Here is a 72089-nt window from a genome sequence, read left to right on the forward strand (position 1 = left end):
ATTAGTATGCAATCCTTCGAAAATGCCATTCAGAAAATTTCTAGGCCTTACCCCAGGGTTGATTCCCTTAACCCTGCCCCTGAGCAGGGTGAATTATTTCCTGGGAAAACATCATTTCCCGGGAAATTCCCGGGAGTATTTTTGTAGTGTGAACAGATCAACCAAAAGTTCCCGGGAATTTCCCGGGAAATAACTATAGTGTGAACAGGAAAAAATTGAGATGAACGCCAACACACAACCTCTGGGTAAAACACGGACACAAAAGTCCATTCAATTACAGTTCTCAAAAGAAAAAAAAAATGTCGCAGAGTAGAAAGCTCCCTTTCGCTTTTTCTAATAGCAACTTGCACCCACCAGTGGCCGCTCTTCATGGTAGACCAGATTGACCTTTGACCAATACTTCAGCAAGTGCCATGAAACCCGTCAATCGCACGACAAATTCCATCCGATTGTTATACCGCATGTCTTTAAAGGAACACGTTGCCTTGGATCGGTCGAGTTGGTCTTTGAAAAACGTTTGTAACTTTTTTTTATAAAATGCATATGGGTAGAAAGATGTTGTAAAAGTAGAATACAATGATCCACACAAACATGCCTCGAAATTGCGTGGTTTTCCTTTTACCTCGTCGACTAACACGTCGGCCATTTATGGGGGTCAAAATTTTGACCGTGTTCCTTTAAAACACTGTCACAGCAATCGTCTTCTCCTGACAAGACGTCAGCGACGTCTTCCCCGAACTGCAAGACTTCTTCTCCGCCGTAATCACACAATATATTGGTATAACAACACGCAAATACACAATTTATGTGCAGCCATTTTGGGTCGCATGTGGCAAGGATTTTGCAGCCGGCCGCGTGGCATTATGGGAACGGACTTCCGTTCACAAACATTGTAACTTCCGCATGGGCTGACCTGTTTACCACATTTCCTGGGGTTTGATCGTAAGTGTGAAACGTCCGTGCATATTCCTGGGAAATAGTACTCCCGGGAGTTACCAAATTGGGATAGTGAGAACGGTTGCTGGGGTGGCGGTGGGGTTAAAAACTCCCGGGATTTTCCCGGGAGTTTATTTCCCGGGAAATGGCTCTGTAGTGTGAAAAGGGCTTAACAAGTGGAAAAAGATAGGAGACCTCCAGCTGGACGGCCGATTAAAGGAACACGTTGCCTTGGATCGGTCGAGTTGGTCTTTGAAAATCGTTCTGTAACCGTTTGTTGTAAAATGTATATGGTAAGAAAGATACTGTAAAAGTAGAATACAACGATCTACACAAATATGCCTCAAAATTGCGTGGTTTTCTTTTTACCCTGTCGACTAACACGGTCGGCCATTTATGGGAGTCAAAATTATGACTCCCATAAATGGCCGACCGTGATGGTTCGCGACGTAAAAGGAAAACCGTGCAGTTTCGAGTGATACTTGTGTGGATCATTATATTCTACTTTTAAAACATCTTTCTAACCATATGCATTTCATAACAAACGGTTTCAAACGCTTTTAATAGACCAACTCGTCCGACCCAAGGCAACGTGTTCCTTTAACGAGCAGGATTAGATTTCTTTGTACAGAACGTGCGGTACCGCCGCTCTGCACCGTTACCTTCGTGTAAAGTTGAATCATTGGAGACAGGCATTGTGAGTACACACGTTTTCATCTACCATTTGTGGTGTTTCACTGAAACATCATGGCATATTTTTTTTCATTTTTGGGACTTTCCGGTCACTAGCGGTAGTTCAAAATCTGGGTATTAGCACACGAGGGTGGTTGGTCTTCAATTGTTTATTGTTTGATTTGGTGAGCTAAAGTGTACACGATTTTTATCAGGTCTCAAAAAGTTGTTTTTCTGTATTATATCTATACGACATACTACACCATAGTTGAGTGAAGAACCAAGTGCGCACGCGCAAACTCACATACGCCAGGTCGCCCATTGTCTGTATAAGGTATGTGGGTAACTACGAGGTGTTGTTAAACGACCGCGGTACCGCAGGTTCGACTTTTGAAGTCCATTCCTTCCTCCTATTCCTTCCTCCATGCTCTTACTAAGTTCCGATAATTAGTTTTCCCTTTAGTGCACTGCCTTGTATGGAAATAAACCTAAAACCTTACACCTATAGGGCGTATCGAAACGCTCAAATGATTTCCCTGCAAGGGTTGGCGGAGGTACGTTTGGAGTTTATGACATAATCCTTTTAAGCACCGTGTAAACAGTTTACAAGGTGCTGTGGCGCAAAATTATACCGATCTGACCAGGAACACCGGGGCGAAACAATGTTTACCCATATTATACACCGATGTATGTTGGCATCATACACCCAGTACATATGTATTGAACTTCTGGAGAGAAACAAAAAGAAAGACATAGAAGGGTTTGCGGTAACATCGTGTAATGACTATCTCTAAATGAGTTGGGGTGGTTCTGAAAAGAACCTTTGGATCGACGATCGACGTTTCGACCAGTATGCTCTGATCGTCTTCTTGAGAATGGTTACATGGTGTTACCGCAAACCCTTCTATATCTTACTTCCACCATGCACAGTTTCAAATCCTACTCAAAATAAATGACGTTGTATAATCATTCTACATATTTCGCTTTACTGTAGATAACTTGACTCTGCGAGAGCTGCTCGTCAAACTCAAGAGACATCTGGAGGCCGAGGGTTAGTATACAATGTTTGCATGCACTGCTGAACTTACCCTTGTTTGTGATACCGTTTGTAGTCCACACCTTTGGTCATAGACCTTTCTGCAAATGCCCATTGCCGAGCGCTAATTTTTGAACGATGGGCATGCTGGTATACTTAGCCATGTAAAGCTTGATCGCTAGCTAGACCAGAATGCACCTCATTCAACGTTTAGTTTTGTTTTTCTTTGATTTGTCTTGTTTTTGGTTTTTACTGTCCCTATAACACCCAGCAGGGTGGATACGTGCGCATGAAATCTTTATTTATTAATGCGAGCACGTGCGATAAGGTCTATGACATGATCTCCACGCACTGGGTGCGTTCGATTAGCTTCCCTAGGTCGACCCCGGTGTGCCCCCGGTGCGTTCGACGTCGTTTCAGGGGCTCACCCGGGTCAGCCCTCAGTGCCCAGCTTGCGGAGTGGGTCACTCGGGGGGAGGGGGCTGACCCGAGGTGCATGACGTAAGCACGAGAGGGCGAGTGTGATCGTTCGATTAGCTCTTGTCAGCAGGGGCCCACCCGAGTGAGCACCGCTGGGTCGACACAGGGAAGCTAATCAAACGCACCCGCTGTGAATGAAGAATAACGAACCTACACCTTACGAGTCTTATGGTGAGAGCGCGCCCTCTTGTAGTTATTGGATAATGGATAGATACTTACAACAGAAGAGTCTTGAACCGAGGTCAGGGTTTAAGCAACCGATAAATCTACTTCGCGGTAGTAGAATAAAGAAAGACAACTGTCTAAGAACAAACTCTACCTGGCAAGCCAAATATATTGATACTTCACCATAAAATGTTGAAATTCATACATATATAGGGTTTAAGTGGTAAGAATAACACACTTTGCGTTTTGCTTCATTTGTAGAATATGCGGCGCGAGAGGAGCTTGAAGGTCGAAACTTTGGGGAATACAGTAAGTATATACCTCTTGCATTTTCCTGTTTATTTTTGCGTTTATTTATTTATTGATTTATTTATTTTTTCTATCCAAACCTGTTCAAGCCTAGCCTTGATGCAAGGCTGTTGGCGTAGCATGCCCCTGGCCCGGTGCGGCACGGTTCGGTAACAACTGCACGCAGTGCATACACGAACACCTGATACATTGTGTATGTACATGTACATGTACAGTACATTATACAGCGAGAACAGTATAGCGTAGTCGTGAGTACGGTCGTGTCTTCTTTCAACCTCGTACGCGTGGCTCAAGCTACTAAGAAAGTACTCAGCACAAACATGTACAATGCAATGTTCCCGTACAGGGCCAGTTTCATAGAGCTGCTTAAGCAACAAATTTGCTTAAGCACGAAAATAGCTGGCTTATTTTACACATGTTAATGGCAAAAATGTCATGCCATATACATTGCATGGACTGGTATTAAGCTGTTGTTTACTTAGCATAACAATTGAGTGTAGTCTTGGCCGGTAATCTGATTTTACCAAGCAAGGATCTTTTTGCTTAAGAAATTTTTTTTTGCTTAAGTAGCTCTATTAAATTGGGCCCTGCAGATGGTACATGTACATACGCTGTACTTGTCTGTGGTGCGCTGGCGGAATTCAGTAGGGACTCAGACTGTGCCGGTCGCGACTGGCTTGAGCGCCTTGATCAAAGCTAGTTCAAGTCCAACACCTTCAAACATTCAATGCAGTCGTGTAAGAGGACCAACTTTACCTGAAAGATCTACTCACTCCATTCTACTAGAAACCTCCTCTCTGCTTACAAAGACTACTTTGTTATATACCTAATATTGCCACGCAAACATATTTTAATATGACTTCGAGACCTCAGAATTAGATATTGTGGTCCAGAAACCAAGGATCTGAAAGCACACAACTTCGACTAACAATTAAGTTCAAACTTTTCAAAGTAAAGTTTTTTTTTCTGCATATCGTGTGAGATACACCAACTCAGATGACTCGTATTTACCATTAGGAGACTTTTGAGACGCTTGGTGGCAGCAGACTTACCAGGTAAAATCCATTGATCTCGGTATTGTGCCCAGGCTCAGAACCACAAACAATGGAAGTATACCTGGTAAGTCTGTTGGCACATAGAGTTCCAAAGTCTCCCGTTACCGAATGTGTCCAGCGCTTTCAGACCAGGGGTCAATTTCACAGAGCTGCTTAAGCAACAAAAATCGCTTAAGCACGAAAATACGTCGCTTATTTTTCACATGTTACTGGCAAAAATTTCATGCCACATACATTGCTTGTGACTGGTATTTAGCGGTTGTTTACTGAGCATAACAATTGAGTGGAGTCTTGGCCGGCAATCTGATTTTACTAAGCAAGGATTTGTTTGCTTATGCAAAATTTTATGCTTTAGCAGCTCTATGAAATTGGACCCTCGTAATTTTTCAACTCAGTGATCTTGCAGTATTGGATTCTCCAGTGATGCAAAGACTCCGAACAGGATATGAGTGTTACTCATAAAATGTAATTTCGATTCCTCTGAAGGGATTGTTCAACACACCGTTTGATATTGTTCAAATTTGAATATCTCATGCAATCACCACCACCATGCACTTTGAATGTCTGGCGATTGGCATTGTTGGTTACCGAGACCGTGTAACGTTTAAGTCCAATCTAAAGCTCTACCATCAGGATGAGGTGGATCCGTTTGGTTCAAATTATAAGTGACCATTGGTGCCGATTTGAGCATGGGGAGTTTTCCAGTTTGACTCACCAATATTTTTTAACTAAGTACAAGGGCACGAAGCTGGGATGTTTAAAATAGTCACACGTGAAGGACTGGTCTGCCAGCCATTTTGCAAAGCGCTCTCTCTAGTCTGCTGCATCCCAAATCATTCCATTTCCGGCTTCCCCACCACGTAGTATAGAAGGCAGCACAATCTTCATCACCTTCAACATTATTCGGTTCTCTAGTGTTCCAGTTTCTGTAAGCAACCTCCACGTTACCCTCTCTGCACTTCCATCTCCCCTCCACCTCTCGATCATTACAGTCGATCCATACTACCCCATCAGATAATTGCGCTGTAAACTCGTTTTCTTGATCAGAGCTTGGTGCAGCAAGAACACCACCCAGGTTTCTACACTCTTCTCTAGCATCTGACCAGGTAAATCTCGTCTCAGTGATCTTGTAGCATGAGACTCTCCAGTAATGCCAAGACTCAGAACAGGATGTGCCGTCGTCACTCATAAAAGTAAAACATTGCTGATCATGAGATTCAACCACTCTAAAGCAGCAGCTATCTAGCAAAGCAGTGCACGTTAATACGAGGAGCACAACATTCACGTTGGCGCTACTGAACATGTTGTGTAAACAAAATCTTGGGACCAGAGTACGAGTTCTAGCAATAGATGGCTGTTCTCAAACCTTGGCAGTTAGTATGAATTTGATTCATTGAAGTTGACACACCAGAAGTGTTTCCCGGGTTGATGTTTCCGATAGTTCTATGCGGCTACATATTTGTCTTTGATGTTCGTATAGTTGCAGTTTTGACTTCTAGAAATCTCGTGAAAGTTTAGAAATTGAGAAACAAGTTTTAGTTGATCTTACGCAGGCTGTGTGTACTGTTGCCCTTTGCCGATCTGTTTTCCTGATTAAGAAGCGACGAAGGAGAATACCAAACTGGGATCAACAAGTTCTGAAACAAGCTGTACAATAAATGAGGAATAGCTGGGATGTGCACTTACTAATGGACTTCAGTAACGATGAACGTCCAACGGCAGCTTACACGACAGTATAACCTAAAGATACAGGTCTCCATACGATGATGTTCTTCGCAGAGAGACAAAGTCGACCCACCAAACGGTTGCATCGTAAGACGAGTTGTGGTATCTCCTGTTCTGTTCCGCAACCAAATTCGATCCTGACCTCGTCTGTTAAAATGCGCACACTTTGATTGGCTAGACTAATAATGAATCATGAATAAACATGAACACACTTTATAACTTAACCATTCAGAGAAGCGTTGGCAGCTACGGTTCCGAAAGTTGAACATGGTACGACCTACTTTACGTGCATGCACATTCTCCGTAATAATAACATTGATCTGCCCGCGATGTGATAATCAATGCAATTTCCACCTGCTTTGAAGCACACCCGAAGTAGTTAAGACATAATGTTGGCCTCCATTTTGCACCTCACCATGACGTCGTAACACACGCGCCACCCACATAAGACAAGGGGGCTCGATACTAATTTAGATTCCCAATACATGACGGAAATCATGTGACGCACTATGTAACTCCTTAACGAATCCATTGATCTGTTCGTGGTGTGATTTTCAAAACGCTTGAAAGCACGCCCGGAGATATTACTAAGCTTGGCCTCCATTTCCACCACAGCGTACACCCACACAACACAAAGGAACCTTTCGATCGATTCAAAAAAGTCGATACGATGAATCTTGGCTCTTTGTGAAATCAGCCCCAGTTCGATATTAATTTAACAGCCAAAGGTAACGTCAAGCTGCAGACCTGCGAGCTCGTTTTGGTGACGGACTAGGGCCTTTGTCTTTTTCCGCAAGAATAAGACAGACCCCTGCCACTAGATCCAGTGATTCCATTGGTTACACTGGTTGCGTTCAGCTTCCCTGGGTTGACCCCGCAGTGCTCACTCGGGTGAGTCCCTGGCAAGAGCAAATCAAACGATCACACTCGCCCTCTCGTGGTGACGTTAAGCACCTCAGGTCACCCAAAAGTGACCCACTCCACAGGCAGGGCACTGGGGGCTGACCCGAGTGAGCCTTTGGAATGACGTCAAGGCTATTTAACGCACCGGGGCAGACCAGGGTCGACCCAGGGAAGCTAAACGAACGCACCAATGATATCATGCAAACGCGCAGTGACATAGAGGCCCAAACAGTCAACTCTGCACGTCCGCAAAATAATTTGACTACGTGCTTCTATATGATATGAGGTTAGGTCAAAGGTGATTGTACACGCCGGTCTCGAGGCAGGTCTTTTGACGTTATTCACAACCCTCGAAGTTTGACGTCAAATGTTCAGGCTAGTTTGGTGATATCATGAATGCTATGTCATTTTCACGTTCGCCTCTCGTTTTAAAGGGAAACTATTGGTGGCGCCCTGTAGTGAATCCCAGATATTGTATTACAAGCGCTTCTTTTACACATCAAATTAATGTTGTTTTCAATTTGCTGCACCTTGTTTATGAAACAATCTCCCTCTACACATCAAACTAGCCACCACTATCTCAAGTTCTAATAGTCTTCTCCAACCATTTTTGTTCAACGGAGGTGTTAGATGCTAATATATGGAAGTGCCATGGCTGAGCTATTAAGAACACCGAATTCAAACTATGGTGTCTCTGATCAGCAGAGTGTAGGTTCGAGTCCCAGTCGTGACACTTGTGTCCTTAAGATGGAATGTAAAGCCGTTGGTCCCATGTGATTATGCGTAACGCATTAAAAGGATCCAGTGCACTTTCGAAAAGAGGTTTCGCCCCGGTGTTCCTTTCTGTGGATGCTAAATGCGCCGTAGCACTTTGTAAATAAGGTGCTAAAAGTGGGTGTCAGAAATTCAGAACTTTTATTAACCTTTCTTTCGGTTAACAAGACTTCAATATTATAACATTGTTATAATGCAGTTGTCATTAAAAATTGTATCATTTCTTTTAGAACGATTTTCATGCTTGACTGGGCGTGTCGACTGCCCGTCGGACCGACCATATTGCCATGATGGTCCGGACGGAGTTGGGAGATGTTTTTCAGCTTAAAGGTAATTTTGTTTTGTTTATGCAAGTCGCCAGGCACACATGGCCCGATGACACTCAATCCTCCTTACAACACTTGCTGATAAAACAGCAAGCACACAGCAATGCCCCGTTTTGTTGACCGCTTGAGGGCGCTGTCAAAATACTGCGTCACTTGCTTACTTACTTACTTGCTTAAGTCGAGTGATGTCCTCGAATCAAGATGATTCCCAAGCCTTTCTGTCCCCCATTGCTGACTTAAAATCTGCTGATTCAAGTCCCGTGTCCATTTTAAGATTGTCAATGTAAGTTATTGCCGGTCTTGCAGGTTTGCTCCTCCCATGCTTAGGGGTCCACACAGCAATATTGGACACTGGTTCGTCTTTGCTTCTGCCATCAAACGCATCCTTCACAATTTCCTTAAAACACTGTCTGATAACATAGCACACAATAATGCCCCGTATTCGTTGACCGCGTGAGGGCGCTGTCAAAATAGTGTCATCACTTCGGGGGGGGGGGGGGGGGGAATTTTTTGTTTAGGCTGTATGTAGTTGCATTAAACATCCGACGTCGCTTTTTGAGGGCTTGTGAGTTACGCCAAAGATTGGCGTCAAAAGCCTTCGTCAAAATCCCGACAGTCACTTTACAAGCAGTGGACACAAATGGACATTACTCGAAATAATTATGAAAAAAAAAAATATATTGATTACGGGTAATGATGAGAGGTTGATATTATACAACATTGTGAGGATCAGCTCCCTCGGTGACGTAGGTTTCGAGAAAGATGTAATTTTCCACGAATTTGATTTCGAGACCGCAGCTTTAGAACTTGAGGTATCGAAATCAATCAACTGAAAGCACACAACTTCGCGTGACCATGTCGCGTGACCAAGGGTGTTTTTATTTCATTTACATCTCGCAACTTTGACGACCGATTGAGCTCAAACGTTCACAGGTTTGTAATTTTGTGCACATGTTGAGATACACCAACTGTGAAGACTAGTCTTTGACAATTACCAATAGTTTCGAGTATCTTTATCGCATTCGTAACAAAAACAATTGTTTTATTGTTTTGACAACAGGTCCATGCGATAGAAGTGGAGCTGGGTAACCGGAACACCGAGTAATCATTGAAGCATTTACTCACTGTTTTAGTAAACACATTATTATTACTCTAGAGTAGTCAAATAATATATGAAATGTCCTAAATGTCGCAATTCACAAATTGAAAGCAAACCGTATAGTCACCAGTTGTGCACAATAGTTTACAAACAGATTTGTATAGATGTGTGAGGTTGAACAGAGACTTGACTACAGTGTGAATCGAACCAACGACCTCCGGATTAGTGTGTTGGCGCTCTACCAACTGAGCTATCTATCCCTATTTTGGCGGTTTCCCTATTTAGTCAATATTTTTCTTTGGTAGTAAGAGTATTTTGCTTATAGTAATCCAAATTTAAAGAGGCATGAAAACCTGGTTTAGAGGACCACTGCCAGTGAGATTTCTGGCCAAAACTTCAGCAAAACTTCACAGGTCTTACTTGTAAATGGAAGTATTAAAAAAAAAAACTAAAATAAATGTTAGTACTAAAGCAACATGAATCATACAAATCTACAAATTTGTTAAGAAATTGGCTGATAAATGGTAACACTTTCTTCCGGTTCTTCAACATTTTATGTTAGCTAATACCTGGCCAAATTCAATTAGGTCTGCTTTAAACACAATAAGCTTAGCACAATAAATTCATGCTTACCAGAACAGGGATACGAGCCAAAATACTTTGTCACATGTACGATTGTAGGAAGTAAGTTTAAGTTAATAAACTGAAGAATTTGCATTGAGTCTCAGGGTGTCAAATTTGATGTAATTGTACAAGTAGACGATGTGACCTATGTTTACATTCAAACCGCCCTCTGTTAACAAAACACGGTATTTTCGCCGGGCAAAAATACGCGTAGTCATAGTAATATTGCACACACTTTCTAGCTGGCTGCCAAAACACAAAGGTTTTGCCACGAATCGTGTTATGGTTTCTGAGTGACGTCAGAGGTCACATCGTCTATAGGAAGGGCATTGAACTTGGGTGAGGTAATCTAATATTAGGGTGGAGCATTTTTACTATTGGACGGGGCCGTTGTAAGAACGGGTGGGGCACCAACATGACTAAGGTAAGGCGATTTATTAACAGGTTGGGGCAATGTCAGAAAAGATTATGTATTACAACGGGGAGGGGCGCTTATGGGAAAAGGATTGGCGTTGTAAGAACGGGTGAGGCAGCAATTGAACATGGCGGGGCAAGGTAATAACGGGGTGGGGCCATGTTACAAAATCGGGTCGGGCAATGTTACAACGGATGGAGCAATGTAAGAACGGGGTGGGGCAAGTATGAACGTGTTTGGACAATTTAAGGATGGGGTGGGGCAATGACTCTCCTCGGCCCTCAAACTCGTCCCTAGGACTAAAACTCGTTCCTCAAACTTGATCCACGAACTTGACCTCCTGACTTCCTCGACCCTCAGACGTGACCCTAATACTCGACCCTATGACTCCCCTCGACTCTCTACCTCGACCATCTGGTTAGTCCTTAATCCTCAGAATCGTCCCTCGAACTCAAACTCGTCCCTCAGAGTCAACACTTTTGGACTCGACCCTCTGATTCCCCTCGATCCTCGAATCCGACCCTTAGACTCAGACTTGATCCAGGGTCTCGACCCTCTGACTCACATTGACCCTCAAACTCGACGACCCTCTAACTCGACCCTCGAGTCAGACTTGATCCAGGGTATCGACTCTCTAACTCCCACTCGACCCTCAGACTTGACCTTTAGACATGGACTCGACCCAGGGACTCGATCCTCTGATTCCCATTGACCCTCAAACTCGACTCTCGGACTCAACCCACAAACTCAACCCTCGACCCTCTAACTCGACCCTCGAGTCAGACTTGATCCAGGAACTCGACCCTCTGACTCCCATTGACCCCAGATACGCCCGCGGACTCGGACTTTTCCCTTGGACTCATATGATGTCCGTCTGTATTTTGTTAGTCTTGGTGCAAGACGTTTCTCGTTTTCCTTTCACGCACACCGCGGCCAATTCACCAACAGCGCCCGCACCGACTCAACCCGCACCGACTCACCTGACTTAGTCCACTCACGAGAAACGTCTTGCACCCAGACTAGTATTTTGTTTACTCTGCTGTGATTTTTTGTTTCCGAATTGTGTTGTTCCTATTTAACAAGAGTTAAGTAGCAAAAAACAAACAAATAAAACAAGTCTGGCTGGTTGATTCAGTGACCCATATCCTGGAAACCCAAACAACCTGGCTTGTTTATGTATCTTATGAAAAATATCGATCCTGACTGCCTGATGAACGTTTTTGGTACTTTGTAAATCAGAGACCAAGGGAGAGCGACGGCACATGTTTAAAGGAACATTACATAATTGGTTTTTGCTAACAAAACAGTGGCAGTGTAAGGACTTTATGTAATCCACACATAAACTGACAAACCTGTAGAAGTTTGAGATCGGTCGGCCATCTGGGTCACGAGAGAATAGTGAAAACCGAATACAAATTTTGCATTGCATCGATGCCAAAATAAAAATGAATAAGACTCCAAACGCGAAGTAAGACTATCTATTTCTCATCCAAATATTATGACATTTCAGACAGAAATATTTCAAGAGATGTTTTCTACTATCATCATCATTGGACCGAGTAAGTTTTATGTCAATATGTGATCTTCACGATTTTTGTTTCTTACCAATTCTGTAATGTCATGATCATTATGGAAAATAAAGTATAGTAAAGTATTTGGGCACTTCTTAGGGCCTTGTCACACGAGGCAACTTTTGCAGGCAACTTGGAGGCAACCAACTGCAGTGCATACTACATTACCACTTTGGTAGCAAACGGGCCATGTTTCAAACATTGTCTTACGATCCACAAGAGAAATAGGTGAACATTCAAATGTGAATGCCTTTTCTTCATGGAGATTGCTTGGAACTGGTTGTCCGTAAATTGCCTCGTGTGACGTGGCCATTACAACAGTTAAAATAAACTTTCCAGTTCAACAAGTCAATTAATTATGTTTCGACACAACCGTTGGTAAAGAGTTTGAGTTTAAATTACTTGCGTTATTTTCATGCTGCCTTTCTTGAAGGGAGTAATAGTTTTAGTCCTAGTCCCAACTCCAGTCGTCACTTTATTCACTGTCCATAATATTGTTAGTTACAAAACTTGCCGTATTTTCATGCTGCATTTCTTCGGGGAGTATTCAAACCTTTTCAGTGTATTCCCTCCCTCCTCAATGAGTTGTTGGTCACAAAACTTGCCTTACTTTCAGTGCTGCATTTCTTGAGGGAGTAGTAAAATGCTTGCCAGCTGTGCCAAGTAATCTCTTAAAGGAACACGTTGCCTTGGATCGGACGAGTTGGTCAAAACAAAAGCGTTTGTAACCGTTTTTTATATAATGCATATGGTTGGAAAGACGTTTTAAAAGTAGAATACAATGATCCACACAAGTTTGCCTCGAAATTGCATGGTTTTCCTTCTACTGTGCGAACCAACACGGTCGGCCATTTATGGGAGTCAAAATTTTGACCCCCATAAATGGCCGACGTGTTAGTCGACGAGGTAAAAGGAAAACCACGCAATTTTGAGGTATGTTTGTGTGGATCATTGTATTCTACTTTTACAACATCTTTCTACCCATGCATTTTATGAAAAACGGTTACAAACGCTTTTCAAAAACCAACTCGACCGATCCAAGGCAACGTGTTCCTTTAATAGACGACAAGTCTATTTTTCCCACACCCCATTATTACATTGCTCAACCCCATTGTTATATTGCACCACCCCATTGTCTTGCCCCACCCCATTCATTGCATGTCCCAACCAATGATTTCATTGCCCCACCTCGTTCTTACATTGCATGCCTCGTACGACGACTCTCTGGTGCGATAAATAATTATAGCGCCCTCTGTTGATTAGTTGTGTCCAAGCGATGCTGTGTCAGTCAAGTTAAGTTTCATCAGATTGAAGTATGACATGATTATGTTGTTTAATTGGGAAACTTAAGGATTGCATTTGCCAATAAGGATGATAATTCCATTTCCTTTCTGATTAGACAAAACATAATACAAAACAGTTAAATAAACACAAAATCATTGTCAGAAAATAACACACACACAACCACATTCTGAAGCTTCTGTCATTTATTTAACTTTTTTCCAATAACATTTCAAATAATTTTTCACAAGCCTTCCTCAAGTTTTCACTTAAAAAGAAAAGAAAATAAGTAACACAAAATTTGAAGATTCACTACAAATCCTTTGGACAAAACAATAATAAAATAATTGTAAACTCTTACATCCTGGTTGGTGTACATGGGCCGAGACCGGTTTAACAAAGAGCTAAGATTGATATAGTTGATTTATAAGCAAAGTGTGATGTCAAAATACAATTCATTATGGTAACACTGAAAATATGTTTTGTGATGCATTTTACAAGCCTCTCATTTTATGCATGACATCATAATTCATATCCAAAATTAGGCTATGGGCGCACGTTCCCCAACACTTGCAGTGGCTGCGCTCATCGCCTCGTTTTGGGTTAAAATTGTGACGTACCTCATAATGCATAAATATTAAGAGAGGCAAATTGCTTTATGAAATCGGCCCCTGATTCATTGGCACTGAAGTGTTCTGTGTCTGAATGCTCAAAACAAGCATGATTTCTCTCTTGTGGGAAGTTCCAGTAGTCGGCACAAGTTTGCGGTACATCAAAACTGTCCATCCGTTTACCAGGCCAAACTTCATGGAGTTGCCTATCACAAAAAGATGCTCATCTCACAACAAAATTATGCTTACTGTACCAGACTAATGTTACCAGCCAAACTACATGTACCTCAGTATGACTGTTATCGTGCTCACTTTTGCTTAGAAGCATTGTTAAGGGAGCATCTCAAAAGTCGGGCACATTCCTAGTGCAAAAGAACGTTCCTGCGGGCATAAGCCTGCGATCCAATGGATCGCGGGTATATGCCCGCAGGATCGCAACATCATGACAAAGTATACGCGGAGCGTTCCAAAAGACCGGTCCTGTGGAACGGACAAAAGCGGCGGGGATACTCTTGCGATCCAAAAAGAACGTTCCTACCGTTCCGACTTTTGAGACGCTCCCTAAGCAATATTTTCTGATTAAGCAGCTCTATGAAATTGGGCCCTGTGGCTGATTACACAAACAGCTAAGGTTAAATGCAAATCAATAGTTAGTTGCTGAGGTTAAGTTAAAGGAACACGTTGCCTTGGATCGGACGAGTTGGTCCATAAAATGCGTTTATAACCGGTTTTTTTAAAATTCATATGGTTGAGATGTTTTAAAAGTAGAATAAAATGATCCACACAAATTTGCCTCGAAACTGCAAGGTTTTCCTTTTGCTGTGGGAACTAAGTACACGGTCGGCCATTTATGGGAGTCAAAATTTTGACTCCCATAAATGGCTGACCGTGTTAATCGACGAGGTAAAAGGAAAACCGTGCAATTTCGAGGCATGTTTGTGTGGATCATTGTGTTCTACTTTTACACCATCTTTCTACCCATGTGCATTTTATAACAAAGGGTTACAAACGCTTTTCAAAGACCAAAGTGTGATGTCATGGTACAAATCACTATTGTAATACTGACAATTTATCTCATGATGAATTGTATTGGTTTGTGACATCGAGCCCTGGATTGTGGTTGTAAGTCTACAGAAATGTTCTCCTGCGCCACTTAGAGTGCACAACTTTTGAGATGCTCCATAATCCTGGCCAGTGGTTGCAATTTTCAAAACACTACCATTCTTATCGCAAGTGTCTATGGTTTGTTAAGGTATGGGTTGGGCTCATCTGGCCTACTGGACTGGGTTGGAAGCCTACAGGAATGTTCTCTTCCGCGTCTTGAGTGCTTGACTTTGGGATGCTGCATTACCCTGGCCAGGGGTTGCAGTTGAAGTGTCTATGGTTTTGCAGGTATGGGTTGGGCTCTGGTATGCTGGAGATTGTGGGAAGAAGCCTACGAAAATGTTTTTTTTTTTTCACCTATGAGTGCCTGACTTTTGAGATGCTCCATAACCCTGGCAAGTTTTTCAGGAATGGGTTGGGCTCTGCTGGTCTACTGTATTGTGGTTGGATGCCTGCAGGGATGTTCTTGTGCACCTACGAGTGCCTGACTTTGAATGGTTCCATAAACCTGGCCAGTTAGTGGTTGTAGTTGGTTGGAGTGTCTATGGTCTCCCAGGTATTGGTTGAGCTACATGTACACAGTTTGAAGTATCTTATGGTTTTCCAGGTATTGGCTGAGCTATGCGGTATTTTGCCATGTCAGATTCTACATTGTAGAACAGCAGGTCATCGTACTCTGGCACCTCATAGGTATACGGTTCAATGGGACTCGTTGGCTTAGGAACTTTGGCAGCCGCTGCAAAGAAAGCAATGACATAAAGGAAATTCTCAGATGTAATCAACATTCCTGGAATGTTAATTACATCTGAGATGTTCAGTGTCAAATCAAAACTTCTAGGGTCAAGTTGATATGCACTGTATGCCCGAAATTGCACGGTTTCCTTACAAACTGTATACATTGCAAACTAACATGTCACGCCAAGTTGTGGAGTTAATTTGTTTTACTCCACAAAGGGTAGACCGTGCTGGTTTGCACAGTAAAAAAAACAAAAAAAAAACATAGGCCCCCTATATAATTATTAGGCATATTTTGAGTGGATCATTTTATTCTCCCTCAAAACATTTTTGTAATCATAAACGCATATTATAACAAATGGGTTATAAACAAATTTTGTAGACGAATTCGTCTGATCCAAGGCAACGTGTCCCTTTAATATCAGCTTAAAGCACTTGTCACATGAACATTTTTATTGTCATAAATTTCTGAAGTTACTACCCCGGTAATCTACATTCATAAATACCTCGGACAGTTTCGCTATTCCTATGATTTGGTGGAGAGCGCGTCACATGGGTGTGTATAAACCTTTGTTTATGACCAGTAAAAAGTGTTGAAACGTGGGCGTGACACGTGAGCTTGCACCTGTGCTAATAAGACAGTTTCTTCATTCCTATTGGTCGAGAGCAACGGCTGAAACAGTTGTGCCACATCACTCGATACGCGCGACGCGCACAGCATTCCCTTATAAGGAGTTGCTGGAGGGGTGTTGTGTTGAAAGGAATCATTGAACAATTATAATTTTTGCATTTATTTTACTTTTTGACCAAAAGTGTTGATGTTTTGAGCGGAAAGGTATATGAATGGGAATCTAAGTGTGTTGAATCGGCTTTCAACTAGTGGTTTAAACCGGCCGAGGCCTGGTTCTTGTTAATTTACCACAACTTTCTCTCGGTTAAATTATCAAGAACCAGGCCTCGTTGGGAATAAACCACAAGTTGAAAACCTCTTCACCACACATTGATTCCCTTATTTATGTACATGAAATTTGAACCAACTTTTAATTGAGACTAGAAAGTCAAATTTGAAATCACTTCTCACCTTCCTTTTTCGTCTTTGTCTCTATTTTTGATTCAACCGTCCCCGAGGTTTTTGAAGAGCTGGTAAACCTTGGCAATTGCCTCAAACACAGCTGGGCCTGAAAACAAATAAGTTAAGGTGTCCTGTATTAAAACATTGAATTCTAAAGCATTATCTTTTAATTTTCATTGTGCATAATTATGTTAGCATACTCACACAGTAAAAATCTAGTAGTTCAGCCAAATTGAAAATGTAGGGCCTATAGTGATACAAATTAGTTCGTGTCGTGGACTCACACAGAATCCCTTGCGAACAACAGTTCCCCGAAGGAGCCAAAATGGAGCATTTTGAATGGGAAAGGAACAGCAAATTTCTTATTTATGGTCTAAAAATACACAACACAAAAACAAGTGACGTGTTGCACAGACAGAGGCAATAAACAATTTGAGATCTACATTTTGATCTACACCTTGGCATGCTTGGTTGGTACTCCTAACTAGAACTACACGTATGAGGTTGGTTCCGCTATCGTCTCCACGAGCTTACGAAGGAACAAACTTTGTAGTTCTAGAGTAGTAGTCAGTAGGTTGGTGGCTGGCTACTTTTTTGTAGTGGACCGCGCTTCCGACTAGGTGCGTAAAAGGATTTGGGTACTTTTTGTAACACAAAACACAATGTCCACATAGTTTACATTAAACTTACACCGTTTGAAGATAATGATGGTAGAAAGCATACCCAAAAATATTAGTTGCTGAGGTCCTTTAGTTTTTGAGAAATGAGAAAAGTAAAGTAATGAAAATACGTTTTTACATGCTCATAATATGATCACTGAGTTATTTCATGACATTGTTTTACTCATTTCTCAAAAACTAAAGCATCTCATCAAGTAATATTTTCAGGGAAGCTTTCTACTAAATAGTACTGTACTACATGTATCATTAACTTCAAACTGTGCAAGTTCAGTGTAAATCTGATTATCTGTGGACATTGTGTTATTTAGTTGCGATAACATAAACCGTCCTCCCCACGGCCGCCAGGCCGGACGGTTACGAGATTGTTTCGAGGGGAAACGGTTGATCTGGTCCAACACGTACAATTTTGACAGCTAGTCACCAGATTTGCCCCATTTTTACCACTTTCAAAAATCATGACACAAATTCTTAGAGTACGAACTTAATCCGCAATGTCTAATTCAGCCTGCCATAATACTCAAAACAAAAACACCATTGAGGGAATACTTCCCGACCCGCACCCCCCCCCCCCCTTATTACTTTTAAAAGTACATTGGATGTTGGGCGCGATCGGTCAATCTGCGCGATCGGTTGATCGCGCTGCGCTGTCGACCGATCGCGCTGCGCTATTGATATATCTATTGGTCGCGCAGCAATCGGTCGATCGCGCAGCTATCGGTCGATCGCGCAAACCCATTCCTGCGCGATCCGCTGATAACGGGAAAAAAATAGTCGTAGCGCAATCGGTCAATCGCGCAAAGATGTCATTGCGCGATCGACCGATTGTTGCGCGATCGATCGATTGTTGCGCGATCGACCGATTGCTGCGCGACCAATTGATCTTAATTATTTGATTGTTCAATAGCGCAGCGCGATCGGTTGATAACCGATCGCGCAGATTGACCGATCGCGCCCAACATATATATAGATTGATACAAAAAGAGGCAGTTCTTGGCCCATATTAACCAAGGCCAAGGGGTTTTACCAAGGCCAAGGCCAGGGGATAATAGAGTCCACGGCTTCCGTAGACTTTGTAGTTCCAGACCTACATGCAGCAAACTCATTTACAGAAAATGAACGCCCAAATTACCTGGTGAAATCTTGACAACTGCCAGACGACATTCTTCATGGAGCCTGCCATTTTGATTGAATTGTCAACTGAGGGCGCCCTTCTAATCAGAAATTCAAGATGGCGCTGTCCGCGAAGGAACTTGCGAGTCTTTTGAAGTGAGTTTATTGCGTAGTTTTTATTGTATTTCGTGTTCACATTACAGTTAATTGGTGATGGTTTTAAGAAATAGAGCAACACGTTGTTCGAATGGGCTTGAATTTAGTGTCAGGCCAGCGGTTTATCTCCCTTAATTTAGGTCAAATTATATTCGTAAAGTTGCAATTGTTGGACCATGTAGTACATGACTAGCCCCTTTTATACAGGTTTAGTTAGGGTGCGTTCGTTTAGCTTCACTGGGTCAACCCCGGTGTGAGGCGGTTTTTTTTTCCAGGACAAACGTGGGTATTTATCTTCACACGTTTGTCCTGGAAAAAAAAAAAACACGCCACACACGGGGGTCGACCCAGGGGAGCTAAACGAACGCACCCACAATAAATCGGTCGAATCCACTCTCTCTGGGATCCTTGGCCCCAGCACGTCTGATAATGATATCAAAATCTTTCGCTTCCTTGAAAAAGTATCTGCAACGATCTGCAACATAACAGGCAACTTACTGATCTAATGCTTCAGAAGTTGCAGATACGTAGCCCCACACTTGGAATTGTTCAAATTTTTGAAATTGGTATCACAGGTTTTGAGTAAAAATCAAATAAATTAATTGGGTCGCACTAAATACCGACAACTCACGACAACTCACGACAACAATTTTTAAATGCACTTTAACACTTTATTTTTTTTCTGAACCGAAAAGGTCCAATGGCTTTAAAGCCATTGGACCCTCTCGGTACAGAAAAAACAAAAAAAGTTCACAGATTTACAAATCATTTACAGGGCCTACAGAAGGTAATGGTGAAAGACTCCTCTTGAAATATTAGTTCATGAAATGCTTTACTTTTTGAGAAAACAATAAAACAATATAAATTCTCGTTAGCGAGAATTACGGATTTATTTTAAACACATGTCATGACACGGCGAAACGCGCGGAAACAAGAGTGGGTTTTCCCGTTATTTTCTCCCGACTCCGATGACCGATTGAGCCTAAATTTTCACAGGTTTGTTGTTTTAAATATAAGTTGTGATACACGAAGTGTGGGACTTTGACAATACTGTTTACCGAAAGTGTATAATGGCTTTAAAACAATATTATATTTAAGTTTCCCCTTTTAACTTTGAATTCCAGAGTAGCGGCTTAGTTACTAACAAGAAAGAAAAAAATCAGCAGCTAAAACCAAAACGAACAAAATAAAACTCAGCCCTCAGAAATTACTTCGCCCCCTGTGGTGTAATAGAATCGTCCAAGTACGTTGAAAGACAACATGGTAGATACAGTATTACCGTTCGTTACTAAATTCGGGGTAAAAAACACCTTTTTTACAGTTAAAAATACAATTTTTTTCATCAGTTTGAAAGTGATTTGGGTGCATATAGACTATTGTGCATATATTTAACGGTTGACTTAAATGTTTACATGTTCTGTTAAAGTGCATTTAAAAATTGTTGTCGTGAGGGGTCGTGAGTTGTCGGTATTTAGTGCGACCGAATTAATTAGATTCTAATACTAAATTTATTTCTTATTAAAAAGGAATGATGATGGCCTGCAGGACTTTAATTTTTTTCCCTATCTAATTCTAAAGTTCTCTAAAGTCAATTTAATATCATCACTGATCGCTCATTGTTCAAATGTTGTTGCACGTAATTTTATGTATTTATTAAATTATTATAATTTAAGATTATATTTAAATAATAAGTTTTTGTTTTTTTAATTCAGACAGAAAGAGAATTGTTTGTTTTCGTGATATATTATTGACATAATTTTGTTTGCTCATTTATTAAATTTAGGCTACAATCCAACTGGAGCCACTTGTACTCAATACACAAATAATAATATTACATGTCCATATTTAAAACACTCGAAAACCTGGCTTGGATTTCTAGTAAAAACTGCAAGGGGTGATAAATACGTCTCAACTTGGGCTACTCTACTCTTGAGGCATTATACATTGTGGTCTCTCTTAATACATGTATTTTATGCATGACGTCATAGTTCTCACCCAAAATGAGGCTATGGCGTATGGGCGCAAGTCTTCCATCACTTGCAGTGGCTGCGCCCATTTCCTCGTTTTGGGTAAGCATTGTGACGTACATGTACCTCAATGTATAACATTAAGAGAGGCGTATGCTTCACAACGAACATGGTATGAAGCCCATTTAGGTGCTCTAATGGTTGGGTTCCTCCAAGGTGAAAGGGGGTATGTTCATCACCCTCGCCCTACCCCATCCACCCTTTCCTCACCCACAATTGTCAATCCTAACCCCTGACACTACCCATACCCTAACACTCACCCCCTCCCCCCACCCCCCCCCTCCCCCCAAATCCAGTCACCCTCATCGTCTCGTGGTTGTGGCTTCATGAAGCCTTATTTAATTTATATTCATTATAACATTTTATATAATTTCATTACAGCTTGCTGGCAGAAGAGTTGGTCAGCAACAATTCCTTTGAGATTTTAGCAACCAACTTCCACCATGCGTTCAAGACACAGGATCATTACAAAGTTGGATCAGCTCTTGTAAGTTCTCATACTTAGTCATATAGGCTAACGTTTAAAAGGAACACGTTGCCTTGGATCAGTCAAGTTGGTCTTTGAAAAGCGTTTGTTATAAAATGCATATGGGTAGAAAGATGTTGTAAAAGTAGAATACAATGATCCACACAAACATGCCTCGAAATTGCGAGGTGACCTTTTACCTCGTCGACTAACACGGTCAGCCATTTATGGGAGTCAACTTTTTGACTCCCATAAATGGCCGACCAAGTTAGTTCGCAAAGGAAAACCAAAACCACGCAATTTCGGGGCAAATTTGTGTGGATCATTGTATTCTACTTTTAAAACATCTTTCCAACCATCTGACCATACTGATTTTATAACAAACGGTTACAAACGCTTTTTATAGACCAACTCGACCGATCCAAGGCAACATGTTCCTTTAAATGCTACATGAAGGCCTATATTGAGTTATACCTCTTTCTCGAAAACTACATTTTTTTCAGAGGGAGCCGTTTCTCACAATGTTTTATACTATCACCAGCTCCCCATCACTGGTTACCCAGTAAGTTTGTATGCTAACAACTATTTTGAGTAAAATTACCCATAGTGTCCAGTGCCTTAAAAGACACTGGACACCTTTGGTACATTGCAATGGGAGACTTTTTGAAAGCTCTGCCACTAGAGGGCAGCAGACCTACCAGGTAAGGGTGCACAACTCCTATAGCAAACAATGGTACATGCTAAAAATTCAAAAATACTCAAAAAATATTTAGAAGTCTCTCAGCCTCTTGAAACTTAAATCAGATACATTGTCATACAACTAAACTTCAGATTTCTTCTCAAGTTTTGGTAGGTCAGCATTTTGGAGTTTTTGCTATACCCTAGAAGAAACACTCCCAAAAACTCATGCACACCGCTTGTTATTCTTGGGGAACTCGTGTCCAGTACGTCCTGTTCCAGAACAGTTTGGTTTATGCTGGCAATGCGTTATGAACAACAAAATACAGTTTGGCTAAATCTAAAATACAAAATCAAAAACACGCCAAACACAAGGTATTTGCTGTCAGTGACCGTCACTCATGCTTTTCCTATTCCTAAGTTGTTGACAATACCTGGTGAAGAGCGCCCTCTCTAGGTGATTGGCAGATAGTCTAAAGTTTCCCATTGAGTCACATTATTCTCACTTGTCGGTGTATCCCTAACAGCAAAATCTGTGAAAATTTTTATTAAATTATTGGTCACCAACAAAGCGTTTACAAATGTGTGTGTGCTTTCACATGCCGAAAAAAGGCTTCAGACCTTGAAGTCTTTTAGGCTAATATTTCAGTGAGGGTTTACCTCTTTTTCAAATACTTTACTTCAGACAAGTCCGTTTCTCACAAAGTTGTATGTTTTTAACAGCTCTCTGTTGCTCATTTCCAAGTACACTTTTATGGTTACAATTTCCTGATAATTACCAATAGTGTCCACTGCCTTAAAGGGAAGGTACACGTTTGGTAATTACTTAAAACAAATATTAACTTAAAAACTGACTTTGTAACTAGCATTGGAGAGCTGTTAGTAGTATAAAACATTGTGGGAAACGACTCCCTCTGAAGTAACGTAGTTTTTGAGAAAGAGGTAATTTCTCACTAAAATAATAAAAGACTTCTAGCCAGAAGTCTTTTATTCCTGTCTGAAAGCACACAGATTCGTCCAACAAGGTTGACTTTTCTTTCATCATTTTCTCTCAACTCCGATGACCAATTGAGCTCAAATTTTCACAGGTTTGTCATTTTATGCATATGTTGAGATACACCAAGTGAGAACACTGGTCTTTGACAATTACCAATAGTGTACTTCCCTTTAAAGAAATAATGCCGGGCCTCAACGCTATTCATATGTGTACATTATTCAACTAGTCGCAAAACAGGTAATTCAACCTGTTTGTTGAACCGTTTGTATGGCTCATGACTGTTCACAACAACATTTTACAAGCATGAAAATCCTTCAGCATGAATTTTACTATTAACATTATGCAGCAATGCATTCAATTAAATTCAACTCAATTCAAATTTTATTGGTCCTACCATAGGAGAAAATTCATTTTGAATACATGCAATAAAAACAAAATTGATAAAGCACAATCATATCATGTTGGGAATTAGAACTTGGTTTTGCGACTATTTGAGGCGCGACTAGTCGACTAGTCGAGTAGTAAATATCATGATTCACCCAGCCTAGGCCTACTGCTCAAGGCTAGTCCTACATTTAAATTCAACTATTTTTGATGAGTAACTGATTTTCTCCCATTCTTTTTTGCTCAGGTTCTCTTGTTACAGAATCCAGACTTGTTACCGTCTCCAGCCCAGCGCTTAGTAGCTTTGTTCTATCTGTGGGAGATGCATCGCAGTGACCCCATAGGAAACAATCCTTTTGCACCTGTATTCTCCCATCTGCTGGTAAGAGAGTTACTCTTTTGCGTTAATTTTCATTAACCGTCAAAGGGTCTGTGCACTTTTTGTAGGACAAAAAAACACAATGTCCACAGATTTACACTAAACTTACACAGTTTGAAGATAATGATTGTAGAAAGCTTCCTTGAAAATACTACGTGCTGAGGTGCTGTAGTTTTTTGAAAATGAGTGAAACAATGTCATGAAAATAATTTTGGTCTCACGAGACCAAAATTATTTTAAACATTTACAAACGTATTTTCATGACACTGTTATACTCATTCTCAAAAACTACAGCACCTCAGTAAGTAATATTTGAAGGGAAGCTTTCCACTATCATTGTCTTCAAACCATGTAAATTTAAAGTGGAAGTGTCGTGGCCGAGCGGTTAAGAGCACCGAATTCAAACTCTGGTGTTTCTGATCAGCAGAGTGTGGGCTCGAATCCCCAGCCGTGACACTTGTGTCCTTAAGCAAGACACTTTACCATTGCTTCGTCCTTCGGATGGGACGTAAAGCCGTTGGTCCCATGTGTTGTGTAACGCATGTAAAAGAACCCAGTGCACTTATCGAAAAGAGAAGGGGTTCCCCCCGGTGTTCCTGGTTGTGGCTGCTTAATGCGCCGTAGCACCTTGTAAACCCTTACAAGGTGCTAAATAATTGGGTCTCAGATTCCATCACTACAATAACCTATCTTTCTGAAAAGTTTGTATATACTCAGCGCCTTGAGTACCTTGTTTGGTAGATACGTGCGCTATATAAGACTTTGATATTATTAAATCTATGGACATTTTGAAAAAGTACCCAAATCCTTAAAAGGCAAAGTGTACATCTGCTTTTTGGAACCGCTTGTTTGTTACAACCTACTATGCTATAAGTTTAGAAATATGTATTTGATTTTGGGGACTAAATCACACAGATATTGACAAAATAAGGAGACTAAATAGGGCTAAATAGCTCAGTTGGTAGAGCGCCGGCACTTTAATCCGGAGGTTGTTGGTTCAAGTCCCAACTCTTGTCAATTGTCTTTGTTCAATCCCAAATCAAAGTGTCTACTGCCAACAGATGCTTGTTTGCTCTGCAGCCAAACCCAGACAGAAAACAACTGAACTTTAAATTCTGTTCAATATGAAACAATTTTATTTATTTATTCTTCGATAATGACAACTTATTCAATACTCACTCACTGAACTCAGCATTTGGTCTGTCCATAGAGGAAGGAAGAGAAGGAGCTAGAACTAAAGTTATGGTGTAGTACAAGTATGTCGTATGGATATAATAAAGAAAAAACAACTTTGTTGAGACCTGATAACATTTGTGTACACTTTCGCCCACTAAATCTAAAAACACAATTGAATACCAACCACCCTTGTATGCTAGTACCCAAATTTTGAACCACCGCTAGTGACAGGAAAGTTGCAAAAAATGTAAAAATATGCTATGATATTTCAATGTAAACACCACAAACGGTAAATGAAAAAGTGTGTGATCACAATTCTTGTCTCCAATGATTCAACTTTACACGAAGGCAACGGCGCAGTCTGGCGGCACCACGGGTTCTGTACAAAGAGATCTAATCATGCTCGTTAATCGGCCGTCCAGCTAGAGTTCTCCTATCTTTTTCCACTGGTCAGAAAGGGGCATTGTCAGCGTATTCTTTTGTTACTCTGTGGTTTTGCGGGTCGTTCGATCTCCTTCTCTTCCTTCCTCCATGGTCTGTCTAAACAAAACTAAATTATGCACAACACATTGCTAGACAGCGTGCCAAAACAAAGCGTAACAAAATAAATGAAAATCAGCAAGTTTTGACTATAATTTTATGTTACTAATTTCTCAAAAACTACAGCACCTTAAAGGAACACGTTGCCTTGGATCGGTCGAGTTGGAAAAGCGTTTGTTATAATATGCATATGGTTAGAAAGATGCTGTAAAAGTAGAATACAATGATCCACACAAGCATGCCTCGAAATTGCACGGTTTTCCTTTTACCTCGTCGACTAACACGGTCGGCCATTTATGGGAGTCAAATTTTTTTCTCCCATAAATGGCTGACCGTGTTAGTTCGCACAGTAAAAGGAAAACCATGCAATTTTGAGGCAAACTTGTGTGGATCATTGTATTCTACTTTTAAATTATCTTTCCAACCATATGCATTTTATAACAAACGGTTACAAATGCTTTTTTATAAACCAACTCGTCCGATCCAAGGCAACGTGTTCCTTTAAGAATAATTTTACCATCATTACCTTCAAACATTGTAAGTTTCATACAAATAATTCTGTGGACTTCTTATATTATTGTGTTTTGTGTCGTATGAAAAGGACCCAAACTCTTGTAACTCATATCACTTGTTTTCATTTATTATAGGCTAACCCCGAAGATGACACAGCGAATAATCTGGTCCGTATGCCACCGATCGGTAAAGCAGAGCGGTACTTCTTGTCTCAGCTGGTATCGTCGACAGGGAGTCCACAAAGAGAGGTAATTAGACAGGTATGAAAACAAAACGCCCTAGAAGTAGACACAAAACCTACCATGACTTTAGCCAAGTTCATACTTCCTGCGAGTGCGAAAGGGATACAAATTTTGACGGCAGATAATCGAACGTTCGCAGGAGTTGAGCAAAAGTCAACCAACAAAAATTATTTATTGTGACTTTGTGACATCTACATTCGTCTTAAACTCGCATTTGCAGGAAGTATGAACTGGGCTTTACTCTGCTTTCTGGTTATCTGGTCCAGTGAGCTTTCCATTTTTCATGGTCCATTTCTTTGGGTACCCTGGTCTATTTCCCATGATTGCTTTGTAAAGTAGGGTGGTAGTGCTTTTTGCTCTACCAGCCAGGCTTCTGATTGATGATACCCAAGCCTACATCTGTATGGACTGTAAGGGGGGGGGGGGGGGGGGTACCCCTGTTTCATCCCCAGGAGTAGGTGGTAATGGCCCCTGGAAAAATAGTTTACGGTATAGCTAACACCTATAAACCAGACAGGATCTGTTCTTATAATAAAATTAAAAGTAATCTGTTTGGTTTGCTGTATTAACACTGTGTGTGTATCTCTACGTGCCGAGTACATGTAGGTTTTGTTTTTTTAAGAACTGTGTTGCTTTATCTTTTTACTGTGGAGTGAGCTCCTAAAATGGTCTCAACATTTCAACTAGCTTGCTCTAGTCATTGCAGGAGACTGAAGAAATGTGGGAGAAGTGTGCCCATTTATAGCGGTTAAAGCCATTATACACTTTCGGAACAGAAAACAAATAAAAGTTCACAGATTTACAAATAACTTACAGGGTTTACGGATGGTAATGATGAAAGACTTCTCTTGAGAAAACATTAAAACATTTATCAATTCTCACTAACGAGAATTACGGATTTATGTCATGACAAGGTGAAACGTGCGGAAACAAGGTTGGGTTTTCCCGTTATTTTCTTCTGACTCCGATGACCGATCGAGCCTAAATTTTCACAGGTTTGTTATTTTATATAAAAGTTGTGATCCACAAAGTGTGGGCCTTTAGACAATACTGTTTACCGAAAGTGTCCAATGGCTTTAAGAGGTTTCAGTGAAGAGTAAAGGCCCGGTCACACAGGCGCTGATAACGATAACGACCATGACGCAAAGAGAACTCATTCTGTTGGTCAAATTGCTCCGCGCAGAAAACGCACACGCTCTTTCAACCAATTGAATGCGTTCTCTTTGCGTAGTTATCGTTATCGTTCTCGTTATCGCTGCAGTGGTCCGGGCCTTCAGTCTTGGTTCTACTGATAACAACAAAAATACTAGTTTCTTGTTAATATTTTCACTTTTAGCTCTTTAAGAAGGTCCCTCGCCAGATTGTCGTGATGGACCCAGGACCAAATCCGCCCCCGATTGACCTCAGCGGTCTACAGGTAGCACTGGCCGAGAGACAATCGGAGTTGCCCCTCCAGAGTCGAGCTGGTCTCTCTTGCATCATGAGTGACCCCGACCCAGATGTAGGGTAAGAAATAAATATTTTCTACTTTGGACTCGGACAAGTTTGGTAATATTGTCAAAGACCAGTATCTGGGATCTACTCCTTTTACATAACACTATGTAATAGTTTATCATGTGATGTGGCGCATTATGCAGCCAATCAAACTAGGAACTACGGGGCGAACACTTTTCTCTTTTTATATGTGCTATGGTTTCTTTTATGCGCGTTACACTACAGCCATGGGACCAACGACTTTGTGTCCCATCTGAAGGACGAAGGAATGGTTAAGTGTCTTGCCTAAAGGCACTGGACACTATTGGTAATTGTCAAAAGACTAGCCTTTACAGTTGGTGTATCTCATAGAGCTATATATATTGACTAGAGCGCTAACACCCCGTTATACATGCACTAAGGTTTTGAAGCCGTGTTGGCGCATCCATGTTTATGTACAAACAAATACAATAGCTTGACATTTTGTACGGCAATTGTACGGCTATTTGCATGATCGTGCGTCTGTTCTTTTATAAGTGCCATCGAAGCAAAAAATGCCGTAAATGTGAACGCACAATCTGCTGATCAGCGCACAAACTGCGAGCGTCATGTGCGTCATGATTAAAAGGCGCGTTTACCTTTTTTTAGTACGGCAATCAAGTCGAAGTTACGATTTTCGTAGCGCGGACGTACGCGAGTGGACAGTTGCGTACGTATACGCACACGCCGAATGTAAAATAATCGCGGCAATGTGTGTTCTCTTAAAGTTCCGAATTCACGCAACACACCAAACATGTCTGCGCCCAGGGTGGCTTCAAAACGCAGAGCAAGTTAGCGCTCTAGTCAAAAGACTAGCCTTTACAGTTGGTGAATCTCAACATTGTGAGAAATGGCTCCCTCTGAAGTGACATGGTTTTTGAGAAAGAAGTAATTTTCCGGGAATTTGATTTCGACACCTCAGATTTAGAACTTCTCAAAATCAACCATATAAACGCACACAACTACGTGTGGCAAGGGTTTTTATTTCTTTATCATTATCTCGCAAGTTCGATGACTGATTGAGCTCAAATTTTGGCAGGTTTGTTGTTTTATGCATACATGTATGTTGAGATACACCAACTGTGAAAGCAGTTATACCAATAGTGTCCATTGTATTTAATGAGTGATTTTTTTGAAGTGGCAATGAGGTATTTCTTAAAAAAAGATAATATAATTTGTACCAGGTCTGCCTACGATCCTGAGATGGCCTCTAGTGTGATGGAAAATCTGATGTGTGGAGTGAAGCCACCGATGGAAGCAAGTTTCAGACCAGAGCTCATCAGGTTACCACCGCCGCTTCATGTCTGTGAGGATGAGGTAAGTCATGGCCTAGTCGTTAATTTGGCCCTGGTGTTGTAATAGTGTGGGTTTGGGTATGGCATATCTAAGCCACAGCTCATAAGGTTACCATCGCCGCTTCATGTCTGTGAGGATGAGGTAGGTCAATGGTCTAGTGGTTAGGATAAGCACCGAGTTTAAGCTCTAGTTTTTTTGATCAGCAGAGTGTGGGTTCAAGTCTCAGGCGTCACACCTGCGTCCTTAAAGACAGTGGACACTATTGGTAATTGTCAAAGACTAGCCTTCACAGTTGGTGGTTCTCGACATACGCATAAAATAACAAACCTGTGAAAATTTGAGCTCAATCGGTCGTCAAAGTTGCGAGATATTAATGAAAGAAAAAACACCCTTGTTGCACCATGGTCACACGAAGTTGTGTGCTTTCAGATGCTTGATTTTGAGACCTCAAATTTTTAAATCTTAGGTCTAAAAATCAAATAAATGGTAAATAACGTCTTTCTCAAAAAGTACGTCACTTCAGAGGGAGCTGTGTCTCACAATGTTTTATACCATCATCCTCTCCCCATTACTCGTCACCAAGAAAGGTTTTATGCTAATAATTATTTTGAGTAATTACCAATATTGTCCACTGCCTTTAAGTACCGTCAGGGACTCGCTCTTCTATCGATAGAACTCGGCTTACAGTCACCTATGGCAATCACGCCTTCTCACACTCTGCTGCTGAACATATGAACAGGTTCAAGTTAATGTCTGTGATTCTTTGTGTGTTGTAACAGTTAAGTGTAAATAAAAGATGTTAAATTTGCATCAGGGATAAAGAATATTAATTTTGGTTTTTACCCATACACCGATTTAGTTTAGCACTGTATACTCGGTACTTCCCCGAGTCCTGTGAAGAGAAAAAAAATCACAGTCATGTTACTGGGGTGGGAGCTGAACCCATGACCCTTGCAATTCTAGAGCAGTGTCTAGAGTATATTCTTTAATATTCTTTATCATGGGATGCAAGTTTAATATCTCTTATATCGTTGCGGTACCCGCTGCCAAAAGACAGGATTCGAACTGCCTCTAGCTAGCGGGCAACCTCGGTATTCTAGTTGGTAAGACCTACTCATGAAGATTGGAATGTAGTTGTATTTTACCTGAGAGAAAAAAAAAGTTCAAACACAGAGCAATGTCTGTCTAACTAACACGGTCGGCAATTTGTGGGAGTCAAGGTCGGCAATTTATGGGAGTCAAAATTTGACTCCCATAAATGGCCGACCGTAATAGTTTGTGCAATTTTGAGTGATACTTGTTTGGATCATTATATTCTACTTTTAAAACATCTTTCTAACCATATGCATTTTATAACAAACGAGTTCAAATGCTTTTAATAGACCAACCCGTCCGGTCCAAGGCAACGTGTTCCTTTAAAACAATTTTAGTCACCTGAGACAGTTACTATTTTTGTGACATTGTTTGACTCATTTCTCAGCTTGTCTGGCTCAGCCCAATCTCGGCGGACTACAACCTCGCATGGGACGCAACTATGTGTGTAAATAACAGCGCAGGGATTGAGGTCAAACGACTGATGACCAAAGCTTTTAAGGATACCCTAATGCTACCCCAACAGCAACAGCTACTGAGTGAATTGGAGAAAGACCCTAAACTAGTCTATCATATCGGACTCACACCTCTTAAGGTAAGAAACAGTTTTTTTTTCTTTCTCAGATTGTGTTTCCCAATTGCAGATTATTATTCTTCCTTGGCACCAGTAACTACTCCAGATTGTTGCAAAAAAATAGTTAATGGCCTGACGTTTCGACCCTAGCTGTAGCTGAGTCGAGTTCTCGAAGACTAAATGACAACACAACTAAACAGGTAACTAAGTGAAACATAAGCAGTGAAGTGGAAAAAAAAGCAGGGGGTAAAGAGTGAATAGGAGGACAAACAGGGGGGGGGGTTGAAGGTGAAGGGAAGGGACTATTCTTCCTGTGCCGAAGCAACTACTCCAATATCACAAAATATCACAAAATGCTACAACCTTTATGTACATGCTCCGCGCCTTTGGAACACGTTGCCTTGAAATGGATAGGTCGAGTTGGTCTATAAAAAGTGTTTGTAACCATTTGTTATAAAGATGTTTTGAAAGTACAATGATCCACACACATTTGCCTCGAAATTGCGTGGTTTTCCTTTTACTTTGCGAACTAACATGATCGACCATTTATGGGAGTCAAAAATTTGACTCCCATAAACGGCCGACCGTGTTTGTCAACGGGGTAAAAGGAAAACCACGCAATTTCGAGTGATGCTTGTGTGGATCATTATATTCTACTTTTAAAACATCTTTCTAATCATATGCATTTTATAACAAATGTTTAAAAACGCTTTTCAAAGACCAACTTGACCAATCCAAGGCAACTATTCCTTTAAAATCATGTCATGAAACGGCGAAACGTGTGGAAACAAGGGTGGGTTTTCTTGTTATTTTTTCCCGACTCGGATGACCGATTGAGTCTAAATTTTCACAGGTTTGTTATTTTGTATATTATAAGTTGTGATACAAGAAGTTTTTGCCTTTGGACAATACTGTTTACAGATGTTGTGCGATTGCTTTAAAGGCAGTTGACACTATTGGTAATTACTCGGTTTTCTTGGTTTTATTACCATAAAACCTTACTTGCTAACGAGTAATGGGGAGAGGTTGATAGTATAAAACATTGTGAGAAACGGCTCCCTCTGAAGAAAGGTAATATTCGAGAAAGAAGTTATTTTCCACAAATTTGATTTCGAGACCTCAGAATTAGAATTTGAGGTCTCCAAATCGAGCATCTGATAGCACACCATTTTGTGTGCAAAGGGTGTTTTTTTCTTTCATAGGTGTCTCCCAACTTCGACGACCAATCAGGTCAAATTTTCACAGTTTTTGTTTATTATGCATAATGTTGAGATACACCAAGTGAGAAGACTGGTCTTTGGCAATTACCAATAGTGTCCAGTGCCTTTAAAGGGGTTGATACCTTTTGATTTTGGCCATGACATGAATCCCTACTCACTGTGAATGAAAATGTACGTGTATGTAAATAATTTACCTATAGAAGATTTAGCTTCATCAGTCTTCAAGTTCAAAAGTTCTAAGTGTAAATGCTAGAATAATGTTCGTCTCCTGAGATGAACATTATTTTTGTGACATTGTTAACTCATTTCTCATAAACTACAGCACCTCAGCTACATGTAGTAACATTTTAAGGGAAGCTTTCTACAACAACTATCTTCAAACTGTGAAGGTTTAATGTAAATCTGTGGACATTGTGTTTTGTGTCCAACCCAAAGCCTTTAATAAGGAAAACCATTTTGGTATTTTGCAACAGTTATTTATCTTTAACGTTTCCAGCTCCCAGGCCTCGTTGAGCATAACCCGATCGTCGCAATTGAAGTCCTCCTGCGTCTGATCCAATCCAACCAGATCACTGAGTACTTCTCGGTCCTAGTCAACATGGAAATGTCTCTCCATTCAATGGAAGTCGTCAACAGACTCACAACGGTAAGTTGCTTTGTCATGGCCGAGCGGCTAAGAGCGCTGGACTCAAGCTGTGATGTTTCTGATCAGCAGAGTCGCATATACAAAGTCACTAGAACAAAGATTCTAGGCCTCTTACTTTCTGAGTTTTATAGTTTTATATCAGAATTTTGACAAAAATTGTCGTCATTTTGAAAAATGGCGGACCCAATAGTCTGACACACTCAAAACATTTTTTTTTTGAACTGTTGGACTTGGCAAACATATACAAAGTCACTGGATTGAAGATTCTAGGCCTCTTACTTTCCGAGTTATGTAGTGTTAATCAGAATGGACAAAGCAGAGTGTGGGTTCGAGTCCCGGTCATGATAACTGTGCCTTGAAGCAGAAACCTAGCCATTATTGCTGGGGCTTTCGGATGGGACATAAAGCTTTAGGCTCTGTGAGTTGTGTATCACACAAAAAAGAACCCAGCGCACTTATCGTGAAGAGAAAGGGTTTGCCCCAGTGTGTCTGGGGTCGATTTCACAAAGAGTTAGGACGAGTTACTTAGGATACGTCCTAGGTACGATTTCACAAAAGGGTTTAACGCTTCTTAACTTCAACGGCAAAGGTGACGTACCCGTCCCAAATTAGGAGCGGTATAAGGGTCGTACACTGTATGTTAAGGCACTGCTACTGTTGGATGGCTGCGCTGAGAGTGGGCACTACAAAGAAAACAACTAGTCTGTCACACTGGCATATAATTTCGGGCTTAACATGATTTATATTGAAAAAAAAGATGCGTCCTGAGTGACAGACTAATCGTTATAAACTTCACTACCACGGAGTAAGTTCTTAATATGGTCTAAACATTACGACTAGCTTAGTCTAGTCATCGTCGGTAGCAGAAAGTTTTGTGGCCCAGCAGCCGATTTCATGAAACTTTCACGCAACGTCCTATGTCCACTTATGCTACGTTTATAGCTCCATAAGCGTTGAGCAAGTGGACTTTCGCAGTTGCTTATGGCCACTTGCGCCAAAAAAATGTTGCGGAAGTGGACTTACATAGTTGCGTGAAGTTTTGTGAAATCTTCTGCTAGGCAACAGTTGACATGGCCTCTGTGTAATTCCCATAGATATAGAATTAAAATAAGGAGATCAGCCGCGAATACATACGCGCCGTTGCCTGTGTAGAACAAGTTTTTGTGTTCGCCATGGACATGGTAAGAATTTCACTTTCGGAAGGCGACGCGCCGAAAATTAACATGGGAGATAGGCCTTTGACGCGCTAAATGTCAAGTGCTGACGGCAACAAGTCACGTGCTGACGGCAACGCACAGAAAATGTACACGGGAGATAGGCCATGGCGGCCCCTTTGCCACAACCCGCGTATGTTGCGCGGCCGATCTGTTTATTTTAATTCTATACCTGTGGTAATTTCAAGCTTATCTTCTTTTATTTCAGGCTGTTGAGTTACCCCAGGAGTTTGTGCATCTCTACATCTCAAATTGCATCACGACTTGTGAAACCATCAAGGATAAATACATGCAGAATAGACTCGTTCGATTGGTAAGTGAAGAAGGAAGATGTAATAATAATAACAATAAATGGAAGTGTCGTTGCCGAGTGGTTAAGACCACCCAATTCAAACTCTGATGTTTCTGACCAGTAGAGTGTGGGTTCGAATCCCCAGCCGTGACACTTGTGTCCTTGAGCAAGACACTTTGCCATTGCTTCGTCCTTCGGATGGGACCTAAAGCCGTTGGTCCCATGTGTTGTGTAACGCTTGTAAAAGAACCCAGTACACTTATCGAAAAGAGAAGGGGTTCGCCCCGCTGTTCCCGGTTGTGGCTGCTTATTGCGCTATAGCACCGTGTAAACCCTTATACGGTGCTAAACAATTGGGTCTCAGAATCCATCACTTCAATCACATTTCTAGTGCCTTGAGTGTCTTGTTTGGTAGATACGTGTGCGTGTTTTGCAGTAACTGTTTCCAGAGCGAGCACTAGTCTTTAAAAATAGTGCCCGGCTACACCACCCTCTCATGACTTGAACCGTAAACAGCAACTACAAAGGGAAGGGGCTGGTTTGACCACAAGAGGATGGAAACACAAAGGACAATATCAAACCTTCCAGAAAGACTCTGCTATGGGTGAAACGCCAGGGGCCAATTTCATAAGCACGAAAATTTGCTTAGCATGAATATTCTTCCTTGGTAAAAACAGGATTACCAACCAAATTTAATGTGATTTTCAGGATAAGGAAACAACAGCTAAATACCAGCAAGCAATATGCAAGACTTTTTAACTTGGTTGGTCATCCTGTTTTTATCAAGGAAGTAGTTTCATGCTAAGCAAATTTTTGTGCTTAGCAGCTCCATGAAGTTGGGCCCAGGCCTATCTTTGCATTGATACATACATGTAGGTCTTTGTTAGTAAGCAGTTTGCAACAGCTAATTCAATTAAATTCAAATCAATTCAAAAAAACTTTAATCATCCTTTGCAGGCAATTACAACAGTAGACTCGGCTCCATGTAAAATTATTAAGAGAAATATATAACATACAATAATTTATAAGTATATAGATTACCTGACAAAATGACAAATCAGATGTACAAATGGTTTAAACCACATCAATTATATACAAGTGAATACATTTATAAAAAATATTATGAATTGAACGTACAATATTAAGAACCACAAAACAAATAAAACTTAAACAGCTAAACAGTGGTCAACCAGACCTCCAAATAGTTGACATCCCGCACACGGAAACAGTTGAAAACAAGTGCAAAACGTCAACCATTCAGAAGTCTGGTTGCCACTGAAACGAAAGAGAACTTCCTTCTGAAGTTAGAAGTTTAACATCACCTGTCTTTTGCTTTTTCTTTCCCATAGGTGTGTGTCTTTTTACAGTCACTCATCAGAAATAAGATCATAAATGTAAAGGTAGGTAAAAGTTGTAGTAATAACGTGTTACTTGAAAAGTTGTTTTATATTCTAACTGGTGCTGTGAGATACGAGGGTTAAGGCCCGGTCCCACTGCAGCGATAGTTAGAACGATAACGATGCAAAGAAAACGCATTACATTGGTTGAATGAGCGCGGGCGTATTCTGCGTGGAGCAATTCGACCAATAGAATGCGTATTCTTTGCGTCATGGTTGTTATTATTTGTTATCGCTACAGTGGGACCAAGCCTTTACACCTGTTGGTGCTTTCGATTAGCCTCGACGGGTCGACCCGGTCTGCCCCCAGTTCGTTGGAATAGGTTTGATGTCATTCCAGGGGCTCACCCGTGTCAGCCCCCAGATTCCCGCTTGTTGAGTGGGTCACTTAGGGGTGCACGACAACAGAGGATTTGTGATCGTTTAATTAGCTCTTGTCAGTGGCTCACCTGAATGAGCACCGCGGGGTCGACCCAGGGAAACTTATTGAACGCACCCTGTAGGTATCTTCCCTTACTCTGTACAGAGAAACAAAGTCCTGTTTAGGCCACATAAAAAGTGACTGTTTTATAGTGATTGTGATGATTTCATTATTTTTGATTTCATATTTGGCATGTCAGCAAAACTTAAAAAAGAAAAAAAAAAAACTCCCTCCCCAATCCGCAAAAACTAAAAGGACGATCAACAATTTTTATTTTTTATGTGGCCTTATACAGGCCTGTAAAATCTCTGCTTTTGAGAGCTCTAGAGACTATTACTGTTTTGTTGCTGAGCTCTTCAAGCGAGAATATGCTTCTGGCCTGGTCTAAAACTCCCTAAGCTCAAACGTATTCAAAATTCTGCTGCTAGACTGGTAACCTGCTTGTCACCTCGACAACATACATGTATCACCCCAGTACTTCGCCCACTTCATTGATTACCCGTCTCTTAAATATAACGCATAGAATTCAAACTTCTCCTGCTGACGCACAAATCTCTTCATCAATCCGCACCTCATTATCTTCAAGAACTCCTTCATCCCTGTACCTCATCGTACTCTCCGCTTCAGCTCTACTCTCCACTAGTCCCATAAATCACTCTCACAAAGTCATATTGTTGCAGTACCCGCTGTCAAAACATAGGATTAGAACTGCCTCTAGCTACCAGGCAGTCTCGGTAGTCTAGTTGGTTAGACCCTGCTCTAGAATTGCAAAGGTCGTGGGTTTGAATCCCACGCGAGTTGCCTTTGTTTTTTTTCTTACATGATTTGGGAAAGTACTTAGTATACAGTGCTATTACGTAACACATATCGGTGTACGGGTAAAAACCAAATAACATTCTTAATCTCGATGCAACTTTAGCATCAATTATATAAAATATTTGTTTTATTTTTGTTTTCTTGCAGGATTTGTTTATAGAGATGCAAGCGTTCTGTATTGAGTTCAGTCACATCCGAGAAGCAGCTGGACTGTTCCGTCTCCTGAAGACGTTAGACAGTGAACAACAACAGACACAACCACAGCCGCAACAAAATCATAAGAAATAGACAAGACTGACTTTGACTTCTTAGTTTTTTCAGCCAATGGTTAGGTGTCAAGTCCGAGCAGTCGAGAGACTCAAGTTCTGTTTGGGTTTAAATTATGGCGTTGTCAGTTGCCGCACTTGTGTTATGGCGCAAGGTAATTGTACATAACTGCTCCTCCCCACCCAGGAGTACAAATAGGCAGCAGCGTGAGCAGCAACATATTCAATGGTGACTTCTAGCCAGTGGTAAGCCAATGTTGTGGCTGAGCGGTTCAGGGACTCCTGTTCTGTAATTAACAGAATGGAGGTTTGAATCCACCCGGTCCGTCGCGACACAATGCTGAGATTGGTTTATTAGTCTTAGCCAATGGTTAGGTGTCGAGGCGAAGCGATCTAAGGACTTGAGTTCTGTTTGGGTTTGAATCCTGGCCTTGCCAGATGTGACTGCGTGTCCTTGACCAAGGCACTGTATGCTTGGTGCGTCTCTCCACCCAGGAGTACATATAGGTACCGACGAGAGCAGCAGCAGACCCAAATAGTCACAACAAAATCATAACAAATAGTCAGTACTGACTTTGAACTACTTAGTCTTAGCCAATGATGGGATGACGTAGGCAAGTGGACTAGGGCGATGGACGCAAGTTCTGTAATTTATAGGATTGGGTTCAAATCCTGGCATTGTGCGTTGCAACACTTGTGTTCTTGAGCAAGGCACTGTATGATACATGCTTACATTATCTCCACCCAGTAATAGAAATGTTTTTTTCCAGTGAGAGCTGGGGAGTAACCTGGGATGGCCAGTCCATCCAGTCAATGAGGAGTAGAAATATTCTCAGTCGTGAGCGAGTGATGAACATTTGTGGAATGTGGGTTCGAATCATGGTGTTTTCAGACACAAGCACTTTATTAGAATTGCTTCTATCAACCCAGGAGTAGAAATGGCTACCGGCTCGAGTAACCAGCGCTGGACTCACATACTGTCCAGGGGGAAAAGAGAAAAGAAACATTCAAAATACCTCAGACAGTTTCGCTATTCCTATTGGTGGAGAGCGCGTCACGTGGGTGTTTATAAACCTTTGTTCATGACCAGTAAAAAGTGTTGAAACATGGGCATGACACGCGAGCTTGCACCCATGCTTACAAGACAGTTTCTTCATTCCTATTGGTCGAGAGCAACGGCCGAGACAGTTGTGCCACATCACGCAATACGCGCACAGCATTCCCTTATAAGGAGCTGTTTAACCGAGGGCGACGGAGGGCCTTACCATTTCATAGTTGAAAGAAATCATTGAACAATTAAAATGTTTGCATTTATTTTACTTTTTGACCAAAAGTGTTGATAGAATGGTTCCCAAATCCGTGCTTAGTGTACAGACATATGGACATGCGTGTGGGAACTACGAAGAACAGATCCCAGACGCATGTCCGTATATCTGTACATGAAGCGCGGATTGGGTATCTTTTCTTTCCAGGACAATCGTGTGCAGATAGTTCTACACGTTTGTCCTGGGGAAAAAAAAAATACGTGCACGGTCGGGGGACAATCGGCATATCGGCATTAGCGGTAAAAGAGCGGTAGTTGAGAAAATTCACACTCAAAATTCACTTGATTTTTACTCAAAACCTGTGATACCTATTTGAACAATTCCAAGTGTAGTGCTATCTGCAACTTCGGTAAGTTTCATGATGCAGATGGTTTTTCAAGGAAGCGAAAGGTTTTGATATCAGTGGTGCTGGAGCCAAGGATACGGAGTGGATTGGACCGATTTATGGGGCTAGGCAAACCGATGCCCTATGATCACACGGCCGTCGTCTAGTAAAACTAAGACATATCATGTGACACGCTCTAAACCAATGAAAAGGCAGAATATTGGTAAGGGGTGTTATAATATAAAACCCCGAACAAAGATATTGACAAAATAGGGACACCGCCAATACAGGGCTAGATAGCTCAGTTGGTAGAGCGCCGGCACGTTTTCGGAGGTCGTTGGTTCGAATCCCACTCTAGTCAATTCTTTGTTTAACCCCAAAAATCAATATAACACATTGTGAGAAACGGCTCCCTCTATAGTAACGAAGTTTTCGAGATATATGTTAAATAAGTTTCCACAAATTTGATTTTGAGACCCAAGATTTTGAATTTGAGGTTTCGAAATCAAGCATCTGAAAACACACAACTTCATGTAACAAGGGTGTTTTCCTGTCATTATTATCTCGCAACCTCGACGACCGATTTTGCTAATTTTCACAGGTTTGTTTTATGCATTTATGTTGAGAGACACCAAGTGAGAAGACTGGTCTTTGACAATTACCACGAGTGTCCAGTGTCTTTAAAGGGTCTATGTAACTTTTGTAGGACAAAAAACACAATGTCCACAGATTTACACAAAACTTACACAGTTTGAAGATAATGAAAGTAGAAAGCTTCCCTGAAAATATTACGTGCTGAGGTGATGTAGTTTTTGGGAAATGAGTAAAACAATGTCATGAAAATAATTGTCTCATGAGACGAAAATTATTTTAATCATTTAAAAACATATTTTCATGACATTGTTTTACTCATTTCTCAAAAACTACAGCACCTCAATAAGTGATATTTGAAGGGAATCTTTCCACTATCATTATCTTTAAACACTGTAAGTTTAATGTAAATCTATGGACATTATTAAAAGGTACCCAAATCCTTTAAGTGCACTAGGTTATTTTACGTGTGTTACGTGCGTTACACAGCACACGGGACCAACGGCGTATGTTATAGATTGAAAGATTAATACAATATTAATAATTGACTTTATGCTGGAAGTGTGTGTTGCCCTAGGCCTTCTAGCCCACCCAGCTGTTGTATGTACATAATTATTGTAAATAAACAAGGTTGAGAAATATGCCTCAAGTGTTGAGTCAATTTGTTCTGATTTTGGTTTGTCGAGAGTGATCATTAAATTTGCTCAGTCACAAATTTAAGTTGGATTCTAATAATTGCATGGTGGAAATACGATGTGGAAAGGTTTGCGGTAACAACATGTAAGGACTATATCTAATGAGTTGGGGTTGGTTCTGAAAAGAACCGTTGGTTTCAACTCGACGTTTCGATCAGTAAAGCATGGTGTTACCGCAAACCTTTCCATGCAGTCACAATTTTTATATTTTTTTTATCAGATCCGAATTTCTGATACGTGAGTAAAGAAGCTTTAAAATAATATTGTGTTAATTGGGGTAATCATGGATGGCAGTCATATCAATGGCTGGCGATTAAGCAGTCATATTAAATATTTTAAGCAAATTTGTGCAAAATTACACCCAAAAATTCAACAAAAAAGTATGTATTTTTACAAGCACAATTATCAAACATTACAATATGTGTTTTTTTTTTTTTTTTCATTACCTTTTTCGAAATACAAATGCAACCAAGCAATAACTTTTCAAATTATTTCAATTTTCAAAATATGTTTTTATCAAGGATATGAATTTGACTTTGTGGTATTGAAATTTCATAACAAGTTCATCCAAAATGGCCGGAAAAATCATATAAAATTAAAATATGCTCAGATTAATTCATGATTGCTCATAATTAAGAATTAGTGTAAATTAAACAAGTGTTCAGATTCTCTGTATAGGCATACATACCTTTACCAAAGTACAAAGTACTGTATTCCCCGTGCCATAGTATCATGTGTAAAAGGTTCATGAAGTCTTTAATGCGTACTATCTTGGGGGGACCCACCGTGGTGCACCGGTGAGGGCCCCGGACTCTGAAGCGAAAGGTCCCCGGTTCGAACCGGGGTGGCGGCAGCGCGAAGTCTCGATACCATAGGGTATCAATAGTCGATAAAACTTGCCCTAAAAACAACAATATTGTTTCTCTGTAAAAAAAATGTTTAAACACAAAATAAAACTCAGTCAATGAGAGCTCTCGAACGCAATTCGAAAATCGGGAGTGGGGGCCAATTCGCAGACAAAGGTCATACAAAGCCTGGATTTATGTTTTCCTGACAAAGATCAAACAATATATTAGTTAAACTTGTGTACGTTTCTCATGGTCTTTATTTTAATAAATTACATACTAAAATAGTAACTGAAATTTCTGGGGGACCAGATACTAACTCGAATTAGTGTGATTTTCGCTTTCTTCAGGATACTTCTAGACATACAAAAAGACCAAACAATAACCCAGATTTATTTGTATTTATTTATTTATCACATTTTTTGATGCTCTACATTTACACATATTATTTTATTTTTAACAAAACAAAAAATCAATTATATATTCAATCTGTGAGTAGTTTCAGTAATACATAGTTACTTAGGATATGAAAACAAAATGAAAGTTCACAATGATTTAGATAGTTATATAATTAGGAAGCTTTAAGTAGGACAAATTTAGATTATTGTCATTGGATTAATTACCATTTTTTACACGTTCAAATAAACACATTAAAGGCAGTTGACACTATTGGTAATTACTCAAAATAATTATTAGCATAAAATTATTTCTTGGTGACGAGTAATGGGGAGAGGTTGATAGTATAAAACATTGTGAGAAACGGCTCCCTCTGAAGCGCCATAGTTTTCGAGAAATAAGTAATTTTCCACTAATTTGATTTAGAGACCTCAAGTTTAGAACTTGATGTCTCGAAATCAACCATCTGAACGCACACAACTTCACATGACAATGGTGTTTCTTCTTTCATTATTTTCTCGCAACTTTGATGACCGATTGAGCTCAAACTTTCACACCCATGCCTGCAGGCTTGTTTTGTATGCATCTGTTGAGATACACCAACTGTGAAGACTAGTCTTTGACAATTTCCAATAGTGTCCACTGTCTTTAAGTATGCCTCCGGCCACCATATTCAATATGTTTCTTGAAACATTATTTTTCTACCATTTATGGAATAATAGTGTAAATAAATGCAAAACAAACCATTTTAACTATAAACGTTTAGGTTACGTACAGAGGACAGCAAACGTATACACAGGACAGACTAGGTTTATTGTTTTTGTTTTTTCTCACAATAAATCTAGAAAAAGTTTTTTTTTTTTTTTTCTTAATACAAAAATCAAACAATACAAATAATGTGTTTTTGGCACGCTATTTCTAGAATTATAAAAATCAAACAAGTACAATTCAAATAACTGCTTCCTTTGTTTGTATAAAAAACAATAAGGTTTTTTTTTCTAGAAAAGCAAAGATCAAACAATTACTTTAAAGGGAAACTTTGGAACGCTATGTGGCAGCAGACTTCCAGGTAAATTTCATTTGTTTACGTAGTTCTGAGCGTGCGCACATGACAGGGAACAATGGATTTTACCTGGGGCCTTTCTCAAACCACGGCTTGGGCTCCGGCTCCGGCTTAGGCTCCGCGTGCTATGTGCGCAGCTTGCATTTAACCTGCATTTTGGAGCAGCGCGTATTGGACGGATATCAGCACGCGGAGCCTGAGCCGGAGCCCAAGCCTTGGTTTGAGAGAGGCCCCTGGTTCGTTACCTGGTTAGTCTGCTACCACCAAGCGTCCAAAAGTCTCACATTGACATGTTTTTTTTTTTTTCGTCAAGCTAGACGTACACGTGTTCTAACATGTTTAAAAAACAATCGATGTATCTACCTCTGATCGCCGAAGCGTATTTTTTTTTTGAGTCACCCAGACGCAAACGGAACACCTGTTGGCTTTTGATTAGCAAGTATTGAAATTAGGTCTGGTCTAGAAGCTCCCTGCATAATTTATTGTACGGAACTGAATATCATAAAAACTGATTTGAAATTACAGTGATGTTTATAATTTAGTTCAATTTAAAACTGTGAGTTGTGTATATACAAAATCATGGGATATTTTAAGACATACGACACAATACATAAGACAATTTTATTGACCACCTTAAAGGCACTGTACACGTTTGGTAATTACTCAAAAATAATTGTTATCAGAACAATTTTACTTGGTAACTAGCAACGGAGAGCTGTTGAAGGTATACAACATTGTGAGAAAGGACTCCCTCTGAAGTAACATTTTTTTTGAGAGAGAGGTAATTTCTCACAGGGGGGGGGGGGTTGCGCTGCAAAAACGTTTGCTGAATAATTGCCTGATTGATTGATTGATTGATTGATTGATTGATTGATCGATTGATTGAATATATTGTTTATTTAATAGATGTTAAATTTTCATCGGGGATAAAGAGTGTCAATTTTGGTTCTTACCCATACAACGATGTGTGTTAGCACTGTATACTCGGTACGTACTTTCCCGAGTCCTGTGACGTACTTTCCCGAGTCCTGTGAAAAAATATCACAGGCATGTTACTCGGTGGGATTCGAACCCACGACCCTTATTGTTTATTGTTACATGTAGGTTGCATGTTAATATCCCGCTCTAGTCAATAATTTTCTTCTTCAAATTATGAAATAATCGATAACACAAACTGTGATCTTTCAGTGCATCCATGAAGTTGGTTTCATAGTGTGTGCACAGATAGTTCGGCATATCATGAAGTAAAAATACAACACCGCATTTTGTATAAATCAATTCCATTACTATGGCAACGGCCATCTGTTGTACAAGTCCTCAAATTTTGTGTAATATTCTTGTTAATAGACGTGGCTCCGCTATCTGAATTTATAAATAATTCAAAAACAAATTCAGCATCCGGGTGGGGTTAAATCAAAACAAACAAAATCGAGACAACAGGTGTTCAAATTCAGGGGTTTGACCGAAAACATTTATTTTGATTTTTGTTGTTTAACCTAAAGCAATTTACAGATCATACTTCAGTGGATGTGATCTTAGTATCCCGCTCATTTCTGCTAAGCAGAATTATGTTTGCCCTATTAGTAGCTGTGTGAAATTGGGTTTTGCCCTCATAATGCGTAAGGGGGTACGTACAAGCGCAGTTGTTGTGCCCTAAAATTACTTGATTAACATGCTTCCTGGACCCTTACCCTGCCCCCCCCCCCCCCCCAATTTGAAAACTTGACAGTCGAGAGTAAAGGTTATACCGTAGTCAATTGTTACATTTTCTCGCTTTTGCCCTTTTTAGTACAGGCTCGTTCCTTCATCCCATCAAATGGAACGGGGGTGTCAGTTCAAAACACAAAACAATGTCAAAACCATCATAAAACAACAACAACAACAACAACAACAACACAAATCTCTATACTTCACTGACTTTTTGATTGCGTCCCTTGCGGCCTGCTGTTCATTCCAAGTACAAGCGCCTCTCGCTACGCCACGCAAGCCCCGGCCTTTTCGGTGTGGACACGTCAGCATAAACACACAACAAAACCATAGTCACTATATCACAGTTACTCAACTACCACAGCTTCGACGAGCACCTAACCCTTCAATACCCGACCTCAGAACGGTGCAGTCATCTACGAGTCGAAAGGGTCTGTATACATTTTCTTATTTTGGAACCCTTTGAATATTATTCCAATCTGATACGAATCTGAGAAGCGTTACTGTCAGTAATGCTTCCCAGATTGTGTATTTTACATTATATTTTTATCATTGGCAGGGGTTTGGTTTTGCACATCTCAAGATGACAGTTTTTTTTTTTTTTTTTTTTTTTTTTTTTTTGTATAACCTTGACAGACCCTGTCTAATGTGTAATTCATTGTGTTTATTATGTCCAAAGGTTCCAAAAATAAAATTAAAGAAATGAGTTAAAGGCAGTGGACACCATTAGTAATTGTCAACGACCGGTCTTCTCACTTGGTGTATCTCAACATATTATGCATAAAATGACAAACCTGTAAAAATTTGAATTCAATTGGTTGTCGACGTTGCGAGATAATAATGAACGAAAAAAAACAAAACACCCTTGTCACACGAAGTTGTGTGCTTTCAAATTATGCTTGATTTCGATACCTCAATTTCTAAATTAATTTGAGGTCTCGAAACCAATGCTTGGCAAATTACTTCTTTCTCGAAAACTACTTCATTTCTGAGAGAGCCATTTCTCACAATGTTTTATACAATCAACCTATCCCCATTACTGTTACCAGGTAAGGTTTCATGCTAATAAATATTTCGAGTAATTACCAATAGTGTCCACTGCCTTTAGCATTTTAAGTTGTATTCCTCATCCGTGGATACAACCGCTCGCCGCGCTTTTAGCCTTCTAGAAAAACTTTGGTTCGAAACATAAAGCCATTATTTTTGTTTTGTATTTGTACCGCCAAAAATGTTTCCTTTTGGTTGGTACGCCCTAAGCAGTTTGAAACAGCTAATTATATTTTCTCAATCTTGTATGAATGTGTTGATAAATACAAAAAAAAAATCCCATCCGTGGAAATTAAATTTTGGATCGCATTTTTTAGATATCCGATTTGGAAACCTGGAGTGAATATTATTATCCACCCGCTGCAAGAAAAAAAAAATCACACAGACAAACAAACATTATTGTGTCCATAACCGTACTACTTTAAAGTTAAAAAGTTCTCAAAATGTACTATACTATCCAAATCTGCTGTGCCTTGCCACGTAAGTTTGTGTTGACATTCATTTAATACCTCAGACAGTTTCGCTGTTCCTATTGTTGGAGAGCGCGTCACGTGAGTGTGTATTAACATCTGTTTATGACCAGTACAAAATGTTGAAAAATGGGCGTGACACGTGAGCTTATACACTTCCGGAACAGAAAAAAAAAATTCAAAAATTTACAAACAACTTACAGGGTTTACATAAGGTAATGGTGAAATACATCTCTTAAAATAGTAGTCCATGAAATGCTTTACTTTTTGAGAAAACATTAAAACAGCTATCAATTCTCGATGTCGAGATTGACGGATTTATTTTAAAAACTCAATTTTTTTTAAGTAATTACCAATAGTGTATTCTGCCTTTAACAATACTACTGGTTTGGTATTACTTAATATGCGTTTGTGTTTGTTTATGCCTTTTTTATTTACTGATACATTCTGATGAAGATATATTTTCCACAATGAGTGTAGTCTAGGCCTCAACGTCACATTGATGTAAATTGAGATGTTGCCGCAAACCAAGTGTGACCCGCTCTGTGAAAATGAGTCACATGCAGGCAATTTAAAGAATTGAGTTATATGCATGGCTGGAAAGACCACATAAGCAGCAGTAATTTGGTATGTGTCTAAGCTTTGGGCGTATCGCGTTGCTGAGTTGCTGAAATTAGCCACTACACCATTTTTTTTTTTTTTTTGAAAAACGAATTACAAGTAAATTTATATTTTAAACTATCATTGTGTGCGAAAGGAGATATAAATCAGACATAAGTATGATCACGAAATTGTTGTATTCATAGCTTTATTGCCTAAAAGTAAGTGTTCTAAAGGTTAATCATGCAACTAAAGGTTTTTTACCTTTTCCACAATAAACTGCCCATAACTTAATATTGCATTGGGCGACATGTGACTCATTTTCACAGAGTGGGTCACAAATTATATAATACATAACTGGTTCCTATCAATGCAATGCCTCAAATCACATTATATATATTATTTGTCTTTTTATTTGAAGACCATCTCTTCAAGAATGAAAGTGTTTTTCGCCTTAACGATCTGGCTTCTTGTGGGAAGTGTGAATGCCAGCCACAGTGTTTCGGTTTCAGCCGAAGTTTGTGAGGTAAGACTCCATTTTTATTTTCACAATTACAAATAGTGTCCACTGCCTTTAAGCAGAGTGTGGGTTCGAATCCCGGTCGTGACACTTGTGTCAAGTGCTTTTCTCCACCCAAGGGTAAATGGGTACCTGTGAGGACAGAGATGGTTCTTGTGATTAATTTGGCTGTAGTGCGCTACATTATTTGGCAGCCCAGGCTGTATAACAAGGGAGCTGAGATGGCCAGTAGGAATAAAATGGCCCAGTGAGCAGGGTACGATGTTGGAAGCGCTTTGGAACATGGTGTGTAAAGCGCTATATAAAAACATAATATAGGTTTTCTCGGTCAAAGTCGGCAAATGAGCAGCCACTTTCAATTTAATGCGTTCGAATTAAAGCTGTTTTGCCTCTCCAACTGTTACTGCGTTTCAAATTCAGAATTCGGCCATTCAAGTCCGTTTTGAGTCAAATCAAATTCATTATAGCTCTCTGTTCAATTTAGCGTATCGCCATTCTTTTTCGTGACAAACACGCCTCAAGAAGCATCTGCGAATTTGAGTGCTGCTTTGATGAATTGCTAAATTGAATTATTATTTTGTTTAAATCGAATGACGCAACATTACATTTGACTAACCATAAAGCGAATTCGAATGACCCTTTCAGTAGCATTCGATTTCGACGGAAATAGAATAGGCTGGTGGTTAAATTGGCTGGTTATTTGCCGGAATTGACAGAGAAAACCCATATTAGTAATAATTATTAATAGTGATTTTAATCACAGCGGCTACAGGATAATCTCAGTGTTTTAACTATTACTCTTTTGTGGCCAAACATACATCGTAGAAACTGATTTATAACCATTTTACACTTAAAATTTGCATTTGATACTCAATATTTCAAGGGAAAAAAATGCACCTCTCCGCGCGGCTTTTTCAGCCGAGAGACAAAAACGGCTTATCTATTATATGACCCATTGACGTCAGTGGCGATTTTTCCCTAATTGAGTTTGAACACAGTTCTCCAGCTTTGGCAAACTGAGGACGCTATTTTCCTGCACCAAATAGCCGCCAATGACATCACGATTCCTTTGTCGCGCGGGTTTGTTTGACCTCACGTTTTTTTCAGAATTTTATCTTGGAGTGTTTCGGGGGGAATTTGTATTTTTTTTTACCATGTTTTAAATCGAGGTACGATACTCGTGCGTGGACTGCGTTTATTACAAAAATGTAACAACTATATATTTGTGAGGATTTCGAGCTGCTGTTTAATCAAGCAACATCCTCCATTTAAACAGCAAGAGTTGTGTGAATGCAACCCGCCAAGGGACGTCACCGCGGAAAACCTCAAGTTCAATGCCGAGAGAGAGTGTTTCTGCGCATGCGGTGGTGAGGTTGATGGAGAATGCCTGGTAGACCAGGATTGTATACACGGCCTCCATTGCGCAGCCGGAGATAGCTTGACCGGCAAGGGAAAATGTAAAGGTACGAGGTTGAAGTGTTGCTACCTACATCCCTTTCTGACATCCCTTTCCTTAATAAGGAATATTCGATAGTTTCCAACGTAGGTCTTTGGACCAATCAAAGTTTGTAAGCTGTCCATGGTATTAAGATGTGTTAAATACACAAAACACTACAGGTAATTGTCAAAGACCAGTATTCTCACTTATTTCAACATACTTTATGCATAAAATAACAAACCTGTGAAAATTTGAGCTCGATTGGTCGTCGGAGTTGCGAGATAACTAGGAAAGGAAAAACACCCTCGTCACACGTAGTTGTGTGCTTTCAGATGCTTGGTTTCGAGACCTCAATATTCTAAATCTAAAGTATCGAAATCAAATTCGTGGTAAATTAACTCTGTCTCGAAATAAACCTACGTCACCTCAGAGAGAGCCGTGGTTCTCACAAGGTTTTATACTATCAACCTCTCCCCATTACTCGTTACCAAGTGAGGTTTTATACTGATAATTATTTTGAGTAATTACCAATAGTGTCCGCTGCCTTAAAGGAAAGATACACGTTTGGTAATTACTCAAAACAAATATAAACTTAAAATAACTTACTTGGTAACGAGCATTGGAGAGCTGTTGATAATATAAAACATTGGGGGAAATGACTCCCTCTGAAGTAACGTAGTTTTTGAGAAAGAGGTAATTTCCCACTAAAATAATAAAAGACTTCTAGCTAGAAGTATTTTTATTAAGCACACAAATTCGTCCAACAAGGGTGTTATTCCTTTAATAATTTTCTTGCAACTGTGCATGACCAAATGAGCCCAAATTTTCACAGGCTTGTTATTTTATGGTTATGATGGGATACACCAAGTGAGAAGACTGGTCTTTGACAATTATTACCAAACGTGTACCCTCCCTTTAAAGCCATTATACACTTTCGGTAAACAGTATTGTCCAAGTCCCACACTTCGTGTATCACAACTTATATATAAAATAACAAACCTGTGAAAATTTAGGCTCAATCGGTCATCGGAATCGGGAGAAAATAACGGGAAAACCCACTCCTGTTTTCGCGCGTTTCGCCGTGTCATGATATGTGTTTATTAGATCCGTAATTCTCGCTATCGAGAATTTATATTGATTAATTGTTTTCTCAAAAAGTAAAGCATTTCATGGAACAATATTTCAAGATAAGTCTTTCACCATTACCTTCTGTAAACCCTGTAAATTATTTGTAAATCTGTGAACTTTTTTTTTTCCTGTACCGAAAGTGTATAATGGTTTTAAAGGCAGTGGACACTATTTGTTATTACTCAAAATAATTATTCGCATAAAACCTTTCTTGGTGACAAGTAATGGCGAGAGGTTGGTGGCATAAAACATTGTGAGAAACCACTCCTCTGAAGTGCCATAGTTTTGGAGAAAGAAGTAATTATCCACGAATTTGATTTCGAGACCTCAAGTTTGGAACTTGAGGTCTCGAAATCAACCTCTCGAAATCTAAACGCACACAACTTCGTGTGACAAGGGTGTTTTCTTCTTTCATTACTATCTCGCAACTTTGATGACCGATGGAGCTCAAATTTTCACAGGTTTGTTATTTTATGCATATGTTGAGATACACCAACTGTGAAGGCTAGTCTTTGACAATTACTAATAGTGTCCACTGCCTTTAAATACATTATTTAACCTCATTATGTTGACCACAGATGCATGCAAGAAGCCGGGGCTTGGTTGTGATATCTTCGACTACTGCCAAGTCAAAAGTGATGGTGAGCCGGAATGCAAATGTAACATCCGGGCATGCAGTGACATACTGATCGGCTCTGGGGTGTGCACCATCGACCCGCAGGAGAATAATGCCAAACAAACCTTCAACAACGAGTGAGTAGGTTTTTGTTATGAGTAGAAGTCTTGGTGCGAGACGTTATTACAAATGTCACTAACTTAAATCACGCACAAACAGAAGTAGCCTGGTGCCAAATTTGTATCCGTGAATAAAGGCAGGTATTGGGTTTACAGACACAGCGATTTCATTGGATACAAGTGATTTTATTTGGGATAAACAATCATCAACAACGAGTGAGTCAGGTTACTTTTCTCAGTAGTAATCTTGGTACGAGACGTAATTACAAATGCAAGTAATTTAAATCATGCACAAACAGAAGTAGTCTGGTCCACAGTTTTTATTCGTGTATAAAAAGTTATTGTGTTCAGCCGTGTCATTGGATACAATTATTTCATTGGATAAACGCTGGTCGACCATTGGTTGACTACTGTGGTCGACCAGTACACCAGGACTATGAGTGCGTTTTGGCGACCCCAACCAAAAACTGTTTCTGACGTCATAACCAAAACGGTAACCGAGCTCACAACTCGGTTATCGTTCAGTCTGAACAGCAGAACCAACGACCAACAACCGAAACAGTTTTTGGTTGGGGTCGCCAAAACGCACTCAAGGTTTCTTTCTGTTTAATGCTCCCAAAAGCATTTGCCCTCTTTATAACTTTGTTCATTTACGGCTCTTGGGTTGTGCTCAATGAGCATGGCCCAAGTTCATGGCTCTGCTTACACCGAATTCTGCGCTTACGCTCACGATTCCCCGCCTACGTGCAAGCGCCAATTTTCTGCGCTATCCTTGTAAGCATTATAATGCCTAGTAACGTGGAGTACGCACGCGCAGAAGCCAAAATGTGCCGCCAACCCGTGAAATACGCTTACCGTATAATTACCTGCTTCCGTATAAGCACCGATTATGTGCTTACGGTAGCAGAGCCATGAAGTTTGACCGGGTTTTGTTTGGTCGCGCGGTTGCTGGACGTCATTATCGGAAATATGTAGTACACCATCTAACTTCTATTTTTTGTTTTTCTTCAGCTGTCTGTTTGTGAATGAGCAGTGCAAGCGTCGACAAGAAGGAAAGAACAAACTTGAGAGACGTCCAATTCTGACATGCGCAGGTAAAGTTGGCATGACGTAATCACAGATCTGGGCCCAATTTCATAAAGCCTGTTAGCACACGAATTTGCTTAGTTCGACAATTCTTCCTTGGTAAAAACTTAATTACAAAGCAAATTTCCGTTTGTTGCATATTGCTTGAACTGGTATTCAGCTGTTGTTTGCTAAATCTTGAATATCACTTGGAAATTTGGTCGGTAATCCTGTTTTTACCAAGGAAGAATTTCATGCTGAGCAAATTTTGTGTGCTTACAGGCTTTATGAAATTGGACCAAGAATTCAGTGTAAACATTTATTTTGCAACGTCACAAACTATGGAAAGCAATGAAAAAAAAATAATAATAATGAAAATCGCTACTGTTGGTAACAACGTTACAATTATTCCAAAATTGTGTTGGTTTCTGAAAGTTTGTATATACTCAGTACATTGTTTGGTAGATACGTGCTCCATATAAGACTTCGATATTATTAACGCAACAATTTTGTTTAATATAATGCAATTTTCACAAATTATTTTACAGTTGAGATTGAGCCGAATCTGGGCGGTGGTGGGCTCCATGGATGGAGGATGTCTGGGATCTAAGTCTTCATCGACTGCTCTCTGAGTATCCAAGAAAGAAGTCAACTTATATTTATTAAAATATCTATACGTCTTTAGGTTTGGGGTATATTTAAAGGCAGTGGACACTGTTGGTAATTACTCAAAATAATTATTAGCATAACAAAAAACAACCAATGGTGAGCTGTTGATGGTACAAAACATATCTTTAACTCGTTACCAAGTAATTTGTTATGCTAATAAGTATTTTGAGTAGGCCTAGGATGTAATTATAAAAAGAGCCAAGTAAACTGACCAGAGTAGCTGAGAATCTTTGACAGCAGTAATTGCTAATAATGATTCTGTTTTTGCCAATAAATAAGGTGACAGCCTAATTCAACGGAAGAACACATAAAATCGTATATTTACTGGAGATTGCACTGTCTAATTCTTATCAACTTTTGATATGATGAATAGCGGCACATCTCAATGTCAACTTTCCCATACGACTAGAGTGCAGTATCTTGCCTGCCAGAATACCCAAAGTATGTACAAGGTCACACTTATTTTAAACAAAGTTCACATGGTCTATAGGCTTTTTTTGTTATTTTTGTTTCAAATAAAATTTGATTAATCATTATATTAATTTTTGTGTTCTTAATGATAAAAATAAAACTCTTTGGTTATCAGTGTTAAATAGAGCAACCTCGTTCCCAGGGGTCCCAAAATCAAATGCATGCCCAATTTGAATTAAATAGCGCACCACATGGTACGAAGGACATTCAACTTAACACATTATACCCGTGAACAGGGTTCATAATCCAATAGCGCCACTTATCGTTGAGCAAATTGTCATGGCAACTTTAGCAGGCAATTTGGTATACATGTTAGCATATTTTACATGTTAGCAAGACAATTGGGGACTTTCCAACGCTAGGTGGCAGCAGACTTAACGGGTAAATTTCCATTGTTTACGTAGTTCTGAACATGAGCATAATTCTGAGAACAATGGCTTTACTCGGTAGTTCTGCTGCCACCTATCGTCACAGAAAGCCTCCTATTAGGCGGCCAGCCGGTGCGTTCATCATCAATTTACTTAATACGTCATTCATTTTCATGCAGAAACCATAGGAAGGTTAGCACGCCTTTTCGTGTGCTTACGGTAAGCAGCGCTATGAAACGGAAATCACCCAGTAAGCACACAGTCGGCCCGTAAGGCATGTCTTCTTCAACACTGAGCCCTGGGCCCAATTTCACAAAGCCTGTAAACACAAAACTTGCTTAACACCTGGGTAAGCAGAAACATGTTAACACAGGTTGTCAGCAAACATTACATTCAGTTTGCATTGTCGTGGCTGGTGCCCACTCAAATATTGCCTAGCAATTTGCTTGGAAATTGTTCAAGCAGTTTTTTTCTGCTTGAAGAGGAATAAATTATTAAAGAATATTGATTAATAATAATATTGAGAATCATTTACATTTGGCATTATGTACTTATGACAAACGTAGTTTTTATTTGACTTGATTTTGGTATCTTATAAGAGGTAAATAAATTATTGCTTATCTAATTCGAGTTGAGTCATTAAAGTGGGAATAGTGGCAATAACAATTCATATTGAATCGTGTTTTTTTTTTTCTTCTTCAAGTTTTACAAAACCGTCCTACAATAATATATTTGTCCAGGCCCGGGGAACTATTCACAGTATTCTTTCCCCCGGTGCAACCCCGGAGAAAACGGCCAATCTACCCTTGATCTATCCCGGCAAATGGGCATACCCGGGGAGTATTAAACTCCACTGGGCCCAACTTCATAAAGCCCGCAAGCACAAACATTTGCTTAGCATGAAACGTCTTCATTACCAACCAAGATTATCAACGATAATATTTTAATTTGTTGCATATTGCTTGTTACTGGCATTCAGCTGTTGTTTACTTATCCTGAAATTACAGCCCGGTTCATACTTCCTGCGAATGCGAATGCGAAGCGAATGTTGACGTCACAAAATTGGCAACGATTTTCGCAGCAGTTGCCCCTCCGATCAACTCACTTGCGAATATCGCTGCGAAGGGATAGTTGTGACTTCAAATTCACGTAAAATTCGATTCGCATTCGCATTCGCAGGAAGTATGAACCGGGCTTCACGCGGAAGTTTGGTTGGTAATCCTGTTTTTATTAAGGAAGACATTTTATGCTAAGCAATTCTTTGTGCTTACAGGTTTTATGAAAATAGGCCCCGGTGTGGAGTATGGGTAAGCGGTTAAACACCCGGGTATTCTTGAAACGTGCAACCGGAACCCGGTGGAATAATTTTAAGAACATAGGCGGGGACAGAGTGAAAGTGTGCCGGGGGTTACCATGGGGTTAATTACCCGTGTTCGTCCTGAAAAAAAAAAAAAAAAAAACGCCACACACCGGGGTCGACTCAGGGAAGCTAAACGAACGCACCTATCATAATCAGTAATCCCTTAAGTAGGATTTGAAACTTTGCATGGTGGAGATAAGATATAGAAGAGTTTGCGGTAACACCATGTAATAACAATCTCTAAATGAGTTGGGGTGGTTCTGAAAAGAACCGTTGGGTTAACTCGACGTTTCGATCAGTATGCTCTGATCGTCTTATTCTCCAGAAGACGATCAGAGCATACTGATCGAAACGTCGAGTTAACCCAACGGTTCTTTTCAGAACCACCCCAACTCATTTAGAGATTGTTATTACATGGTGTTACCGCAAACTCTTCTATATACAGTAATCCCTTATAGCGTATTTTTCCCCCAGGAAAGATGAGGCCACTTGGCATTAATGGGCGTGTTGTACCTTCTTTCTCACATGGGCGCATCCAACCAAGCTCTACTTGTATATGTGACTCTCTCTATTGTTTTCTTTACACTCGGTGCACCATTCTATTTCCTGTAAACAGACGTAGACAAAATCAGGTGTTGTCACGTCTTCGCTTGAATCATTATCTTAATTAAATTATAAAACAAATAATCACAGGACAATACTTCAAAACAAACAATATTAAATGAAATTTAAAATGGCTTTAAATAAACAGCTATGCCTCAAGATCATGACATGTGATCTTAGATAATAGATGGAATACAACAAAATGCAAATAAAACTTAGCCGATGTAACGGAAATGTTTTAAAGAACAAATACTTATTAATAGCAACTCTTGTCAAATAAACTACATGGGTATAGTACAACAAAAAAATAATGAACTTGTATTTGAAAACTAAATTGAGACAAATCTTTAGTCCGGCAATCAATCAATTCCATTAAATCTCTAACAATCTCGAAATGAATAAAAATAGAATCAATAGTGGTTGAAGATAAGCACCAGTTTACAATAAAGAACATGAGTGATGATTTTTAGAAGGAAAATGTATGAAAATAAACCAAAAGATTATTACCTGAAACAGACGAAGACAAAAATAGGTGTTGTCACATCTTCGCTGAAATCATTATGAAGGTGGCGGAAGCGCGTGAAATTGGAATGCTGTTCAAGAGAGGGCGCTTCTCTTGAATATTTAAATGTTACATAATAAGTAAGTGCAATAAAAATAATATTGGGGGGTACAATTTATATGACTGTCACAAATATAATTGTTGCATAAGTACATGTGTCTCCATGCCAGCTCCATATTCCGTCTTCCGTCTTTGTTCACACCGCCACCAGTGAGTGGTAAAACACGCCACTTGATGCTAGTGGGAATACAAACACGCTTAGAAGTATGTTTACCGTCGCCGCGCTCCCTTCCGTCGGCTTGAGAAAGCCCGCTATTAATTTGCCACGAGGAGAAAGAATCTCCGGCGGACAGAATTCCTTGGGACACCATAATTTGATCGCACAATCTGAAAAGCATTTTCATGCAGAATTGTTTGTCGGATTGAAATCATATTGAATTTCTTCTTCTCTAAAACCACTTTTCCCATTTAAAATATATTTTAAATTATCCTGTAGTGTCCACCATACCTAAAAAGGGGGTAATGGCTTTATAACTCTGCATACTGCCAAACTGCGCATACTGCCTGCCACTGACTGTACGTTTTAAAGGGAAGGTACACTATTAGTAATTGTCAAATACCAGTCTTCTCACCTGGTGTATCTCAACATTATGCATAAAACAACAAACCTGTGAAAATTTAAGCTCAATTGGTCATCGGAGTTGGGAGAAAATGATGAAAGAAAAAACATCCTTGTTGGACGAATCTGTGAGAAATCACCTCTTTCTCAAAAACTACGTTACTCCAGAGGGAGTCGTTTCCCACATTGTTTTATACCATCAACAGCTCTCCAATGCTAGTTACCAAGTCAGTTTTTAAGTTAGTATTTGTACCTTCCCTTTAATAACAATTCTAACTGTGATTGTTGGCGCAAACAAAAGCAGCACTCAAGCGGATTAATTTTGATCTACAGCAGCCTCGGTGATGACGTTCAGAGTGAAATTATCTCCACGAAGTGATTGATGTTTCCTTTTTTGTATAATGGCTGTTGTTTTTCTTTCTGGCCAAATCAAAGCAGCGGAGCTGCATAGGCGCCACAATCGAAGCGTGAACAATTCATGAAATACATACAAAATATAGTTTTACTAAGAGCAAATAAGGTTTGGACTCACCGCTTGGGGGAAAGGAGATGACAATCAATATTTTCCTATATGTATTGGAGTGTATTGAAGGAAACGTCATATCAAAGACGCAGTCAATATTTTTCTTCGCGAGCTACAATTTCAAAAGAAGGAAATCAATTGTCCAGCCATCGTCAAAAACACAGCTAGTATCGCTTGTGGCTGATGTTGGTTGGTCATTGACAACTTAAGAAACCATCGTGGCGTGTGAATGGTCAGACCACAGTTGGTGTTCATGTTTATTCATAAGGCATCGTTGGCGTTAGCCAATGAAAGTGTGCGCATTTCAGCAGGAGAAATCAAGATCCCGGGTGGTTGCGAAACAGAAATAGGAGATATAACAACTCGTCTGCGATGCAATCGTTTGGGTCGACTTTGTCTCTCTGAGAAGAACAATTAAATTTGTATGGAGAGCTGAATCTTATCTTATATCGTGTAAACTGCCGTTGGATGTTCATCTTCGCTGAATTGTTCATATATTCACATACATTTGTCAGTAACAACCAGTAGTTATACAACTACTGATCCCAGTTGGGTATTCTCCTTCGTCAACTCTTAGACAGAGAATAGATAGGCACAAGGCACCAGTAGGAATACACAGCCTGCCTAAATACAACTCAATAGGACATCTTTCTCAATTTCTAGACTTCCACGAGTTTTCAAGAAGTCAAAACTGCAACCAAACGAACAACAATGAAAAATATGTAGCTATCGGAAACATTAACCTGGGAAAACTTATCGTGTGTCAACCTCAAATACTCAAATTCGTACCAACTGGCATGGAAAGAGAAAGACGAATCATAGTTTTGTAGGTACACTCGTATAATGTGAGCTACTGTTATTCGCCAGCTTGCCCATTTATAACGTCGATATGTATGTTGTGCTCTTCGTATTGTTTGCTGCCTTTCTAGAAAGCTGCTATTTTGGACTGATCACATCTGGAGACCCGCAATGCTTTACATGTATTTATGATAACTCATCATGCCCGGAGTCTTGGCATTACTGGGGAAACTCATGCTACAAGATCACTGAGCCGAGATTTACCTGGTCAGATGCTAAAGACGAGTGTAGAAACCTGGGTCGTGTTCTGGGTGTACCAAGCTCCAATCCAGAAAACGAGTTTACAGCACAATTATCTGAGGGGGTAGTATGGATCGACTGTAATGATCGAGAGGTGGAGGGGAGATGGAAGTGCAAAGAGGGTAACGTGGAGGTCGCTTACAGAAACTGGAACTATAACGAACCGAATAACCAGGGAGATGAAGATTGTGCTGCCTTCTATACTACGTGGTGGGGAAGCCGGAAATGGAATGATTTGGAATGCAGCAGACTAGAGAGAGCGCTTTGCAAAATGGCTGGCAGACCAGTCCTTCAAGTGTGAAAAAGAACATCAAAAAAGCTTCGAGACCTTGTACTTATTTGAAATTTGGGGGAAACGGAAGACAAATACTTACATGTACGATGACGGAAATGTTTTGAGAAGAGTCTCATGAGGCACAATTAAGTTAAGCCCTTTTCACACTACAGAGCCATTTCCCGGGAAATCGACTCCCGGGAAAATCCCGGGAGTTTAACCCCACCGCCACCCCAGCAACCGTTCTCACTATCCCAATTTGGTAACTCCCGGGAGTACTATTTCCTAGGAATATGCACGGTCGTTTCACACTTACGATCAAACCCCAAGAAATGTGGTAAACAGGTCAGCCCATGCGGAAGTTACAATGTTGAAAAACAAAACTATTATCCTACCGACCTATAGTCTTTTTTCCCAAGGTTTTCAGTTTTTCTGCAATGGGCAGGGGTCCGTTCATATCCAGCTTCACGCAGGCAGGCAGTCAATTTTGAGAAAACTTTCCCGTTTCTTGTAGGCCTATCCCATCTAGCTGTTTTTGGACTGCATCGTCGGCCAAAAATGCAACTAGTTTCAAAATTTCATTATCACTCCATCGGTCACTTCTACCCATCGTAAGAAATTGAGCAACAAATTGAACTAAAATATTTACTGTCAGGTGGTAGACAGCAATGTCGATCGAAAAACTCCAATCTGACTCTGGACAACAAAAGTCCACCAACGGCCAAGTACATGTAAATAAGAAATACCATACACACATGGCGTGTGTACGAGTAGGAAGCTTGTTCACGCTAACTATTTTTATTCTATTCCATATTCCATTCACGTGGTAAATTTTTTTAATTCATATATTTATTTGTAAATTACTGATGTAATTCACTCTATTTCGTACCTAAACGTAAACACTTTCAGAAGGAGAAAACAAAAAAGGGCTATTGTTACCACGCGAATTATTTGGCGCGCTATTTTTGACGTCTGTGACCTTTCGAGATTAATGACGTCTCAACACAGTGGAAGCAAAAGGTGGGGTAAGTTAAACCCGCTTTCGTTCCCACTAGCTGCTTTTCCCGGGAAAAACGTTTTTCCCCGGGGTTAACTCCTTTAACCCTACCCCTTAACTGGGTAAATTATTTCCCGGGAAAATGTTATTTCCCGGGAAATGTTTTGTAGTGTGAACAGATCGACTAACATTTCCCGGGAATTTCCCGGGAAATACCTGTAGTGTGAAAAGGGCTATAGTCATGGCGAAATGTTCCTTTCCCCATTACATTTTGATGATGTAATAGCAGCTGTTCATCAAACTGATTGATCTTGTAAATTTAACAGAAGTTGTTCGTTTATCTGATGTGTACTCTGTCTACGTACGCTGAGTCAACCTTTTCGTACCGACCAGGGCCCAATTTCATAGAGCTGCTAAGCACCAGAATTTGCTTAGCGTGAAATTTCTTCTTTGATAAAAACAGGTTTACAAACCAAATTTCCATATGATTTTCAGGATCTAGCAAATAAAAGCTGAATACCATTAACAAGCACTATGCAACAAATTAAAATTTTGCTGGTAATCCTGTTTTTATCGGGGAAGAAATGTCACGCTTAGCAAGTTGTTGTACTAAGCAGGTCTATGAAATTGAGCCCTGATTCTTAGTGAGAAATACGTTTTCCGCGAAAGTTAATTTCACTAAATACTTTGTTCTGTTTTCAGTAACAACAGCTGCGTCTGAAAGCAGTCTCTGTGCTCAAGATTTATTTTATTTTTCCTGAAATTGTCTGAGTCGGTTTCGTATTCAAATAAATCATTGAGTTTCATTTTGTGAAGCCCGTTAACACACTGCGCAGTGACGCATTTATTGATTAACCACATAGTACAGTAGACACCAGGTGCAGCAGTTGTTGCTTTCATTACATTTCTTTGTGTCAATTTAGAAACAATTTATTGCAACTTGTGGATTTAGTGTTGGTGATGTTAGTATTAAAGACATTTTAGAAAAAAAAACAATAATTTTTCATTGAAACTTCTGTTGTTACGGTATGTACTATACAGTACTCAGAAACTTTATGACGTATTAATTCAGAGCAAAATTAGTTGTCTGAAATTCGAGAACGGTGGGACTTTGCTAAGATTATCCCATAACAACAATTACTTTTGTTCAATAGACACTAGTGGTTGATTTTATCACACCTCTTGTGTTAAATCAGTGAATGATATTTTGTGATCTATAGTCGTACAACTTGTAGTGTTGGTGACGTCAGTCTTACAGATAATTAGGAAACAAAATGATCATGTTTATCAGAATTGATGTTTTTGTATCAGACAGTACTTAAAGTCACCTGGAAGTGGTATTTTTTCAAAATAAAGCTTTTGTCACTAATGTATGTGTTTTGATGAAGGGAATGTGAATAAACAGTTAACTAAGGTTTTAAAAAATCAGTTCTTATGTTATTTACAAATATAAGAGTAGACCCCGACCCGAGAGGGCGCTGTTCGTGACGTCAATCGAGGCAGACTTTGCCTGTAATGTGTAGAGTAAACACAATTGCAAAGTACATGTAGTGACCAAGTCGTGAGTTGGTACGTTTCAAAAAAAATGCCGACCAGGTGTATTGCTGCTGAATGCAGAAAAACACTTTTTGAAATGTACCAACTCACGACTTGGACGTACATGTACTTTGCACGTGTGTTTACTATATGCATTGCAGGCAAAGTCTGCCTCGACTGACGTCACAAAAGGGGTAGGTAACAAAAAATTACTAAAAAAATTGTTTTATTGTTCGTAAGCATTTACTCTTATGTTTGAAAGGAAAACAAATATATTTTCAGGTGACTTTAAATTTTGCAAAAAACGTAATATTTAAAATGTTTAAAACAATCGCTATGACGGTCATAATGGCTTTATTTATTAGTTAGTATAAAATCAAAGGTTTCATTGTTCTCAAAAGGGTTGCGTTTGTGTTAAACACATTCATGTTTAAGTTGCTGCAATCATTTGCTGATTAGGTTTTAACATGGTATTTCCTCGACTTTGTACATTATGTCAGGCAGAAATTAGAAAATAATAGGGAACCACCAATATGAACTTAATAAAGAATATCAAACTGCAACTATAAATGTTTTATAGTGACAAAAAAAGGGATCTGTTTTTCTTCAACTTCAGTCAAACTGAGAACACATTGGTCAGGTTGTTAATCATCATAATTGTTAGCAATACAGGGGGCATAGTATAAAACATTGTGAGAAATGGCTCCAACCTTGTTAATGCAACAAGGGTGTTTTTCTTTTATTATTCTCTTGCAAATTCGATGAACAATTGAACTCAAATTAATTGCACAGATTTGTTATTTTATGCAATAAACTTGTATTAAGTAAGATGGAACTATTTAAAGCTCTTGATAAAGTGAGTTGAAACTATATAGGCACTAAACTTGATGTTTTAATAATATATTAATATGTGTATTAACACTTGTAGGATGTAATAGTGTTATTGCGATTAAATTATTGTTGTTGGCAAATGTAAACTTCACAACCATAGACTTGCATCGTACAGTGAATGGATTTATTTGGACCCCAGGTAGCCTACACACATTTAACAAGAAAAAATGCAACAGACCCCCCCCCCCCCCTCACCCCAAGCAAAAAGAAAAGGAAAAAACAAGGCTAATTTTATTTCTTTAGGTTGAAATAGCTTCATGCATAGATATAACCATGCCAGACAGCAGCACTGTTGCATTAATAGTCACTTAAGGACGTGTTACAGCAACGTTGGCGTTAATATCAAACTAATATATTTTTTCAGAGTAAAGCAGGAAATTTGAAACAATGAGCGGGTATAAGCAATCAACTCACTGAAGTGTGAAGAAACCTATTACTTCCACACGTACACCACGACTCGATAACAATGGCTTTAGTCAGTGACCGTAACAAATTAAAAACTTAATTGTTCCACTCTCTTACTGCTTTCTTGTCCCTTTGTTAAGGGTGGCCTCGCTTGCTGGTAATTGAGAACGCTCCATAAGCAAATAGTGTGTTTAGATCTGAATGACAAACCCAAAACCGACAATGATTGGTTGACTATTTTGGTCACAGAACTGCAATCGCTACTTATTGGTCTAGCTCTTGTAAGCCCCACCTTCTAAATGAAGGACAAGCTATTTTAAGAGGAGAGCAGTTTGCTTTCTGGGCTCACACTCGAACTTGATGGCAAAATACAAACAGACGTAATATCTCCAAACCGGGCTAGGTTGTACGACACGTTCATCTGAAAAGAAGGAAGAGTTTTCCCACATGGAAGATATGTAAATCCAACCTGTAGAGATAGCTGTCATCGTAAAGTGGAATGTTTTTTTCGGAACAGTCTCCAGTTGAAGTTTGAAATCAATACGAAATCATAGCTGACGTTGCCAGTTTAACACAGTTGGCAGCGGACTTGATTCAGTACTGTTTGGGGAAATTACAGTTGGTTTGCGGTAACACCATGTGTGTATCTACTTGTCAGGTACAGTTTGTTCTTTAGAAAAATTTCTTTCTGTATTCTACTACCGCGGAGTAGATTTATCGGACTACTACCCAGGCGGAAGGTATAGACAATTAATAGGCTGGGAGTACTACTTTAGCTGACATGATTGTAATTAACTGCACTACTGCGGACTCAGTTCTTGAATGGAACTGTTTATGCCGAGTTCACTATCTTCACCCTTGTCATCAGAGACTCGAAGTTTTGTGTTATTACTCAATGCCTTCATGTTGATATCTTGTTCTGTAGTGATATCTCGAGACCAACAATGCTTTATGAGTCATAACTCATCCTTCCTGAGTGTTGGCATTACTGGCTACAGGATAATTTTTAAGTAAAAAAAAAAATAATAATAATAATTCGTAAGCTAAGTAATTTGTATCGAGAATGGACACAAAAGTAACAGTGTGAACATCGGTGTCATTATGTTGTATTTAGTAGTGTTCATAATATATGCATTGCTATATAGCTGTTGTTTTGGATTTGCATCTCAAGACCAGCAATGCTATACATTTAGGTATGAAAAATCATCCTGTCCGGAGTCTTGGCATTACTGGGGAAACTCATGCTACAAGATCACTGAGACGGCATTTACCTGGTCAGATGCTAAATACGAGTGTAGAAACCTGGGTGGTGTTCTGGCGGTACCAAGCTCTGATCAAGAAAGCGATTTCATCGTAAACTTGATGCCAGAGGATAGCATTGTATGGATCGACTGTAACCATCAAGAGGAGGAGGGGAGATGGAAGTGTAGAGAGGGCAACGTAGAGGTCGCTTACAGAAACTGGCGCTCCGGAGAACCGAATAACGCAGGCGAAGGTGAAGATTGTGCAACCATGTATACATGGTTCGGACTTAGGGGTCAATGGACTGATGTGAGTTGTAGTAAATTATACACAGCTATTTGCAAAATGGCTGGCAAACCAGTCATTCACATGTAACAGTTTCAACGTCAAAGCCAATCAAGTTAATGCAGGTACTTGACATTTTAGCATGTTAATGGAAAGCTCAAACAACACAAACTGACTTACCTTTTTAAAACCATGGACTTTGTTAAAGTATGGTTCCAAGCATCGTCCGAAGATTTTTCCCTGATTGAAATGAATAGTAACAAGATTTCAGTAACTAACATGTTCCCATCGTCAGACATTTGACTGAATTGTTTGCACTTGAACAATGCTTAAACAAGGAAGGTAGAGTAGTATCTTTTAGAGATTCATTACATAAACAACTGCATGAACTTTCGTAGCAAGAACTTATTCATCAAAAGCACTTGATGAAATAGTTGTTGCCGCGAAAGTTATGCAATTTTTTGTTTTTTTTATGAGAAAGTTTTATGAGTGCGTTTCGTTTTAAAATAAATCACCGATTTACATTTTATGAAGCAAGTTAACAGACTGCGCGATGACGCCTTTATTGATGAATTTAGTACAGTAGACACAAGTGCAATAGTTGTATCTTTCATTACATATCTTTATAACAATATTGAGTACAAAGTAAATTGCAATTTGTGGTTTTAGTGTCCGTGATGTTAGTCTTCTAGAACATTTTGAAATCAATCAATGCTCATTAATATTTATGTTGTAACGGTGTCTATCAGACAGACTTCATGACTCTTGCAAATTCGATGACCAATTGAACTCAAATTTCCACAGATGTTGGGATACACCAAGTAATAATACTGGTCTTACACAACAAACGTGTCAAGTGAATTTAAAAAAAAATGTGTTGCATGGTTGACACTATTTACACCAATAAACTTGTATTTAGTAAGTTGGAACTATTTAAAGCACTTGGTGGAGTGAGTTGAAACTATTGAGGCACTAAACTTGATATTTTAATAATATATTCATATGTGTATTAAAAATTGTAGGATTTAATAGTGTTATTGTGATTAAATCAATGTTGGAAAAAGTGAATTTCACAACAATAGACTTGCATCGTACAGTGGATGGATTTGTTTGGACCCCATGTTACCTACACACATTAAACGGGAAACGATGGAGTGGCCACCCCCCCCCCCCCCTGCAAAAAGAAAAAGACAAAAACAAGGCAAATTTTATTTGTTTTAGGTTGGATTAGATGCATACATAGATCGAACCATGCCAGACAGCAGCACTGTTGTGTTAATAGTCACTTGAGGACGTGTTAGATCAACCTTTGACGTGAATATCAAATTAACAATTAATATATTTGTTTCAGAGTGATGCAGGAAATTTGAGACCATGACGGGTATAAGCAATCAACTCACTGAAGTGTGCAGCAATTTATTATTTCCACATGTACACCACGATTCGATAACAATGGCTTTAGTCAGTGACCATAACATATGTAAAAACTTAATTGTTACACTCTCTTATTGCTTTCCTGTCCCTTTGTTGAGTGTGGCCTCGCTCCATAAGCAGTTTAGGAATTTCAGGTTCGAATGCCAAATCCCATACCAACAACATGATTGGTTAACTATTTTGGTCACAGAACTGCAACCGCTGCTTGTTGGTCTAGCTATTGTAAGCCTCACCTTCTATTCACGAGGTACTAATATGAAGGACAAGCTATTTTAAGAAAAGAGCAGTTTGCTTTCTTGCCATTCTTTTAAACAGCTTTATACAACACTAGTTTTCTGGTGATTGCACGGTATTGGGACTTGAGTCAAGTGTAGACGAGATAGGACGCTTTGTTTACGTGACGATTAGATAAGTTTGTTAAATTAAAAGGGAATGTTTGCGCTTGGTATTACAATCAACTTAAATCGACCTGCTTCAATGTCAAGTCGTAAACTTTGCTGAAATTCACTTAAAATGCTTTCAAAGAATAGGAAAATCGAGTCGTATGACTATAACAAGTTTTCAATATTGTGTAAAAACAATCATTTTGAATGCCCTTGTCCAGGGCTTTTCTGAGAGATTTGCAAAAAGCCCTGTTACATAATCACTCTCAAAACGTCATCTCCGGGAGCTCCAATTTGTAAAGCCGCTTTGTTTCAGCGTGGACGCATAACAAAGGCATATCAGCGGCATTGTCCTTTGACGTGCGCTCTCAACGGCAGAAGTGTTTTTAGTTTTTCGAAACCTTTCGGTTGGGGCCTGATTTTTTAGTCGATAATTACGAAAAATTCAGAAGTGTGCTCATATCAAAACTACATGAAAATGGTAAAAAAGTGCATTATAAAAAAGTTAAAATACCATTTCCGTTGAAAACATTCCGCTCAGGTAGCTGTTTAAAAGAATGGCAACAAAAGCTTTTGGTGAAAGGTCTACCACATTTCAGTCTGATTTGATTGGGTTCTCTTATCATATATCTGTTTTCATGGCACACAAATAGTGAATCTGAAAAACGCTACTGTGAGTAACGTTTATCGGGCGGTGTATATCAGAGATTGTTCATCCTGCGTGGACATTATTATTCATTATATCCCCAAAACGCAACCACCCTTTAAAATTGAACTTTCGATATGTTAGTTTTATTGTACATATCTTTACAATTAATTCTAAGACATTCGAACGGTTCCAAAACCCCGAGACTTTGCCTTAAAATCTCGCGGCCACGACTGATGTTGAAGCGATTTTACATGATTTTGTCCTTCATATTTCTTTATGGGTTCCGTATCCAAGCCTGTATGAAAATCAATTGATTTTTTTTCCCGTTAATTACCAACAAGTAACTTCATATATTTTCTTGCCGGCAACTTTTGTGGCTGACCCAAAACACGACGGCAGACGTCACTAATGAGATATTGGTACTCGAATAGACTTATTTCTGGAGTAACCTTGGCCGTATCTTGCAGATTTTAAAATCAATATCAAGCGACGTGACTTTAATTAGTTTCAGTTTATATCGATGGAAAAAGTTGGCTAAGGCGTTACCTTGATATCATGTCCTGTTTGTCAGTCCTTTGCCTTTGTCGATGGATTACAGATTTGTCTTACTCGTGAAACGTATAATTTTTTGGAGGCTAAATTGGGCCCTTGCCTTTGTCGATGGATTATAGATTTGTCTTACTCGTGGAGCGTATCGTTTTTCGGAGGCTAAATTTGTAAAGATTGTATCTCGTTTTCGATCCAGACAAAATACCATACACATGTCATTTGTGGCTGAAACCGATTGGTCAATAAACGTCTTTACAGAAACGAGTTGCGTGTGATGGTTAGACGGTAGTTTGTGTTCATTTTTATTTATGATTCATTGTTGGCGTTAGCCAATCAAAGTGTGCGCATTTTAGCAGGAAAAATAAGGATCCCGAGTGGTTGCGAAACAGACATAGGAGATATCACAACTCGACAGCGATGCAACCGTTTGGGTCGACTTTGTCGCTTTGAGAAGAGCATCATTTGTATGGAGAGATCTCGTTTCGTGTAGACCGACGCTGTGTGTTCGTTTCATTGCTGGGGAAACCTCATCGCAGCTTTTTGCAAGTAACCGTAAGATGATATGACTCTTGAGAATACAGCGAGGGAAACTCAATGCGAGAGAACAATGCCATCGTGCTGATGGAACAGTCTGCTTAGGGAATAGTACAATCTATACTATTAAAAGCGTAACCCGCGCCATCTTGGATTGAAAATTAGAAGGTCCAGTGGCATGGCATCCTTGTGGAAATCAACACGGTTAAGTGTGTGGAATTCAATACGTTTGTGTGGTTTCAGACGTCGGGTTGCAAGTCTACAAAACCCTGACCCAAACTCCCACTTAAAAGTCATCTGATTGGAGAAAGTTTGGGCAACGACCGTGTGTCAACCACTGGTCGATGTTGTTACCAGACTTCCTAGAAATCTTTCTGACAGGTCACTCATTGGACAGTATTTCGCAGATGGTTCTCCGGATTGGTTCACTCATTGCCCCTTGCCTGCCCACCCGCCATTCGATCCGCCCTTTTTGGTCGGGTTACTTTCATGTTGTACTAAGCATGGTATTCCGGATTGGTTCATTCATTGCTGCGCAGGGTCGAAAGGGTCGAAGAGGTTGGGTGCCAGGACAAAACCGAAACAAATCTCACGAGTTTGCATTGAATGATTGAAGTAACTCACAGATTGATGTTTCGCAGGCGACCATGTGTCAACCACTGGTCGATGTTGTGATCAGACTTCCTAGAAATCCTTCTGACAGGTGACTCATTTGTTGAAAAGATTAAATGGAGAATATTTATTTAAAAAAAACATTCACTTCCAAACGGCATGAGAATTATCAAGATGGACAAGGATGGGATCAAACGGAAGCTTTATAATTTGGAAACATTGGGTAGGGCCGGCTATAGGTTGGAAGGTGTCTCAGGGAACTTTACAATTAATAACACTTTGGGGTTGGGGGGGGGGGGATACACAAAGAGCCTATAACCGCTCCTTATATTCTGGTCAGTGTATTGTGAGTGATGTGGTGTTTGGTTTTAAGACAGGCCACATGTTGCTTGGTGAAGGAGTTCGCCGTGGGACCACTTTAGGTTGAAAGTGGGTGGCGACCTCGGACTTACAAAAATCTCCATACAGAAATTGCACTATTGATGCAAACTGTATCTTGCTGTTTTTAAACTATGGACGCTATCTTTTGCCAATAAACTCAAATGAGCACATGAATACCGTTTTAGAATACGGTCTGTTCATAGAGGTTTAGTGTTGCAGTTTCAGAGTTTACCCCATCACGGAAGTTTGTGAAACTTATACACGTACGACAAAGGCTGTTTTGAAGCTGTAAAAAAGAACTTTGCATTTGGTCAAACTTGTTCAGCAAAACGACATTAAGTTTTCTTTTGAATAAGTCCATTCACAAAATTGGTTAGAGCAGTGTGTCGGTCAGGTCTCAGAATGTACATTTTGCCAAATCCATTTTGTAATAATAATAATAATAATAATAATAATAAATAATAATAAGACTTGTAATGCGCACATATCCACCCTGCTGGGTGTTCAAGGCCTAATTTAGCAGTCGGCCCGTTATTAACAAAAGAGACCTCTTGCAGCTGAATGGGGTACAGTTTTAGGAGTTTGTCTATTGATCCAAACTGGACGTAACAAACCCTAAAAATAAATTGACATGCTTTCTGAAAGTGAAATTAGTTAGAGAAAATTAAGGAGTGAGGATGAATTTATCGTTTTTATTTAGTTTGTACGATATAGGGTTCCAGAGATATGGGATGTATGGAGGTTTGTTCCTAGAGTAGCGTGAACATGAACGCGGTCAGAAATTGTGTCTTTTGTCGTTAAAATTTCGCGAGATGCAATAAGCCCAAAGTGACAATAAACAAAACACTTTTCTGACGTTCACGTTTAGTGCTCCCGTATCGTGCAGCCTATTGACCAGAAGGTTTACAAGACCAATTCAGATGAGAATAAACTAAAAAGAGGCCAACGCTCTTACCGCCCCCCCCCCCCCCCCGAAAAAAAAACCAGTAGATAAATTAGATTTGTGGCACACAGCATGTTCCGAAAACTCGCTTTACTTATAGTTCTGTAGCAACGCTATGTTTCGTGGGACGTGAAAATGTCACTTTTTGACGATGTTTTTTAACAAGGAAATGCAAGCATTGTTAATGTATATTGAGTGTGTGGGGACAGTTTTGGTAGTGTAGTACAAAAGAAACTTTAGTTATTGCTGGCTATTGGTCAGTTTCACCGATCAACGCTGATTTGAAAAACGTGTAGCGTTAAGGAGGCACAAAATATTAGACCCCTATAAGGGCTCTTGGGGGAAGCTTATAGTTTCTCAGAGATGCCAAGTCCAGAGGCCAGCTATGCGTGAGATTTTTCAAAGCTCAACCACCCACCCCCCCCCCCCCCCCCGAAAAAAATTGCAAGTTTTAGAAGGCCTTTCGAAATCGCCGCCCAACTTTTTTTTTATTTTATTTTATTTTTTTATAAAAAAAAATTAGAAATTTAATTGTGGACAAAAAAGTGTTCCAAAATGCATCAAAAAGCTCTTCATAATAATTAACACTAACATGAGGTACACAGAATATGTTGATGGTTAATGTGGAGGTACGATTGTGACAGATTATTTCCTTCCAAACTAAAAAAGTCAATTGGAAACTACACAACCATACACAAGTCAATAGGAAACTACACAACCATACACAAGTCAATGGGAAACTACACAACCATACACAAGTCATTGGGAAACTACACCACCATACACAAGTCAATGGGAAACTACACAACCATACACAAGTCAATGGGAAACTACACAACCATACACAAGTCAATGGGAATGACACAACCATACACAAGTCAATGGGAAACTACACAACCATACACAAGTCAATGGGAAACTACACAACCATACACACGTCAATGGGAAACTACACAACCATACACAAGTCAATAGGACACTTAATACAACCATACACATGTCAATGGGAAACTACACAACCATACACAAGTCAATGGACACTTCACACACAACCATACACAAGTCAATTGGAAACTACACAACCATACACAAGTAAATGGGAAACTACACAACCATACACAAGTCAATGGGAAACTACACAACCATACGCAAGTCAATGGGAAACTACACAACCATACACCAGTCAATGGGAAACTACACAACCATACACAAGTCGATGGGAAGCTACACAACCATACACAAGTCAATGGGACACTTCACAACCATACACAAGTCAATGGGAATTGACACAACCATACACCAGTCAATGGGAAACTATACAACCATACACAAGTCAATGGGAAACTACACAACCATACACATGTCAATGGGAATATACACAGCCATAGACAATTATGCGTGAGACTTTTCAAAGCGCAACCCCCCCAATTTTTTTCCCCAGTTTTAGAAGGCCTTTCGAAATCGCCGCCCAACTTTCTTTTTTTTATAAAAAAAAAAATAGAAATATAATTGTGGACAAAAAAGTGTTCCAAAATGCATGAAAAAACTCTTCATAACAATTAAAACTAACATGAGGTACACAGAATATGTTGATGGTTAATGTGGAGGTACGATTGTGTCTGATTATTTCCTTCCAAACTAAAAAAGTCAATTGGAAACTACACAACCATACACAAGTCAATAGGAAACTACACAACCATACACAAGTCAATGGGAAACTACACAACCATACACAAGTCAATGGGAACCTACACAACCATACACAAGTCAATGGGAAACTACACAACCATACACAAGTCAATGGGAAACTACACAACCATACACAAGTCAATGGGAATGGACACAACCATACACAAGTCAATGGGAAACTACACAACCATACACAAGTCAATGGGAAACTACACAACCATACACAAGTCAATGGGAAACTACACAACCATACACAAGTCAATGGGAAACTACACAACCATACACAAGTCAATAGGAAACTACACAACCATACACAAGTCAATGGGAAACTACACAACCATACACAAGTCAATGGGAAACTACACAACCATACACAAGTCAATGGGAATGGACACAACCATACGCAAGTCAATGGGAAACTACACAACCATACACAAGTCAATGGGTCACTACACAACAATACACAAGTCAATGGGAAACTACACAACCATACACAAGTCAATAGGACACTTAATACAACCATACACATGTCAATGGGAAACTACACAACCATACACAAGTCAATGGACACTTCACAACCATACACAAGTCAATGGGAAACTACACAACCATACACAAGTCAATGGGAAACTACACAACCATACACAAGTCAATAGGAAACTACACAACCATACACCAGTCAATGGGAAACTACACAACCGTACACAAGTCAATGGGAAACTAAACAACCATACACATGTCAATGGGAAACTACACAACCATACACAAGTCAATGGGAATTGACACAACCATACACCAGTCAATGGGAAACTATACAACCATACACAAGTCAATGGGAAACTACACAACCATACACATGTCAATGGGAATATACACAGCCATACACAATTATGCGTGAGATTTTTCAAAGCGCAACCCCCCCCCCCCCAATTTTTTTTCCCCAAGTTTTAGAAGGCCTTTCGAAATCGCCGCCCAACTTTCTTTAAAAAAAAAAAAATAATAAAATAAAAATAATTGTGGACAAAAAAGTGTTCCAAAATGCATCAAAAACCTCTTCATAACAATTAAAACTAACATGTGGTACACAGAATATGTTGATGGTTAATGTGGAGGTACGATTGTGTCAGATTTTTTCCTTCCAAACTAAAAAAGTCAATGGGAAACTTCACAACCATACACAAGTCAATGGGAATGGACACAACCATACACAAGTCAATGGGAAACTACACAACCATACAAAAGTCAGTGGGAAACTACACAACCATACACAAGTCAATGGGAAACTACACAACCATACACAAGTCAATGGGAAACTACACAACCATACACAAGTCAATAGGACATTTAATACAACCATACACATGTCAATGGGAAACTACACAACCATACACAAGTCACTGGACACTTCACAACAATACACAAGTCAATGGGAATTGACACAACCATACACAAGTCAATGGGAAACTACACAACCATACACAAGTCAATGGGAAACTACACAACCATACACAAGTCAATAGGAAACTACACAACCATACACAAGTCAATGGGAAACTACACAACCATACACAAGTCAATGGGAACCTACACAACCATACACAAGTCAATGGGAAACTACACAACCATACACAAGTCAATGGGAAACTACACAACCATACACAAGTCAATGGGAAACTACACAACCATACACAAGTCAATGGGAAACTACACAACCATACACAAGTCAATGGGAAACTACACAACCATACACCAGTCAATGGGAAACTACACAACCATACACAAGTCAATGGGAAACTAAACAACCATACACATGTCAATGGGAAACTATACAACCATACACAAGTCAATGGGAAACTACACAACCATACACAAGTCAATGGGAATATACACAGCCATACACAATTATGCGTGAGATTTTTCAAAGCTCAACCCCCTCCCCCAATTTTTTTTTTCCAGTTTTAGGCCTTTCGAAATCGCCGCCCAACTTTTCTTTTCTTTATAAAAAACAAATCAGAAATTTAATTATGGACAAAAAAGTGTTCCAAAATGCATCAAAAACCTCTTCATAATAATTA

At 39.8% G+C, this 72089-nt stretch overlaps 6 protein-coding genes across 7 annotated transcripts in view; 5 read left to right on the plus strand and 1 right to left on the minus strand.

The window, feature by feature from the left end:
- Nucleotides 1-10197, plus strand: part of LOC139942827 (uncharacterized) — a 16343-nt gene extending 6146 nt beyond the window's left edge. The window contains exons 3-6 of the mRNA XM_071939607.1: nt 2603-2659; nt 3551-3598; nt 8286-8385; nt 9442-10197. Of these exons, the coding sequence (XP_071795708.1) occupies nt 2603-2659; nt 3551-3598; nt 8286-8383 (203 nt within the window). The 3' untranslated portion in view covers nt 8384-8385; nt 9442-10197. The remainder of the gene's footprint in view (nt 1-2602; nt 2660-3550; nt 3599-8285; nt 8386-9441) is intronic.
- A 3362-nt stretch (nt 10198-13559) lies between these two features.
- On the minus strand, nt 13560-18769 carry LOC139942829 (uncharacterized). Its single transcript, XM_071939610.1, has 3 exons — nt 18703-18769; nt 16903-16999; nt 13560-15822 (listed from the first exon to the last, which is right to left on the minus strand). The coding sequence occupies exons 1-3, from the start codon at nt 18751-18753 to the stop codon at nt 15680-15682; spliced, it is 291 nt and encodes a 96-aa protein (XP_071795711.1). The 5' UTR covers nt 18754-18769; the 3' UTR covers nt 13560-15679.
- On the plus strand, nt 18704-39869 carry LOC139942828 (CCR4-NOT transcription complex subunit 11-like). 2 transcript variants are annotated; one of them, XM_071939608.1, is made up of 11 exons: nt 18704-18839; nt 21248-21353; nt 23639-23773; nt 26134-26259; nt 27578-27747; nt 28938-29070; nt 30530-30736; nt 32432-32581; nt 34004-34108; nt 35437-35487; nt 36869-39869. In XM_071939608.1, exons 1-11 carry the CDS (start codon nt 18802-18804, stop codon nt 37007-37009), a joined length of 1362 nt encoding a protein of 453 aa, XP_071795709.1. In that variant the 5' UTR covers nt 18704-18801; the 3' UTR covers nt 37010-39869. The 2 variants fall into 2 exon arrangements, with proteins under 2 accessions (XP_071795709.1, XP_071795710.1); XM_071939609.1 differs by having other exon boundaries at nt 26134-26247.
- A 4338-nt stretch (nt 39870-44207) lies between these two features.
- Nucleotides 44208-53121, plus strand: LOC139942902 (uncharacterized). Its single transcript, XM_071939718.1, has 6 exons — nt 44208-44365; nt 46473-46577; nt 47848-48034; nt 49716-49890; nt 50884-50966; nt 51486-53121. Exons 2-6 carry the CDS (start codon nt 46488-46490, stop codon nt 51545-51547), a joined length of 597 nt encoding a protein of 198 aa, XP_071795819.1. The 5' UTR covers nt 44208-44365; nt 46473-46487; the 3' UTR covers nt 51548-53121.
- A 3880-nt stretch (nt 53122-57001) lies between these two features.
- LOC139942742 (CD209 antigen-like protein D) lies at nt 57002-57511 on the plus strand. Its single transcript, XM_071939536.1, has one exon. It carries the CDS (start codon nt 57002-57004, stop codon nt 57509-57511), a length of 510 nt encoding a protein of 169 aa, XP_071795637.1.
- A 5164-nt stretch (nt 57512-62675) lies between these two features.
- The window catches only part of LOC139942743 (perlucin-like protein), a 16406-nt gene continuing 6992 nt past the window's right edge, over nt 62676-72089 (plus strand). The window contains exon 1 of the mRNA XM_071939537.1: nt 62676-62808. Coding sequence (XP_071795638.1) covers nt 62676-62808 — 133 coding nt within the window. The remainder of the gene's footprint in view (nt 62809-72089) is intronic.

Source organism: Asterias amurensis, chromosome 10 (assembly GCF_032118995.1).
Source record: "Asterias amurensis chromosome 10, ASM3211899v1".
Taxonomy (NCBI): domain Eukaryota; kingdom Metazoa; phylum Echinodermata; class Asteroidea; order Forcipulatida; family Asteriidae; genus Asterias; species Asterias amurensis.

Coding starts and splice junctions, on each gene's coding strand:
- LOC139942829 (XM_071939610.1), bottom strand. CDS start 18,753: ATGGCAGGCTCCATGAAGAATGTCGTCTGGCAGTTGTCAAGATTTCAC. Junction 17,000..18,702: donor AGTTGTCAAGATTTCACCAG/GTAATTTGGGCG, acceptor ATTTGTTTTCAG/GCCCAGCTGTGTTTGAGGCA. Junction 15,823..16,902: donor GACAAAGACGAAAAAGGAAG/GTGAGAAGTGAT, acceptor CTTTCTTTGCAG/CGGCTGCCAAAGTTCCTAAG.
- LOC139942828 (XM_071939608.1), top strand. CDS start 18,802: ATGGCGCTGTCCGCGAAGGAACTTGCGAGTCTTTTGAA. Junction 26,260..27,577: donor AAAGAGAGGTAATTAGACAG/GTATGAAAACAA, acceptor TTTCACTTTTAG/CTCTTTAAGAAGGTCCCTCG. Junction 27,748..28,937: donor GACCCCGACCCAGATGTAGG/GTAAGAAATAAA, acceptor AATTTGTACCAG/GTCTGCCTACGATCCTGAGA.
- LOC139942902 (XM_071939718.1), top strand. CDS start 46,488: ATGAAAGTGTTTTTCGCCTTAACGATCTGGCTTCTTGTGGGAAGTGTG. Junction 48,035..49,715: donor CGGCAAGGGAAAATGTAAAG/GTACGAGGTTGA, acceptor TGTTGACCACAG/ATGCATGCAAGAAGCCGGGG. Junction 50,967..51,485: donor TCCAATTCTGACATGCGCAG/GTAAAGTTGGCA, acceptor ATTATTTTACAG/TTGAGATTGAGCCGAATCTG.
- LOC139942742 (XM_071939536.1), top strand. CDS start 57,002: ATGTATGTTGTGCTCTTCGTATTGTTTGCTGCCTTTCTAGAAAGCTGC.